The sequence below is a fragment of the Primulina huaijiensis genome, chromosome 2 (assembly GCF_012295235.1).
Source record: "Primulina huaijiensis isolate GDHJ02 chromosome 2, ASM1229523v2, whole genome shotgun sequence".
Taxonomy (NCBI): Eukaryota; Viridiplantae; Streptophyta; class Magnoliopsida; order Lamiales; family Gesneriaceae; genus Primulina; species Primulina huaijiensis.
The window spans coordinates 31,617,847-31,685,451 of NC_133307.1; the positions used below are offsets into that span (position 1 = coordinate 31,617,847).

The 67,605-nt window shown below is 34.5% G+C and overlaps 12 protein-coding genes, 1 long non-coding RNA gene and 3 other non-coding genes across 49 annotated transcripts in view; 10 read left to right on the plus strand and 6 right to left on the minus strand.

Annotated features, from left to right (window-relative positions):
* The window catches only part of LOC140971701 (protein yippee-like), a 10,406-nt gene extending 5,792 nt beyond the window's left edge, over positions 1 to 4,614 (plus strand). For all 3 annotated transcript variants that reach the window (XM_073434095.1, XM_073434094.1, XM_073434096.1), the window contains exons 3-6: positions 3,584 to 3,627; positions 3,933 to 4,041; positions 4,128 to 4,183; positions 4,259 to 4,614. In XM_073434095.1, coding sequence (XP_073290196.1) covers positions 3,584 to 3,627; positions 3,933 to 4,041; positions 4,128 to 4,183; positions 4,259 to 4,343 — 294 coding nt within the window. In that variant the 3' untranslated portion in view covers positions 4,344 to 4,614. The remainder of the gene's footprint in view (positions 1 to 3,583; positions 3,628 to 3,932; positions 4,042 to 4,127; positions 4,184 to 4,258) is intronic.
* Positions 502 to 2,373, minus strand: LOC140966892 (uncharacterized). The gene is made up of 2 exons (XM_073427177.1): positions 2,086 to 2,373; positions 502 to 1,187 (listed from the first exon to the last, which is right to left on the minus strand). The coding sequence occupies exons 1-2, from the start codon at positions 2,093 to 2,095 to the stop codon at positions 502 to 504; spliced, it is 696 nt and encodes a 231-aa protein (XP_073283278.1). The 5' UTR covers positions 2,096 to 2,373.
* Positions 4,615 to 7,226: 2,612 nt separating the features above from the next.
* LOC140971702 (uncharacterized) lies at positions 7,227 to 10,321 on the plus strand. 12 transcript variants are annotated; one of them, XM_073434109.1, is made up of 7 exons: positions 7,228 to 7,562; positions 7,930 to 8,034; positions 8,150 to 8,294; positions 8,374 to 8,482; positions 8,747 to 8,861; positions 9,002 to 9,841; positions 9,955 to 10,321. In XM_073434109.1, the coding sequence occupies exons 3-7, from the start codon at positions 8,177 to 8,179 to the stop codon at positions 10,099 to 10,101; spliced, it is 1,329 nt and encodes a 442-aa protein (XP_073290210.1). In that variant the 5' UTR covers positions 7,228 to 7,562; positions 7,930 to 8,034; positions 8,150 to 8,176; the 3' UTR covers positions 10,102 to 10,321. The 12 variants fall into 12 exon arrangements, with proteins under 12 accessions (XP_073290198.1, XP_073290210.1, XP_073290201.1 ...); XM_073434106.1 differs by having other exon boundaries at positions 7,229 to 7,562; positions 8,138 to 8,294; XM_073434097.1 differs by lacking the exon at positions 7,930 to 8,034 and having other exon boundaries at positions 7,227 to 7,562; positions 8,138 to 8,294.
* A 1,495-nt stretch (positions 10,322 to 11,816) lies between these two features.
* Positions 11,817 to 14,923, plus strand: LOC140971704 (uncharacterized). Of its 12 annotated transcripts, none has more exons than XM_073434122.1 (7): positions 11,817 to 12,164; positions 12,532 to 12,636; positions 12,752 to 12,896; positions 12,976 to 13,084; positions 13,349 to 13,463; positions 13,604 to 14,443; positions 14,557 to 14,923. In XM_073434122.1, the coding sequence occupies exons 3-7, from the start codon at positions 12,779 to 12,781 to the stop codon at positions 14,701 to 14,703; spliced, it is 1,329 nt and encodes a 442-aa protein (XP_073290223.1). In that variant the 5' UTR covers positions 11,817 to 12,164; positions 12,532 to 12,636; positions 12,752 to 12,778; the 3' UTR covers positions 14,704 to 14,923. The 12 variants fall into 12 exon arrangements, with proteins under 12 accessions (XP_073290223.1, XP_073290211.1, XP_073290216.1 ...); XM_073434119.1 differs by having other exon boundaries at positions 11,818 to 12,164; positions 12,740 to 12,896; XM_073434110.1 differs by lacking the exon at positions 12,532 to 12,636 and having other exon boundaries at positions 12,740 to 12,896.
* Positions 14,924 to 17,711: 2,788 nt separating this feature from the next.
* Positions 17,712 to 21,624, minus strand: LOC140971705 (auxin transporter-like protein 2). The gene is made up of 9 exons (XM_073434123.1): positions 20,962 to 21,624; positions 20,538 to 20,761; positions 20,204 to 20,389; positions 20,016 to 20,128; positions 19,702 to 19,885; positions 19,482 to 19,579; positions 18,823 to 19,030; positions 18,486 to 18,743; positions 17,712 to 18,002 (listed from the first exon to the last, which is right to left on the minus strand). Exons 2-9 carry the CDS (start codon positions 20,712 to 20,714, stop codon positions 17,778 to 17,780), a joined length of 1,449 nt encoding a protein of 482 aa, XP_073290224.1. The 5' UTR covers positions 20,715 to 20,761; positions 20,962 to 21,624; the 3' UTR covers positions 17,712 to 17,777.
* A 7,615-nt stretch (positions 21,625 to 29,239) lies between these two features.
* Positions 29,240 to 43,597, minus strand: LOC140971707 (uncharacterized). The gene is made up of 20 exons (XM_073434124.1): positions 43,464 to 43,597; positions 43,160 to 43,378; positions 37,288 to 37,396; positions 36,813 to 37,184; positions 36,662 to 36,717; positions 35,725 to 35,971; positions 35,599 to 35,654; positions 35,221 to 35,467; positions 34,955 to 35,118; positions 34,668 to 34,810; positions 34,495 to 34,596; positions 33,957 to 34,092; positions 33,711 to 33,797; positions 33,485 to 33,646; positions 32,524 to 32,877; positions 32,065 to 32,240; positions 31,873 to 31,994; positions 31,425 to 31,678; positions 31,109 to 31,339; positions 29,240 to 30,902 (listed from the first exon to the last, which is right to left on the minus strand). Exons 1-20 carry the CDS (start codon positions 43,521 to 43,523, stop codon positions 30,504 to 30,506), a joined length of 3,696 nt encoding a protein of 1,231 aa, XP_073290225.1. The 5' UTR covers positions 43,524 to 43,597; the 3' UTR covers positions 29,240 to 30,503.
* Positions 42,254 to 42,716, plus strand: LOC140961854 (uncharacterized). The gene is made up of 2 exons (XR_012172402.1): positions 42,254 to 42,359; positions 42,468 to 42,716. It is a non-coding gene; the product is annotated as an uncharacterized lncRNA (long non-coding RNA).
* A 2,717-nt stretch (positions 43,598 to 46,314) lies between the features above and the next one.
* On the plus strand, positions 46,315 to 47,909 carry LOC140971708 (ataxin-3 homolog). The gene is made up of 2 exons (XM_073434125.1): positions 46,315 to 46,775; positions 47,168 to 47,909. The coding sequence occupies exons 1-2, from the start codon at positions 46,494 to 46,496 to the stop codon at positions 47,741 to 47,743; spliced, it is 858 nt and encodes a 285-aa protein (XP_073290226.1). The 5' UTR covers positions 46,315 to 46,493; the 3' UTR covers positions 47,744 to 47,909.
* Positions 47,910 to 50,350: 2,441 nt separating this feature from the next.
* Positions 50,351 to 53,829, plus strand: LOC140971709 (uncharacterized). Its single transcript, XM_073434126.1, has 7 exons — positions 50,351 to 50,553; positions 50,628 to 50,825; positions 51,304 to 51,376; positions 52,054 to 52,385; positions 52,558 to 52,699; positions 52,791 to 52,916; positions 53,132 to 53,829. The coding sequence occupies exons 1-7, from the start codon at positions 50,529 to 50,531 to the stop codon at positions 53,514 to 53,516; spliced, it is 1,281 nt and encodes a 426-aa protein (XP_073290227.1). The 5' UTR covers positions 50,351 to 50,528; the 3' UTR covers positions 53,517 to 53,829.
* A 1,011-nt stretch (positions 53,830 to 54,840) lies between these two features.
* On the minus strand, positions 54,841 to 56,452 carry LOC140971710 (large ribosomal subunit protein eL33y-like). Of its 3 annotated transcripts, none has more exons than XM_073434128.1 (5): positions 56,304 to 56,452; positions 56,151 to 56,186; positions 55,812 to 56,040; positions 55,684 to 55,726; positions 54,841 to 55,005 (listed from the first exon to the last, which is right to left on the minus strand). In XM_073434128.1, exons 1-4 carry the CDS (start codon positions 56,333 to 56,335, stop codon positions 55,685 to 55,687), a joined length of 339 nt encoding a protein of 112 aa, XP_073290229.1. In that variant the 5' UTR covers positions 56,336 to 56,452; the 3' UTR covers positions 54,841 to 55,005; position 55,684. The 3 variants fall into 3 exon arrangements, with proteins under 3 accessions (XP_073290229.1, XP_073290230.1, XP_073290231.1); XM_073434129.1 differs by having other exon boundaries at positions 54,841 to 55,013; XM_073434130.1 differs by having other exon boundaries at positions 55,664 to 55,726.
* A 774-nt stretch (positions 56,453 to 57,226) lies between these two features.
* Positions 57,227 to 59,687, minus strand: LOC140971711 (fructokinase-like 1, chloroplastic). Its single transcript, XM_073434131.1, has 2 exons — positions 58,792 to 59,687; positions 57,227 to 58,188 (listed from the first exon to the last, which is right to left on the minus strand). Exons 1-2 carry the CDS (start codon positions 59,605 to 59,607, stop codon positions 57,496 to 57,498), a joined length of 1,509 nt encoding a protein of 502 aa, XP_073290232.1. The 5' UTR covers positions 59,608 to 59,687; the 3' UTR covers positions 57,227 to 57,495.
* A 249-nt stretch (positions 59,688 to 59,936) lies between these two features.
* Positions 59,937 to 60,030, plus strand: LOC140971915 (small nucleolar RNA snoR27). The gene has a single exon (XR_012174389.1). It is a non-coding gene; the product is annotated as a small nucleolar RNA snoR27 (small nucleolar RNA).
* An 87-nt stretch (positions 60,031 to 60,117) lies between these two features.
* Positions 60,118 to 60,214, plus strand: LOC140971914 (small nucleolar RNA snoR26). Its single transcript, XR_012174388.1, has one exon. It is a non-coding gene; the product is annotated as a small nucleolar RNA snoR26 (small nucleolar RNA).
* A 58-nt stretch (positions 60,215 to 60,272) lies between these two features.
* LOC140971916 (small nucleolar RNA snoR27) lies at positions 60,273 to 60,365 on the plus strand. Its single transcript, XR_012174390.1, has one exon. It is a non-coding gene; the product is annotated as a small nucleolar RNA snoR27 (small nucleolar RNA).
* Positions 60,366 to 63,746: 3,381 nt separating this feature from the next.
* Positions 63,747 to 65,357, minus strand: LOC140971712 (lectin-like protein). Its single transcript, XM_073434132.1, has one exon. The coding sequence runs from the start codon at positions 65,031 to 65,033 to the stop codon at positions 63,969 to 63,971; it is 1,065 nt and encodes a 354-aa protein (XP_073290233.1). The 5' UTR covers positions 65,034 to 65,357; the 3' UTR covers positions 63,747 to 63,968.
* Positions 65,358 to 67,428: 2,071 nt separating this feature from the next.
* LOC140961859 (uncharacterized) overlaps positions 67,429 to 67,605 on the plus strand; it is a 1,463-nt gene continuing 1,286 nt past the window's right edge. The window contains exon 1 of one of the 8 annotated variants that reach the window (XM_073420613.1): positions 67,429 to 67,556. The gene's annotated coding sequence lies outside the window, so the exon portion shown is untranslated. The other 7 variants (XM_073420621.1, XM_073420663.1, XM_073420645.1 and 4 more) reach the window with 7 other exon arrangements.

Genomic DNA, 67,605 nt, shown 5'->3' on the forward strand with positions numbered 1-67,605 from the left:
AAGACCATCAACCATTGTACCATTTCCAATAAGATTTGATTTATAAAACAAATTTATTGATTTATCCAAAAACTGAAATGAATAACCAAGGGGTACAAGTTTTGAAACCGAAATTAAATTCCTAGAAAAACTAGGAACATAAAATGTCTTTTCCAATTTTAAAATATAACCACTATTCAACACTAGGCAGCAAGTCCCAATAGCCTCCACATGGGAAGACATCTTGTTTCCTGAATAGATGCTCCGCTCATTTTCTATTGGCTTCCTTAGGTTTTGCATACCCTGCAAGGTATTTGTAACATGGATTGTAGAACCAGAATCAATCCACCATGTGTTATAAATCATATTAACCATATTAGATTCATAAAAGACAAATGAAGTAGGAATACCTTTCTTTTCAAGCCAGTCCTTAAATTTATTGCAATCCTTCTTCATGTGTCCCGTCTTTTTACAGAAGAAACACTTGGATTCTTTCTTAATGTCAGGTCGAGATGGAATTATTCATTTTTCTTTTCCTTTTCCCTTGACTTTGGCTTGTTTCTTATACTTTCCTTGTGTAATCATAAAGACATTATCACTTGTTTCCATCAACAGCCTTCCTTCCTCTTGAACACACATGGTCATTAATTCATTGATTGACCATTTATCCTTATGTGTATTGTAGGAAATTTTGAAGGGTCCATATTGTTGTGGAAGAGTGCATAAAATGTAGTGCACAAGAAAAGTTTCAGACATTTCCACTTCAAGTGTCTTGAGCCGAGCCGCTATGTCCCGCATTTTCATTATGTGCTCTCGCACACCTCTCACACTGGTGAGCCTTAATGAAGAGAATTCCATAATTAGGGTGCTCGCAAGTGCCTTATCTGAAGACTGAAATTGTTCATCAATAGCCTTCAGTAATTCTTTGACATTATTATGTTGGTCAACAGAACCACGCATACCAGCAGAGATTTTGGTCTTTATGAACATTACGCAGAGTCGATTAGATCGCTCCCATTTTTCATAAAGATCAACATCATCCGGAATGCTGTTTTCAGTAATAGCAAATGGTTCGTCTTTCCGTATAGCATAATCAATATCCATCCACCCTAATTGAAGAAGAATTCTTTCTTTCCATATTTTATAGTTGTCGCCCTTTAGTTCGGGAATGTCACATTTCATATCAGAAAAACTCGCAGGTTGCATAACTGCACAAAATATNTAACTTTATATTCACATTTTTACTTAATATGAACAAATATGTTCCCCATCAGTTTTTCTCTTAAATCAGAGTAGTGATAAAGTGAGGATCACATTTACGTGAAAATGTGTGCTCCTCATCAGTTTTTCTCTTTTATCAGAGTAGTGATAAAGTGAGGATTATTTGTTCATTTGTGAACATCTGAAATATTTTATTTTATTATATTCACATTTTACTTGATATGTTCATTTCAAATTATAAACAACTCAATATAATTTAATATGAACATAATGTGAATATTAATTTACCAAAATATTTTTCAATACAATTTGCATTTAAAAAACTCAAAAATAAATGCAAGTATAATATTAAATTTATTATTATTATTAATATTTAAAAACAATAATAATAATAAAATAATTATAACCAACATGTGGGCACGTCCCACATGTTTAATCAATTTATTTATTTAATTTTTTTTTTAATTAAAAAAATAACCTGCCGACAGTCTTTATATCTCAATTGGCAGAATCCATAAATGCTTCATTATCATGTATTTGACTTCATTTCTCATGCATTATTTGATACTTCATCTTCAACCTTTGGCAACTCCTCTCGTATATGAAATTTCAGAAACTTTCTCTCCTCAAGATTTCAACCGAGAATAAAATCTTAAGGTAAGTTCTTAATATTATTTTATCTGAAATTTTCAATTTTCATGTTTCTTATGAAAATTTCCAGAAACAACTTTTTCCAAAACTTTATGATATTGAAAAAATGAAAACAAATTTTCAAGGCAGAGGTATCACTGCTCTGATACCAAATGTTAGGGATTTTTATCAAAATCATGTTTTTACGTATATATAAACATGATATATAATATGCGGAAGCAGATCGAGAATTACCTCCGGCCATTGAAAATTTGTTGAAGCTTTCTGATTTCTTTTCGATTGAAGCCTTCTAAACACTTCAACACTCCTTTAGATGGTGTATTTTCTATATGAGATTGTGTGTTTAGGGACCTCAAAGTCTTCGGTATTTATAGGCACACTCATACCATCACCGAGTGTTTTGGGAGCTCGAGATTCAAACCAAATTTGTATACGTATCTCAATGTTCAAAATTTGAGGCTGCCGTGTACAAATTTTTTCAGCAATTGTTGGCAATGGCCGTCGTCATTTTCAACACGTTTATTTTACGGGTCACAATTTTCTTACAATGAAAGCTTGGGATATTTGTATAGTTTCACCACAAAGGTGATGGAAAAGAGTTAGTGGACTTGAATTCATTACTCTTAAGCAAACACGCTTTAGAAAGAAAAATGGCCATTTAGGGAATGGAACATTATTTATAGATATATTTGAATGGAGATATGTATGAGGAAGTAATAACTTTTGGGTGTTCTTCCCTACTTTGTCGAAGCCAGTTTTCTTCCTTTCTTAGTCTCATCCTCACTCTTAGATTCAGGTGCAGCTTGTGCACGGTATCATGGTGCATCATTTTCAAATCATGGTGCTGCATAAAGTTTGATCATCTTAATCAGATGATCTGAGACAGCTTATTTCTGCAACTATAAAGTCTTTGAGGTATCTTTTGTTAAAACAACGTGTTCCTCAGGGGCACTCTTTCAAAATTTTCTTATGAAATTTCTGCTAATAAGCCCTGCAGAGTTGCTAGAAGTCAAACAATGAGCTAATTTTTTATTCTTATAATGCGGTGTGAAGAGAAGCATGGATATTTTGCTTTACTCAATTCGTATTACTCTGTACAACTGACTAATATAATTTGTTAAATTGTGTCATACTATGTTACGGTGCTAACCAGTAAAAGAGCCAAATTTACATGTTCAAAAAACGTGTATGGCTTTTAAATGTACACATTTGTTGCTCTTCGGAGTTTATTGATCACAATGTTCATTTTAAGGATAATTATTTCTTTATTCTCAGTTATTTAGCTATATTCATGTATATGTAAGTTCTCAGGCCTGGGAAATCAATGCCACCTAACTAGTTGCTAACTAGACCGGCTATTACACATCAACAGCCTGGAGTTATCTAACTAAACTGACATCGATTGTCACTTAATTAACTATTTGTTATTTACAGCCGAACAATAACCATTTCCAGACTGTTGATGCATAATACTTTAATTGGTCTTCAGTTCCATTTTATCTGGAGGTATAATCATTTAGTTTTCTTTACTTCATATATTTAAGAAACGCTGCAGGGAAGCTTCACTTTTGAGTTTAATATTGCTTTCCCTTTTGGCCATTCGAATATATACACTTGAAATTGATTTATTGTTCAGTCGATTTATGCTTTGATTTAAACTTTTCCTACTTAGCATCAATTCTGAATTTCAAACATGTGGATCCTGACCCTTCATTTCTTTCTGTGTTTTTAGTCTTTCCACTGCAGGCATGGGAAGGCTTACCTCTTTGATAAAGTGTAAGAGCTCTTTGATTCTTATTTTCTATTCAGTTTCATGAGTTTTGGAATGGGTCATTGCAGAGTCAACTTGTAGTTTTGCCTTGGTAAAAGCAAGAGTATTGAGCAAGAAGGATCATATCCACCAGTATCTTATTTCTTTACTTTTGAAAGTCCAAATTTTTTCGTGATGATCTTTTTTTTATGGGAACTGTTACGTATTGCATCTAGAATTCTTGAGTGGACATTTTGCTTATATTTGAAACTATACTTTTCTCTTCTGCTCATTCGGCAAGATGTAGCTGATGCCATCTCCGTATTGATAGTGTTAATGTTACTGTTGGGGAGAAAGAAGATAGGCTGATGATGACTGGCATGCACACTGTTGTTGACATATTTTGCGTGGGATGTGGCTCCATTGTGGGCTGGAAATATGTGAGAAGATCTCTTTCTAAATCCTTGGATATTTCTTGCCATGCGTGCGTAATGAATTCTCAGATATTTCTTGTTTTTAATCACAGGAAGCTGCTCAAGACAAGAACCAAAGATACAAAGAAGGAAAGTTTATCCTCGAAAGGTATGTATGCAAATAATTACATGTATAAATTTCATATTGGCCTTCTGGTTGTTTGATAGTTATGTGGTTGAGCAGGTTTAAGGTGTTGGGACCGGATGGAAGCGAGTATGTGTTCTCTGAAGAAGTCCATATGGCTGGTGGTGATGCCGATGATACGTAGCTGATTTCTTGAATTTGTACATCCTCTCTTCCTATATATTGAGTTAGATAACCAGTTTTACCATCTCTATAGCTTGATTAAATATGCCCTGGGAGAGTAAAGATTACATCTAGATTTTTTGAAGAAAAAAAGGAGGGGTTATTTTAGTAAGTTGAATTAGTAGCATGTCAAAAAGCTTTTTAAAAAATTAGTGTTTGTTTGGACAAACACTTAAAATTTTGTTTTTAGTGTTTTGAAAGTGAAAAAATTAAAATGGAAATGTTTTTTTTTTTTTTTTAAAGTGCTGTTTAAGTTTTAATGTTTTAAGAATAGATGATAGGTATATTTTGATGTTTTTTTTTAAAAAAAAGGGTCAAAACGCAGGTCAAACGGGTCAAGGTTGTAAATGGGTCAATTTATCAAATTATCGCTCAAATCTCCTTCGAAACCCTAACTTTTTAATAACATTGAGGCCCGCCAAGTAGAAAGCCCACCAACGAGTTCTCCGATAATTAAATACAATTGATTGAAATGAATTTCCTAGAGAAGATATTAGTTTTTTTTCTTTAATTTATAAAAAAGAGAATGTGAGATATGAGTTTAATTGTTTGGAAATTAAATGTTATTTTTTAATAGTATATATATTAGTCTGAGAAAATTAACTGATTTTTTTGTTTATTATTTTAGTTCAAATTATGATTATTTTGGTAGTGCTTCTTGCTTTCCAATTATGTATTCCTGAATCCTGAGAGGTTATTGTGATAACAAATAAAATTCCTTCCGTTTGTATCAAAATTAATAGACTTAAAATCAAATAAGAAACTTCTCAAACACAAACAAGAAAAAAAATTACAATTAAAAAGCATTTTTATAGAATAGTTTAATAAGTATTTGTCCAAACGGAGTTTTATTTACTCAATATTTGCAATCCTTATGCTAGACTTTTTTTTAAAAAAAATCTAATTAATAATTTTATTTTATTTTTTTTATATTTAAATGGGCGTTGAGAAATGTTCCAGATTTCTTTTTTAAAGTTGAGGGGGAGAGAACTGCTTTCTGTTTAGAGCATTCTCACTCGGCCACGATTTCAAAACCAAAATAAGAATAAAAAAATAAAAAAATTTATGTTCCGGTTTGGATTCATAAAATAAGAAACAAAGAATTGCATGAAATCATAGTAGAATTCGGTTTCTACCTTTCATTGAATCCACGGTTAAAGAGGTTCGATCCCGGTTAGACCTTTGACTGAACCCACAATGGACCGGAATTTATCTCTGTCTTTCTCCATTTAGAGAGCAAATATTCAATGGTAATTTCATTTACATTGGATCTGAAATTTTTCAAACGAACAATTGCAAGTGAATAATTAATATAGAATTAAATAAAATTTTATTTATTCTTGATCTTATTTGGTTTATTTTATTTGCGATCTTCTGTATACAAATACCACATGATTCTAAGTATTGAATAATACTTTAAATATAATTTTGCATATAAAAAGATTATTTTGTTATATCAGAAGTATTTCTCCTCCTATGATGAAGTCAATTGTTAGTAATTGGATTATTAATATATATATCGACTTCGATAAAAATGCAAGAGACTCATATAATATAATAAAATTGACATAGACTAACTCCATATAACATACTGTCCTAAATGTAAGGATGATGTTTTAAGAATTTTTTTAAAAATAGTTTGAAATTAAATGTTTATACTGAAATATGTTTCAAATTCTCCCTAAATATCGCATAGAAAACTGGTAATGCCTTTTTTCTCTCCGACGGGAACAAAATTTTTAAATATTGGTTTGAAAAGCGTTCCTCGTCCACAGACAGCTTCTTTACATTTAAACATTTTTTAAAATGAAAAATAGATGGCATATTAGTATAATCTACTGAAAATATCCCGTAGTGCATTTTTAGTATATGTGTGTTTGTGTGTGTGTGTTTTTTTTAAAGAAATTCTTTTTATATTTTCAATCGAGTTATCATGACACTTCGAATGAAGAAATACAATCATATAACCTCAATTTTTCGTAAAAAAATATGTTTATATTTTCACTCATTATTATATAATATTAGTCGTGATATAAGATAAATAATATTTTTTAATAATAAAATATATAAAAATAATAGTTAATATAATGTTTGATTTGATTAATTAGTTTGATTAAATTTGAGATAATGTGATATTACTATTTTATTTTTTTAAAAATATTAATAATATTATTTATTAAAAGTAATATTGTAATTTCAATTTATAATTTAATTGATGTGAGGTAAATGATTGATGATTTGATTGATATAAAATAAATGATTGGTACATTGATAAATAATATGATGCATCAAACATGAGATTAGATTTGATAAAAATTAAGATAAAAATATGGATAAATAATATAGTAAACCAAACGATACATGTGTAAACAAACCAAAACAAGTTAAATATGAAAAAAAATTAATTCTCAATTTTTGCTCGAATTGTATATATTAGAGTCTGATTTAAAACTAAACAATTAATATTTTGCTCTCGAATTGGGAAACACTCGAAAATAAATTATTGACATTATTTGTGTGATATATAATTATAATTATAATAATAATAAAATATTAAAATTCATAAATTATTTACGAATTATGGAATAAAATTATTTGAGCTCATATTCGATTAAAAAATTCAAACATTTTAAACTTTAACTTAAGTTTATTTTAAATAGAAATCAAATATTTATGGAGGAAACATTCGATCCGACTCAGTTAGTTTACCGAACAATCATGGCATGTGTTGAAATTCGTTTTCAAATTAACATTTAAACGACATCATAGTGAAATGTAGTCTGTCAGATGATATAAAAACTTGGTAATTAAATGGAGATAAAATAAGCTCTCTGTTTGTGTCGCTTCTTTTCTGGGGGGTTGTGATTTGCCAGTGATAATAATTAACTCTGTCAGTCCATTTTCAGTAAAACGAGAAAGAAAAATTTACAGGTCATGTATGACGACATCGATTCAAGCCTGGATAGTTTTGTTCTTGCAATGCCCCCCACCCCCTTCAAGAAAACAAAGTTCATGAAAATCTAAAACCCAGCGTGTCGTGTCCCTTTGTGAAAGGAATCAAACCAGACTGCTCCTTGCTTCATCAACTTATCTCCCATCTCGGGTCCAAGTCTTTTTTAAGCCACAGTCTGCCCTCCTGAAATTGGGATTACATGCAAATTTTATTTTGATGACAAAGGCTGTGAGTTTTTATCCTTTAAGCCCTTTATGTACGTGCCGCTGCTTGTTTTCATATTTCTTTTCCTCTGCGTGCGCATCTGTATGGTGCTCCACCGTTGATAAAGTGGTAACTTTGGCAAGTGTAGGGTGTAGTTGTTGGTGGGTTGAGGGTGCTTTCGAGTGTGAGTTTTGTTGGACAAGTTAAAGCTAAGAGTTCCTTTCAAGAATTTGCTTAAAATTTGATCCCGTATTTATAATTTACTTTTTGTCACGTGGGTGGCTTCATTGGTGAATGGATACTTCTCACGCTGTTCTGTCTTTCATTCACATGAAATGGCATCAGATTCTTCTTTTGTGCTGAAGAAAATTTCGTTTCTTTTTGTTTATAGGAAAATTAGGCATCAAGGTTTCTAGATTCTGCATCTTGGATGCATGCTGGTGTTCCAATATGGAAGCAGATTTTTGTTAGAGAATAAACTTTTTTACTTTTCCAGGTTTTATTAGCATGTTTAAAGTTCCAAAATACTGTTAAAGTTAGAAAATAATTTTGATTTCTTAGAGTTGTCCCCTACTATAATGTGACTACTAAAAATGCAGTCATCCGTTCAGTTTAGGCTACATAACAGAGATCTTGGGATGGTGGTGAGTGCAATAGATGAAGATCTGGCTGTTTTCTTGGAAACGAGGAGGGATGAAAAGGATAGAGATGATCGTGTTCGTGCACTGGAATTTGACGAGTTCGATGACTCTTCAGGTACTTCTATCTTGGTTTAATTTCTAATTCCTTCGTTTGTTTTTTCTTGATGATCGAATTTTTATGGTCTGATTTTGAGGCGCTTCACCAGATTGGCTGACTCCAAACAGATTACGGTCTGAGAAGATTCATGGCAGAGCTGATGATAGTTTCCTCAAACTGGAAACAGAAAGAGTTGGTTGTGACTGGTAATGGTGGCATGATCAATTAATATTCTGGCTTTACGACACATCTTGTGTAATTTGGATTTTGTAATTTATTAGCTTCGTTGAATTTTTATATATTTCTCGTGCCCAAGAGATGTTTTCGAATGCCTTAAATGCGTACCGAGTTGGATTATCTAAAATAACGGCATGGTATTCATATGTTATACTCCAACACTTGTTTCCGATAGTATGTGATGAGTCAAATAGTTTAGCTGTCATCTAGTTTTGTCCGATCTTTTTTCTCAGGCTTCCTATGGAACTAGATACCTCTTCACTCCCTTTGGTAAAGGAAAGCGTTCTAGATTCTGTGGCGACTCAGACCAAGAGCTCAAATGGTGGAGCCATTTTTCTGAAATCTGAGGCAAGCAGTGTTCAGTGTTTGAAGATATTAGCATTTTAGTGTTTCTCTTCGTGACTTTCAATTGGGCTTGGTGGTTTTTCTGGCTAAATGGTGGTTTTCAAACTTTCCTCTTATTCGTTTGAGCACTTTTTTTCCTGCAGCCGGCCAACTCTCCTGTAGAATCTGCTTCACTGAGTCAGAAGTTGATTCCTCTAGCTACGGCTTTGCATACGGCAAATAGAATTCCTTTATCATCAGGTGGTCGAAAAGCAACTCCTAGAAGTGCAACACCAACTGGAAAAACATCCTTGCCCGCAAAGTCCAAGTCTTTTCATCCTTCAACTACTACCTTAAAAGTGACAAAACCTGTTGCAGCTCAAGGGAGATCAGTCACTCCTGCAAGACTTGCATCAATCAGTTCAAAGTCCTCAACAAGGTCTGCAACACCAACTCTGGAACCATCCACCCAAGCAATGACATCTAGTGCATCTGCTAAAGATGAATTTTCTCCAGGAAGAAAAACAGACCCAGCAATATCACAGGGAACATCTACATTTCTAAAGACTAAGCCATCGAAACCATCAGTGATGCGTACTTCATCTCATGATACTCCTAAAAGTTCAAAAACATTGATGCCCAAAAAGGCAGTTTCTGCCTCGAAGGGAAGGCCAAGTGTACCTAATACCATATCACTCAATGTAAATTCAAGACATAAGGCATGCTCACCTTCCAGAGAACGAGCGCCATATGGAACCCACCATAAAAGTGAGAGCATGATGCTAACAAGAAATCGAAGCAGGCATACAACTGGTTTGGATGAAGTGAATCCTGTATTGATGGGCTCAAAAATGGTTGAAAGGGTAGTGAACATGAGGAAACTAGCTCCTCCTAAGCAAGCTGAATATTCATCTCAAGATTTCGCCCAAAAAAGTTTCTGTGAAGGTTCGGGATTCGGAAGATCACTCTCAAAGAAGTCCCTAGACATGGCTATAAGGCATATGGTATGCATATTGGACTTGCTTTCTTTCACAATGTTACCATGATTGCAAAGGCAACATATTTTAACCAGAATAAACTGCTATTTATCATCTGAAAATCAATTATCTTTGGACAGGATATTAGACGGATCATTCCCGACAATATAATCTCTCGCCCTTCAGCAACCGTTGATTTAACAACTCTAGTAGGCACCGAATCTTGTTCTTCTATGGACAGTACAGTTGATGCTACGGAATCAACTCTTGCAACAAGTAGATATTGATTGATTACTGAAATCCACAATGGGACTCAAAAGGTAAGCTCATGTAATATTATTGCAGTTGGGCATGGTTTTTTTTCATACGATCCTATGCAATATCAGGTACTATTTTTTTTACTTTGTAGAAAACATACTAAATTGTGTGTCATTTTTCTTGTGAGTTTATTATTCTCTCAAGGTGTAGTAATGATTTTGCTATCATTCAGTTGTATTTTATCCTTTTCATGGTTGACTATATATATATTATATGGTTCTGTCTATTTTTTATTTAATATATGTACTTGTACGAAATCATCTCGTATAGTGATCGAAAGTGTAGTACCTACGTGTAATCTGAGAGGAACTTAAGAACAAGTTCATGTGGAAATTTCGAGTTTAAATTTGATGTTAAACTAGTATATTTTATTAATGTATGATTAATATGGCTTGAATTCGAAATTGAAGAATGACTTTATCCATTATTATGAGCATTGTTGAGTTGCATTGTAAAAGGTATTAATAAACCTTTGCTAAAAAAAAAAAGTAAAGAACATATTAATGTAAAGATTAAAAGAGCAAAAAAGGTATTAATCAAAACAGAAAAGTAATATGTGGAATAAAATGTACTGTAGCACAAAATGAGCATGAAACAAAGTTGAATGCCAAAAATGTTAATTAGTTGTTACATCCTCATGATTTTCAATTACGTAGACATTGTAGATCATGATAATTTTTATAATGTTACAAAATGAGGCGTAAAATAATGATTTTGTATAATTATAATGTTTTATGTTATAGATGATATGAATATTTAAATTTCAAAACTGTAAATAAAAATTTAAAAACACATGATAGAGATAGATGATATATATCCGTATTTTATTACAAGAGTAACGATGGGCAGACAAAGTGGGTTCTGTTTCGCGAATAATTGTAGTTCTAACAAAACTTGGATTAATTAAAGGGGAAGTTGGTGAAAAATCTCCAATCAAAATATTTCTTTGGGTNAATTAGTTTGATTAAATTTGAGATAATGTGATATTACTATTTTATTTTTTTAAAAATATTAATAATATTATTTATTAAAAGTAATATTGTAATTTCAATTTATAATTTAATTGATGTGAGGTAAATGATTGATGATTTGATTGATATAAAATAAATGATTGGTACATTGATAAATAATATGATGCATCAAACATGAGATTAGATTTGATAAAAATTAAGATAAAAATATGGATAAATAATATAGTAAACCAAACGATACATGTGTAAACAAACCAAAACAAGTTAAATATGAAAAAAAATTAATTCTCAATTTTTGCTCGAATTGTATATATTAGAGTCTGATTTAAAACTAAACAATTAATATTTTGCTCTCGAATTGGGAAACACTCGAAAATAAATTATTGACATTATTTGTGTGATATATAATTATAATTATAATAATAATAAAATATTAAAATTCATAAATTATTTACGAATTATGGAATAAAATTATTTGAGCTCATATTCGATTAAAAAATTCAAACATTTTAAACTTTAACTTAAGTTTATTTTAAATAGAAATCAAATATTTATGGAGGAAACATTCGATCCGACTCAGTTAGTTTACCGAACAATCATGGCATGTGTTGAAATTCGTTTTCAAATTAACATTTAAACGACATCATAGTGAAATGTAGTCTGTCAGATGATATAAAAACTTGGTAATTAAATGGAGATAAAATAAGCTCTCTGTTTGTGTCGCTTCTTTTCTGGGGGGTTGTGATTTGCCAGTGATAATAATTAACTCTGTCAGTCCATTTTCAGTAAAACGAGAAAGAAAAATTTACAGGTCATGTATGACGACATCGATTCAAGCCTGGATAGTTTTGTTCTTGCAATGCCCCCCACCCCCTTCAAGAAAACAAAGTTCATGAAAATCTAAAACCCAGCGTGTCGTGTCCCTTTGTGAAAGGAATCAAACCAGACTGCTCCTTGCTTCATCAACTTATCTCCCATCTCGGGTCCAAGTCTTTTTTAAGCCACAGTCTGCCCTCCTGAAATTGGGATTACATGCAAATTTTATTTTGATGACAAAGGCTGTGAGTTTTTATCCTTTAAGCCCTTTATGTACGTGCCGCTGCTTGTTTTCATATTTCTTTTCCTCTGCGTGCGCATCTGTATGGTGCTCCACCGTTGATAAAGTGGTAACTTTGGCAAGTGTAGGGTGTAGTTGTTGGTGGGTTGAGGGTGCTTTCGAGTGTGAGTTTTGTTGGACAAGTTAAAGCTAAGAGTTCCTTTCAAGAATTTGCTTAAAATTTGATCCCGTATTTATAATTTACTTTTTGTCACGTGGGTGGCTTCATTGGTGAATGGATACTTCTCACGCTGTTCTGTCTTTCATTCACATGAAATGGCATCAGATTCTTCTTTTGTGCTGAAGAAAATTTCGTTTCTTTTTGTTTATAGGAAAATTAGGCATCAAGGTTTCTAGATTCTGCATCTTGGATGCATGCTGGTGTTCCAATATGGAAGCAGATTTTTGTTAGAGAATAAACTTTTTTACTTTTCCAGGTTTTATTAGCATGTTTAAAGTTCCAAAATACTGTTAAAGTTAGAAAATAATTTTGATTTCTTAGAGTTGTCCCCTACTATAATGTGACTACTAAAAATGCAGTCATCCGTTCAGTTTAGGCTACATAACAGAGATCTTGGGATGGTGGTGAGTGCAATAGATGAAGATCTGGCTGTTTTCTTGGAAACGAGGAGGGATGAAAAGGATAGAGATGATCGTGTTCGTGCACTGGAATTTGACGAGTTCGATGACTCTTCAGGTACTTCTATCTTGGTTTAATTTCTAATTCCTTCGTTTGTTTTTTCTTGATGATCGAATTTTTATGGTCTGATTTTGAGGCGCTTCACCAGATTGGCTGACTCCAAACAGATTACGGTCTGAGAAGATTCATGGCAGAGCTGATGATAGTTTCCTCAAACTGGAAACAGAAAGAGTTGGTTGTGACTGGTAATGGTGGCATGATCAATTAATATTCTGGCTTTACGACACATCTTGTGTAATTTGGATTTTGTAATTTATTAGCTTCGTTGAATTTTTATATATTTCTCGTGCCCAAGAGATGTTTTCGAATGCCTTAAATGCGTACCGAGTTGGATTATCTAAAATAACGGCATGGTATTCATATGTTATACTCCAACACTTGTTTCCGATAGTATGTGATGAGTCAAATAGTTTAGCTGTCATCTAGTTTTGTCCGATCTTTTTTCTCAGGCTTCCTATGGAACTAGATACCTCTTCACTCCCTTTGGTAAAGGAAAGCGTTCTAGATTCTGTGGCGACTCAGACCAAGAGCTCAAATGGTGGAGCCATTTTTCTGAAATCTGAGGCAAGCAGTGTTCAGTGTTTGAAGATATTAGCATTTTAGTGTTTCTCTTCGTGACTTTCAATTGGGCTTGGTGGTTTTTCTGGCTAAATGGTGGTTTTCAAACTTTCCTCTTATTCGTTTGAGCACTTTTTTTCCTGCAGCCGGCCAACTCTCCTGTAGAATCTGCTTCACTGAGTCAGAAGTTGATTCCTCTAGCTACGGCTTTGCATACGGCAAATAGAATTCCTTTATCATCAGGTGGTCGAAAAGCAACTCCTAGAAGTGCAACACCAACTGGAAAAACATCCTTGCCCGCAAAGTCCAAGTCTTTTCATCCTTCAACTACTACCTTAAAAGTGACAAAACCTGTTGCAGCTCAAGGGAGATCAGTCACTCCTGCAAGACTTGCATCAATCAGTTCAAAGTCCTCAACAAGGTCTGCAACACCAACTCTGGAACCATCCACCCAAGCAATGACATCTAGTGCATCTGCTAAAGATGAATTTTCTCCAGGAAGAAAAGCAGACCCAGCAATATCACAGGGAACATCTACATTTCTAAAGACTAAGCCATCGAAACCATCAGTGATGCGTACTTCATCTCATGATACTCCTAAAAGTTCAAAAACATTGATGCCCAAAAAGGCAGTTTCTGCCTCGAAGGGAAGGCCAAGTGTACCTAATACTATATCACTCAATGTAAATTCAAGACATAAGGCATGCTCACCTTCCAGAGAACGAGCGCCATATGGAACCCACCATAAAAGTGAGAGCATGATGCTAACAAGAAATCGAAGCAGGCATACAACCGGTTTGGATGAAGTGAATCCTGTATTGATGGGCTCAAAAATGGTTGAAAGGGTAGTGAACATGAGGAAACTAGCTCCTCCTAAGCAAGCTGAATATTCATCTCAAGATTTCGCCCAAAAAAGTTTCTGTGAAGGTTCGGGATTCGGAAGATCACTCTCAAAGAAGTCCCTAGACATGGCTATAAGGCATATGGTATGCATATTGGACTTGCTTTCTTTCACAATGTTACCATGATTGCAAAGGCAACATATTTTAACCAGAATAAACTGCTATTTATCATCTGAAAATCAATTATCTTTGGACAGGATATTAGACGGATCATTCCCGACAATATAATCTCTCGCCCTTCAGCAACCGTTGATTTAACAACTCTAGTAGGCACCGAATCTTGTTCTTCTATGGACAGTACAGTTGATGCTACGGAATCAACTCTTGCAACAAGTAGATATTGATTGATTACTGAAATCCACAATGGGACTCAAAAGGTAAGCTCATGTAATATTATTGCAGTTGGGCATGGTTTTTTTTCATACGATCCTATGCAATATCAGGTACTATTTTTTTTACTTTGTAGAAAACATACTAAATTGTGTGTCATTTTTCTTGTGAGTTTATTATTCTCTCAAGGTGTAGTAATGATTTTGCTATCATTCAGTTGTATTTTATCCTTTTCATGGTTGACTATATATATATTATATGGTTCTGTCTATTTTTTATTTAATATATGTACTTGTACGAAATCATCTCGTATAGTGATCGAAAGTGTAGTACCTACGTGTAATCTGAGAGGAACTTAAGAACAAGTTCATGTGGAAATTTCGAGTTTAAATTTGATGTTAAACTAGTATATTTTATTAATGTATGATTAATATGGCTTGAATTCGAAATTGAAGAATGACTTTATCCATTATTATGAGCATTGTTGAGTTGCATTGTAAAAGGTATTAATAAACCTTTGCTAAAAAAAAAAAGTAAAGAACATATTAATGTAAAGATTAAAAGAGCAAAAAAGGTATTAATCAAAACAGAAAAGTAATATGTGGAATAAAATGTACTGTAGCACAAAATGAGCATGAAACAAAGTTGAATGCCAAAAATGTTAATTAGTTGTTACATCCTCATGATTTTCAATTACGTAGACATTGTAGATCATGATAATTTTTATAATGTTACAAAATGAGGCGTAAAATAATGATTTTGTATAATTATAATGTTTTATGTTATAGATGATATGAATATTTAAATTTCAAAACTGTAAATAAAAATTTAAAAACACATGATAGAGATAGATGATATATATCCGTATTTTATTACAAGAGTAACGATGGGCAGACAAAGTGGGTTCTGTTTCGCGAATAATTGTAGTTCTAACAAAACTTGGATTAATTAAAGGGGAAGTTGGTGAAAAATCTCCAATCAAAATATTTCTTTGGGTTCACTCCCTACCCACAAAATTGTGGTTTTATGTCATACAAAATGTGGTACATTTCATGTGGTATTAAAAAAGTACCCAGAGACTGAACACAAAAAAAATCGACGGCTGGGGACTGAAGGCCAATTTTCCGTTAATTAAACGTAGATAATTTTAAAGAAATCCCGGATTTTCGCTGTCGTGTCATTTGAAAACAAAATATGACTCGTTTCCTATCCAAATTCTACTTCTCTGGAAAAAAGAATTCGACTCCAACAAGAACTCAGCGTCAGTTTTAGCTGAGTTCACAGTCATGCCAACAACTGCTTTCTGCCCGGTCGACTGGATCAGGATCGGCAGCTTTTTCGTGCGGCCTAACGACATGGACAGCGAAAAAGAGGTCGAATCTACTGTCCACAAACTACACCAGTCGACTTATGCAGTGCATTTGTGGAATAGACAGAGTAGAAGTTTCAGATTGAAGAAGGAAGTATAATATGGAGATTGTTATCTGAACATTATGTAATTTGCAGGTAGCTAGCTCAATTGGTCGACAATCATGATTCTCGGAGAAATTGCTAAATTAATGGTTATTTTTATTATTTTTAGTATTTGTTTTTAAGTTCATTTTTTCTTCAAGAATCCCATATTTTTTTTTATTTAGATATAGGCAAAGATTTATACTGTTTTTTGTATGCAAATTGTATATATTAGAAACATGAATATATTGTAATTTCATTATATTAATTGCATCTTATTAGCCTCTTGTGTCATGAACTAGTGTTTGCGATCGTATAAGAGATATATAAAAAAAAAAAAATAATAAAATTGAAGATCAAAGAACACTTTCTCTTGAGCATTTGAACTACTTATAATAGTTAGTTAATAAGCCCTTCATAATTGGGGGCTGCAACGAATCTAATTTATCTTTAATTTAATATATATGATCTCAAGGACTTTTATTCGTGAGATATATCAACATTGTCTATATTTATAATAAAAATAATAATATTTTTGACATAAAAACAATATTTTTCATGAATGACCCGAATAAAATATATGTCTCACAAAATTGATCCGTAAGAACGTCTCATATGAGTTTTTGTTATAATTTAATTATTGCTGAGTAATGACTTGATTTTATATCTGGATTTCATATGACGCAAATCTATTAAAATTATGGGATGAGATTGCGTGAATTTAGAATCCATCTAAATCAGAATTATCCAAACAAATCAATTCGATGTTCATAATTTAAAATATGAGCATATCTCGATAATATTTCAAGAGTCATCTGTAATTTCCAATCGTCAGAATAATTATCTTAACTTAAAATTTTATTATGTCGTATTTTTTCATATTAAGTCAGAAAATATTGAAAGGGTTATTTGGAATTTTTTTAATATATTTCAGAAATAATAATAATAATATCTTAAATTAATAATATGGCATAGTTTCGGATTCATTATATTCGATAGTCAAGTGAGCCAGACATGTGATAGAGGAAGAGCAGTATGGATTGATATGGTTGTCACGTTCATTTTTTTATATTTTCCTGTCAAGTTTATATATATATAATAGTATTTTGTTATTGATTAAAATAAGATATAATTATTTCCCTTAAAAGCTTTTCAGCTTTTTTAAGTTTTTAATTAATTAATTTCACGATATGATAATTTTGACTCAGCTAATTGAACAGAAAGATTAAACAAAATTGTGAATAGATTAAACTACATTTGGAGTTTTACAAACTTTTTTTTATTATTTATGAATTGTGAATATATAATTTATCAGTTACATTAATCAAGAATCAATATACATTTTGACCATATAAAAATCATCGACCATGATAAATATTATATCGACTTAATTAATTAGCCTATGCTTTGAGAAGCAAAGGAATATAATCATCACGACACACTGCCTTATCTAATATTTTAAAAATTATTTAAAAAAATATATATTAAACAAAAAGTAAAAAGAAAAAAGCACACATCACGTGTAGGGAAAGTATTGATACCTCCCCATGTATACTTCGACTCGAGTAGAGAACACCAAGGAACATGCACATTTAGTAAATTTGGTTCGATCGAAATAATACAGTCAAGCCATCGATCAAGAGTGCAAAGGCACCGGAGTTTGATGCACCGGTGTCGGTGGCTTGCACTGATAACACTTGGCGAAGAGACCGAACGTGTAGACTTGCCTCGCAAAATTAGTAACGCTTGCCCATCCTCCAAACCCAAATCCAACTACAAATACCCAAATTACCACAAAAAAATTCAAAGCATACATGGCAGCCCAACTCGGCAAGAAGAACGGAGGCTTCTCTGCAGCATTCTACAATAATTGAAGGAAAATAAAATTTAAAAAAAAAAAAAACAAATCTTTGCAACAAATTTGAACTTAGATTCATCAATGATAAAAACCCATTTTAATTAACGAATTTTATGTCCGATGGTTTAAAAAATTCATTTCATTTCCATGGAAAACGAACCGATTTTAAGTAGAAAGGAAGCAAACTAGAAGACAGTAACTAAAGGACATATTACACATCAAGATTGTCCGTAACTAAATTGAAAAAGACAGGCCACCTAGATCCTTATATCTTAGCAAACTTGTCAAGTCCAGAAAATGAATGCCAACATCAGTGGGTTTTTAATATATAAACGTCTTTATTTTTTATCCTACAATGATTTGGGATTTTTTTTTTTGGGTAACAGTCATAAATATGTGAAATTACCAGCAAAATTTACTGCAAATATGTGAAATTACCAGCAAAATTTACTGCTGGTGTAAAGAGTGGAGACATTATAAAGTTACCTTACGAGAATCGGCTCTCATGTACGTGATCATATGTGCTACAGCTGGGATAATGTAGACTGTGAAACTCACTAAAAGTGCGCCAACTGCAGAGTTAATTGGACCAAAAAATGGGAAGATAATGGCGAAGAACCAAATTGGTACCACTACTGGCAATCTTACAAGTGCCCTTAAACATATGCTCCTTGTGTCATGCATCCCAATCAGCTTCTCCCACACAAAGTAAAGCGGCGTACACGCGAATCCAAATGTAATGAACTGCACTTAAAACATTTTCGGATGAGTCGCGAAATTCATTAATAAGTTCAAATGTACACTGAATGAAATTCGACTATACCTGATGAATGAGCATAAGGATAACTGCAGCGTCGCGCCAACCAGACTTGGGGAGCAGCGCGAATGCGTTGGCGTGATTGAGGAGTTGATCACCAAAGGCCCAATAGACACAGGAAGCCGATGGTAAGGTAAGTGTGAAAACATAAAGTGTAGCCATTAAGTATATATACTTAAACTTCCGAGGTTTCCACATCGCATGCATGATTTCCCTGCAGTAGAGCAAACCTTAAATCAGATGGAGGCCCTTCAATCAACTTGTGCAACCATATCATATGCTTGCTTACCACATTGTACAACTGGCAAACCCATAACTCAGAAATTGCAAAGGGTGAGAAAGTAAAGAAATTACGCCAAGAATGAGTGCATGTTCTGGCAGAAACTTTTACTAAATGGACTCTGATTTTACTGTAGTTTAACTCCACTTAAGCATACAAGGAGTGATGATGTTACTAATGTTTATGTCGCCTTTTCCTCTTGTAAACAAAGCACAAGTAATTTCATGATTTTGTTTGCTTTTACTAACCCCAAGGGGCCGGCAAAAGCTGCAAAGAGAAGATGAGATGGAGAAGAAGATAATATTTTTCTGAAACATACTGTTTAAATAATTGAGGAGCAAACGAAAGAAAAAATATATAAAAAGAAATTTAAAAAGCTTCTCACACTGTGACAGCATGACCACCGAACGTGTACAGTATGTTGGTAGCTCCGGTGAAGTACAGCACTAGCTTCTTTGGACCCGAGTGCTGAACACCTTCAACCTATCAACACTTCCAAATCATGCACAAATTCTTTTTCACATTTAAGATTGAAAAATACATGAAATTTATTTTTTTTTTAACATACGGTAATTAGTAGCACTGTAGTTTGATAAGTTTTTTACCTGGCCATGTACAAGGGCCGCAATAGTCAAGTACCAAGCGGTGTAAGTAGTCATTCCAAGTCCTATAAAGGACCAAATTCGGTAGTTGTGAAAGGAGGGAATGAAAACAGTGGTGGCGCAACAAGCTCCAAAGATATAAGTCCATGTCCTCTTATCCAGATGGTCGTTTATGTAGTATATGTTGCTGTAAATTAAACGAATAGTTTGTTTTTTTTAATCAAGAATCGATCTTTTTGACATACTTCACTTTCAAGATTACATCTTTTTTAAAACATGTTAAGATAAAAAAAAAAAGAAAGAAAGAAATTTATCACCTCGCACAGGCTATGAGTTGGATGACGGATCCAAACAGAAGAAAAGTGCAGTTGAAGGCTAAACCTACGGCTTTCCCGATTGGGCCAAGTAATCCATCCAGCACTTCGTACCACTGGATTTAGGATATAATGAGTAAAAATTTTAATATATGAATTTCGAGTCATTTCAATCGAACAAATTAGCAAACCTGAATGACATGGTTTTTGAAGCTGACGCCTTCTTTTTCCTTTCTGCTTCGATACTCAATGTATAAAACACTGATAAGATACGCAGTCCAGCTGCCCATAATGCCGTAGAATACTTGAAACACAACTCCAGAGAGCATTCCAAGTTGAGAAAATGAGTATGGTAGCGTCAGCAGCACTTGCGCAACCTGCAGTAAAAATACTTGGAAATTACTCATGGAGATGACGGGATTAAAAAGATCAAAATTTTACAGTGTTTGTGAAGTTAAAAGAATCCCATTTGGAATCTCATGAAATTTTGAAAAGTTGATGGTAAAGTAATGTCGATATACGTACTTGATTGGAAGCACAACTGAACCAGGCATCCCAGGCGGAGCCACCGTGCCAGAGTAAGTTTTTGACGCTGAAAATGGGCTGGTCTTCCACTTTCTCCTCCTCCTTGCCGCCGTCTTCATGCTCAGACTCACTAAAGGTGGAGACAATAGCTTCCTCTGCTTGCTTCTGGGACGACATTTGATTACTTTCTTTGTAAATAGGGACTTGAAAAATCTGTGGCAGATCTGAAAAACACGCACAAAAAAGACACACAATGAGACAAAAGAGCTGCACACCCTCACACTCCTCCCCAGAAAACGAAAGCCAAGAAAAACTCACCAGATTCCAAAGCTACAAAAAAAGGAGAAAAAGAAACAGTCCGAAACAAACAGAAAGAACTACGACGAAAGGGCAAAAAAATCCCAAAATTCACTTTCCGAAATACCTTGTTAGACGAGTCTTTTCCTTGAACACAGATCTTATATATAGTCAGGAAAAGCACTCCCTTGATTGAACCAAGTCCAAATACGTGACCCCTCAAATCTTTTTCAGTTCGATATGAATGGGATGAAAAGCGGAAGGCGAGGTTTCTTGAACACTGACAGTTCACTATTTCTTCACTCCAAGACTTATCATCAGAAAGAGCTAAACATAGAAAGTTAGCAAACAGCAACAGACACTTTCATTTGTTGCAATCTCACGACCTCCCCCTTATTAAATTCTCGGGGACAAAACTAAATGCGCTTCAAAAAACTTTCGGCGGCGGCGGCGGCGGCGGCGGCGAGGTAGTGCCTCAAAAAAGAAGCAAAGTTAAGTGTTATAAGCGCTGCAAAGCATAGGAAAAAAAAATGAAGCGCAGCCTAGCAAGTAGCGAGCATGGAAATGGGAAAAGGAGACTTTCTGCTGCTATTAAATATCATTACATGAAACTGAATATTAATTATTTCCGCTCATACTTATTTCATTCTTTTTTCTTTTTTTAAAAAAATACTTCGTCGTCTTCACTATATTCTACAAATTCAATTGTGATCCGATTCTCAGGTTTCGTTTGGCCAAATGGAATTCAAGAGATTTTTGGGTCTCTCTGCTTAGTTCTCATTTCCCCGAGGACCCTGGTTACAATATTTTATAAAACCGAGAATTTAAACAAGTGTTGCAATTTGCATATTTTATATTCTTTAAATTATTGAAACAAGTACATATATACGTTGAATTCGCAACTTAATGTATCTAAATCACGCTGGCGAATCCATAACCAAGAAAATTTACTAGTCTATTTTGCCTATTTTGGTGAGCATAAGAAATATTAGGATCCCATTACCTAAAAGATTAGTTAAATCTCCAGGTTTAGTACAGTTTTGGGGTCCAAACAAGGTCTTACAAATCTTGATAGTCTAATATCGTTAAAACAAAGGGATCCTGGTGAGATCGGTCTTTAACCCAACTGGTCTCATCATTGATTTTCTCTTGTATTGACTCAAATTCTAGTTTCACTCCCCCATATAAGATAACAAAAAAAGGGCTCCTGTTTATCGAAAGCGAGTCCAGTACTGGTGTTGACTAAATAGCAAAGTTAATGGTAATGTGCACGCACACATTGGTGTCCCGAGAAAGAAGAAATGAGTGGGATAATAGAACGGTATTAGTGGATGGAGAAATGATTAATGGCAAGGATTTCGTGGGAGGTGGATATAATCAAATCTTGGATTTGTGTTCCATAATAGGTGCCCCTTCATGTGGGATGCGACTCTCCACTTATTCTTGAATATCACTCCCACCATCACATTGCTGTGACCTAGTTGATCCTACCATAACTCTGATGATAATCGCACACGTACGTTAGTATCTTTTTGAGTTGTATCGTTGTCACCATTCTCTTGATTTTCTTGATGGAAGAAACAGTTTGGGATCATGGAAAAACGCAGGTGTGGAGTAGCTAGAGAATGAAGTGAAGACTTGTAACTCGAATCCTAAAACCCTAAATTGGTATCCCATGTTTAATTTGTTTATAGACATATGAAAATATGGTTCTTTATATTGTGCATGTCACTGCGCAGTACCAAGCAAAATCCTTTCCACCATTACATGTTACTATATATACACCTAGGCTGGAAGAATATATTAATAGATAGACCATATATGCATGATTCCGAGCATGCTTCAAAATCTAAAATATCCATCCAAATGTGCTTATTTTCACCCTTTGCACCATGTAGAAAAACACCATATGCATATCCATTGGGCTTGATTTCTTAATACAATTTCTACATGCAATTCGAATCCAAAATCTTAAATTAATTATTCGGATAATTTCATAAAGCAATATTTTTTAAATATGAGTTTACTCCTTAGATGCGCTAATTAATTAATTAAAGAATTTCTTTATTCGTTTCTGTGGTTGAGTGGGATTTATAATCATTCAGTCCAAAGCTAGTACACAATTATTCACTTTTTAGATGATCATCTTTAATTCGTTTGGATTGTTTAATCTATTCCAACTATCAAATATTCTTGATTTAAATTATTTCATAAAAATTAGACAATTATTTCATATATATAAAAATGTAATTCTTGTTCACTCCTATTGAATTATGCTCTCTTCAGTCTACAATACATCCTAGCTAGCTAGACGAAAATATAGATGTAATTAATTGGAGATAGTTCTTGTTTTTAATTAAAAAAAAAAATTATTAATTAAATAATATATTACATATATAAGGAATAGAAACAAGNGAGACGGTCTCACGGATCGTATTTTATGAGACGGATATCTTATTTGGGTCATCCATAAAAAAATATTACTTTTTTATGCTAAAAGTATTATTTTTTATTGTTAATATCGGTAGGGTACGGTTGACTCGTCTCAGATAAAGATTCGTGAGATCGTCTCACAAGAGACACACTCCCCAGTTTTATGCTAGCTCGATTTCACTTGATTAATCCGTTAGGGTTAAAACATGATCTAAAATATTTTATTAGATTAATATGCGATATAAAATTTTGTAGATCTCAAAATTGTTAAATACATATCATATATCATCGATTTATTGGATAAATAATATATTTCTACACTGAATACATCAAATTCTAGTATATATTATGTTAAATATTTCTTAAACTTAATAACTGATTGCTCATGTGAATTTTTTGACATGACAAAAGATAGTAGAATATGATTCAATACGAGGATCTCTTGTTGGTCTTCAATAGGAAGATAGAATGTCCCTAAAATCATGAGTGTGTGTCGCCTATTTTATTTAATTCATTCCCATTTCCCACTTTGAAAAATTCCATAAAATTTAATTTAAGAATTCATCACGATAGCATCAGCATGATCGTAGTCTTGAAAACAATATCGTAAAGCAATTTATTTCTTTTTTTTTTTTAAAGGTAAAGCGCTTTATTTTTTTGTGTTCAATGGGTAATTATTAATTTATTTATTGGATCTTATCAATTAATGTTTCGTAAAATTTTAAGATCTTATCAATTGTTTCGTAAAATTTTAAATTAATTTGAATTCCTTTCCCCTAGTTTGTTACTGAATGCTTCTTGGGAATTACTACGTTATGTTTTTTTTTTTTTTTTTTTTTTTTTTATTTTTTTTTTTTTTTTTTTTTTTTTTTTTTCATTATGGAAAAGTTTGCTCGAAATAGGATCGGAGTCAGTTGGCAATTGGCATATTTTTTGGCGATGAAACAAACATGCAATTCTTTTACCTGCTTTTAATTAATTAAACTGGAATATAAATGGTGCAGTGAAGCTGACCTGAGTTCATGCTCAATTATTTGCCCACAAATTTTAATATTTGAACATAAAGCATGCACAATCAAATAGATATTTTCTAGTTCAAATTCGAGCTCGACTCGATGGAAAACAGATCGGCCAGTCGACTCCCCCTTACTATTTCCTATATATCTCTGTCCACTTGTACCAATTACAATATTAAAGAGAGACTGACTTTGGACAAATGCCAGCCATCTATCTATACACTTTAATTTAAACTCCAAAATATATTAAATATGAATTCATGCAGTTGTATTGTACCGTCATCAATAAGTCCCGTTGGAATTGGAAACCATCGTTGTCTGATTTTTTTTTTTTTTTTAATAAAACGACCAAATGGCTACAAACAAGTTCATATATCAGAACAATTCAATTCTATCCAAATATTTCAATTTATTAATTTCAAGATTTGCCTGCATGTTTGTCGGAGCAGGTAACCATTCATTCAATTAATTAAATACGAGTGTGTGGCTGAAATAAATTCATTATCATCCAAAAACAAAGATTAATTTTTTTTTAGAGAATCCCCCAATAATAATAATAATAATAATAATAATTAGGAAATTATGGGTGATATATGTGTATTAGTTATGATTACTAGGGGAAGAGATGGCCTACACTCAACTCGATCTATTTCTCATTAATTTGCTTGATTATTAATTAATGGCTTAAAATAGCGTTATGCACGCACCATTTCTAATAAAATTTTGAGACATAAACACTTCATTGATCCTAAATTTTTCGTTTGTTCAAGAAATTTACTACAGTATTACCACATTGAAATATTCTTTTACTGGTTGCAAAAAAATAATTCTGAATTATTATCCAAACTGATCGTGGTTTCCATGTGCCTTATTGCTCATTCAATGTCGATAATTATTTTTTTTTAAAAAAATATCGTAGAATTAAATCCGATCCTTAATTAAACATTTAATATTTTTCTATGGCTAATCATACGTATGTATGAAAAGAGATAACAGCTTAGCATGTGAGATCATCTGTCACATTATTTGTCTTCATCAAACGACTATTGCTTAACGGGCAACCATATTCTCATATGTGTATATGTGTGTGTGTTGAGTTTGGGATGAGTTGGCTATAATTGAATCTCGAACATGAGATAATCTTTTATACAAAACTCTTGTGAGTCGGTCTTATGAATCAATTTTGTGATATATATATTCTATTTGAGTCACCAATTAAAAAGTAATATTTTTTTATTGTAAATATGAGCAAAATTGATTCGTCTCGCGAATAAAAATCCACGAGACTGTCCCACAAAAAAACCTACTCAAAATTTGAGATTTTGATATGAGACAGATTGTGGGTCATATATTACATATATCTCTCATCATTCACTTTAATATACTTATATATCACTTATTTAAATGCAAAATTAATTTAATTTTTTTTTAAAAAAAAACTCATTCTTAAAAATATAATAATATTGTAACGACTAATGATGAGATCATAGGCATCAGCAACTAAAAATTTGAATTTACCTACGCTCTCAAGCATCGGTAGTTATTGCATCATAATTGAAATTTGGCAGAGTTAATGATAGGATCACATTTGAATTTAGAACTGGAACGAGTTGGCATCTACGTACCATGGAAATTATTTTGAATTTTTGTTATTTAATATTGCACAATATCGCATGCTATAATTTATACGTTTCAAATTATTAATTGTGGCAAAAACTTGTGTGAAACGGTCTCACGGGTCGTATTTGTGAGACAGATCTCTTATTTGGGTCATCCATGAAAAAGTATTACTTTTTATGCTAAGAGTATTACTTTTTATTATGAATATGAGTATGGTTGACCCGTCTCACAAATTAAGATCTGTGAGACGGTCTCACATGAGACTCACTCATTAATTGTCCATCTGCATCCATATCAAATTGATTAAATTTAACTTCTTCTTTTTTATATTCTAATTTTTTTTATTTCATTATGTAGCTAGTTTCTTTGCGATTTATCATCTATATTGTCAAATTTTAGTTTTAATTACATATTTTAAAATTTTTAACAATTTTAATCTTTTATTAATCAAAAAAATTTTAAAAGATAAATATATAAAATCAAAAATACAGTTTTCGCTATATATATAAATATAAAATACGCCTAAAATTTTGCATGTGGTTAGATGTCCTTTTCAGCACATTATTGTATAATGCATATTTTCTGTAATACAAATGATCAGTATACTATTGTTTTGAGGATATGTGACGGATCAATATTCGTAATAAAAATAATATTATTGACATAAAAAATAATATTTTTATTGGATCGAGTAAAATAAAATATCAGTATAATAAATTGACTGGTAAAATGATAACATAGGATTTTTTGCGTTGTTCCGAAACAAGTGTAAATTAAATATTATTGAACAAATATATCTCGATTTCATATTTTACGGTTAACCAAACTTTGAATAATATAGTATAATATTTTTATTTCTAGAGAGGCCCCAATAAATATGTGGCGGGGCTGATGAATCCAGCTATAACTAGAAAATATTCTATTGATTTGAACAAAAATAAATAAATATAACAAAATTTAAAAAATTGAATTGCATTAATGAATGAGGGGCTTCAACAACACACTTCTGGTAGGCATTAGATAGGGCCCAAAATATCTGTGGTTGAAAAGTTTTCGTGGGCCCCAACAAGATATGGCTTCGAATTGGATTCGATATTCCCAACCCGGCAAATGAAACTTCTCTGTCAGCCCAAACGCGTGTTTATTTAATGTCAAAGCTGTAATGGGCCAGCCCATCTCATTTTATGGGTTTTTAAATATTTATTTATTTAAACCCATTTTTCCTCATAAAAATTAAAATTGAATACAATTTTTTTTTACAAAGACATTAATTAAATTTCTTAAAAACTCTAAATTGGTCCTAAATCTACTCATAGATACACATATAATTACACACACACACACACACACACACACTCCCTTTATAATAAGAAATAAAATCATAGAAAAATTTCATAATCGGAGTATGATTAGAGCGACAAGGGATTAAACGTGAATTAATAATGAGTAGTAATGAAAGGGGACCAGGGCTGGTTTGTTATCGGGACGACAGCAATACAACAGAGGAGAGTCCTCCTGCGTGTCACGTGCACACCTCCCTAAGAATCTTTATATAGAAAATACAATCTCATGAAACCAAATCTTATCTAACATATTTTTCGTGTCTTAAATCATTTAAACTCACTGGTCGGAAAAAAAATATAATGATAATAATCATGATAAAATGCTTAATAATATAAACATAATGAAACACTTTTTTTTTTTTTTGAGTTCGAAGAGTTGATTCTTACAATTAAGTCTCGAACTCGGTAACTCGTCCCTAGTTGTTATTAGATGATATAAATATGGGAATTTTCTTGGATTGGTTGGGAGTGAGACATGCTACGATCTCTGTTTGGTCAAGTTGAGGATTATTGATGACTTTTGAGCCAATTTAAAGCTCGGCCACAAGCTACAGTTGGAAAGTTTTGATTTTTTCCGCTGTAATGTCACTCAAAATGTTTGCAAGCAGGTCCCATCAAATATTAGTATTAAATACAATAATAATATTCGTAATTTCAGTTAATGCCGAAGTAGATTAAATGATCTTGTTATATTATTATACATATAATAACACGCACGTACGCATGCATATGCATGCATGCTTGGCTTCTAAACGTCAGCACCCACCTGGTTTAATATCTTATTTGTGTACAGGTAATATTTATGTAAAATAATTATATGTTTAAACCATAATTTTGTTAATTTAAATAATTCTCGGTTTTAAACTTTTGATCAAATTCATGATTGATTACGTATTTAGTTTAATTACGTATATAGATTATTTTTTCAAAACAAAATTATACCAAAACCGTATCCATAATCATTAATATTTAAAAACGAGTTGTTGATCTTTCATATCTATCTATTTTTTCTTTCGAAGAGCCCTTTAGTTTTTATCTGGATCTAAATATGAAATCAGATTTCTTTGGTAAAAATAATTAAAAACGGTGAAGTTATTGATTGAATGAACAGATTTGCTATAAATCTTTCGTACGACAACGGTGATTGAATGAACAGATTTTGCTAATAACAAATGAAAGATCAATAACGGTGATCTTTCATTTGTTATAACAACGGTGAAAATCATGTTATAAAATTAAAAACGACGAAAATCATGTTATATCCAGCCTTTTAGTTTTGCTAATAACACATGAAAGATCAATAACGGTGATCTTTCATTTGTTATAACAACATCGGTGAAAATAATGTTATAAAATTAAAAACGGTGAAAATCATGTTATATCCAGCTTTTTAGTGTCAGTTACAGTTGCACATACAGGGAAAAGTTTGTTCAAGTTCAAGATAATAAAAAATTATATCCAATCGACTATGTCGTACGAAAGAATGAACAGATTTGTTAAGTTATTGATTAAAAATTTAATTAATAATTTTTTTTGTCAAACCTACAAAACTTTAATATAAAGTGAGTATTTAAATAATTTTCTAAACTTATTAGAAATAATACACATATTTGAATATTTTTATATGTCACACGAATTTTTGATATCAAACATAACCTTGCGTAAACTCAAAATTAGTTCAATGTTTTTAAGGTTGTTAGTTGCTAGGAGGTGTGTGCAAAATGTTTGAATCCCATTAATACAAATTTTATGTTAAAGATAACAAAAATACAAATGCATGAAAAATCTATTTCATGACAATAGGATTTGTATTTCATGTTCTCTTTAACATAGCGTATGAAATTTGTATTTCATAGTTGCTAGGAGGTGTGCACTATAAATTTTCTTGGGAGTTAGTACATAATAAAATAATGTTGTCGAATATTATTATTGTTAATAATCACAGAAAAAGGGACATCTAAATCTTATCCTCTGTATGTGCATGTTTTTAATAGAAGGCTTTCTGTTTCTTCGATTTTCAAACGAATTAGGCAGTACCATCAAATATTTCAATACGAGTTGACTAGTGTTTAGAAGATAATTTAGTATAAATAATGAAAGTTGTAATAGAGAATTGAAGGGCAGAAAGAAGAAATCCAAAGATAAATTGAACCTTAGAATTGATTTTTTATCCCATATAAAAAAATTTAGTTTAAAAACAGAGCACTGTGTTGAGTAATATCCCACTATAATAGAAGCCTTCATTTTGGACCCAAAATGTCATCCAAGCCTAGAAAGGGAAAAGCACATGATATAACATTCATAGTATTTTTCTGGAAAAAAAATTTGATGATAATACTTTTACACAGCTAACACTGAAGTCTCTTTTATACGCAATCAAGTAAAGAATATAAATACTGAAAAGCCAAAGCGGTACATGGATAGACCCCATAAATTTAATGATCTCCAAAAAATGATTCTAAGGTTGAGTGAAGGAATGAATCCCAAAAAATAATCTATAGTTTGGCATGTTACTAAAGCTACCAACGCATACAAATGGAATGATTATGTGATTTTTAGGCAAACAATTTTTGGGGATTTACAAATATTCCAAACAGATCTTTAGCTTATCATTATGCAGGCACCTAGAGTTATTACGTTATCATACGACATGATTCGAAGTAAGGAAGCAAAAAGCTTTTTCCGAAGTTTTTTACATAGAATTGCACGAAAATCATCACAAATCGTTAATTTCTGAGTGAAAGATCTGAGGAAAAGTAAAGATGAGCCATGGCCATTTATTTCTCTTTCAACTTTTCCTTTTTTTTACGTACATATACTTGAATTGGTGACGGAGGGGGAAAAAGAATGTGTCCACCAATTTGTAAAGATAAAAAATTTGTTATCTTTTTTGTTATAATTTGATGCTAGATTGAAATTTTTTTCTAACCATGTTGAATGATGAATAGACCCAATAAGACCTTCATAGGCTGGTTGGTTAATAGTTACACACTGGAAAGATTAAAAAAAGTGCAAACTTTAAGCCCATCAAAGATACAAGAAGCTAAGTTGGTCCAACGATACTGATTGCACTAGTTTGAAACTCAGTGTTAGTTTTACCTTACATTCTGTTTTTGGGCAACAACAAAATAGCATGATTGTTGAGCTCTGCATTTCTCGCATGAAAATAGTCATAAGCTCCAAGACTCAATATTTGCCTAATATCAATAGAATAATTCCTAAGATTCGGATAAAGCTGAAGAACTGACCTGAGATTTTTAATTGGATAAGTTGCTGGCAGGCCGAAGTAATTTGGCTATTGCCTCAACTTTTCTTGCTATTGATGGAATCCTAACAGCTGCTTGATCAGTACATGACAGAAACTTCACGCCCTTTAATTTTTCCTTCCCAATATTGAAGTTTGCTAATTTGGAAAATGATTGAAGTGCATTATCAGCTGCAGATTCCAAATCTTGCAAGGCATTTTCACATAAACCAACGGTTTCAATTTCGTCGAGTTCGAGTTCACCAGCATCACATTTTTCATCTTTGATACCTATGGCATTTGTTTTCAGTGGGATTTCAGAACCTGTAATCCTAGCAGGGATTTCGACAGGATCAGTTCGAGGGATATCACTTATTAACCTCAATGTGGTGGGCGATCGATTTCCTGAATCCTGTAGACATGTTATAAATTTCAGAATGGTGTATCAGTTATCCACCATGAGTGTCTATATGTTGCATTGATGGAGTGATATAAAAGATCATACACAATTAAACGGAGTGCATTTCATGGCACTACACTAAACTGGAAAGATTAATATTAGGTCCCAACAAGATACAAAGTTCTCGACAATAGAACAGAGAATAATTCCTTCATTACCAATATATTCGCCTGTTTCCCAGAATCTGGCATGTGAAATCCATGAAGCAATGATGTTGAAGGTTTCGATGCCATAAAATTTGTAGTAGGCTCTTTGGTATCTAACAGGTATCCACGAGCTGAATCCCGGGCCTGCTTGTCAGCGGATATCTTTCTGCCTTCAAGAAGATCCCTTCGCACGAGAAATCGGGAAAAGTAGCTACTTCTAGCCGAGGACTTCCTTCTGTCTGTCTGAAAGAGAATTCTGATGCTTATGGCTACTCATTATAACTCAGGGGGTAAAAAAAAAGTATCTTTCGTTATAAATTTTACAAACCTTCATTTGTGCAGACAAGCTCCCAAAATTCAGTTCAAAGAATTCATTTTCTTGAGAATATGCCACAGAGGTAACAGCATCTGTATCAGCTTCCATCACTTGAAGGTTTTCTGAAGTTTTGGGAATGTCATCTGTGTGGCAAAAATATGGCTCGATAGTACCCAAATCTTTATTCTCCTCAAAAGGGGCATCCTTTATAAGTGAGAGCTTCATGCGCTTGCTAGCTTGAGTTGTAGCCATAACTTGATCTTGGGCTGCATTACATAATACTTGGTCATAAATTTTGAAGGTGGCTGTCAGATCAAATTATAAACTTCATCTATCTACTCGTTTAATTGCTTGAACGGACTTCTTTCATACCAAGTAATTAGAGATTGTTTACCAGCATATCTGGTTTTAACAAAGCAAATTTATGAATGATTGTAACACACTAATAGCAAAGTCTTACATGTGATGTTTGTTGAAGTTCCAGACACAATCACACCCTTAACTGCATCACTATTTTCGGGTGAATCTAATAACCCCATGCACACTGTATGAATGGTTAACCAGCGAGCATCCATTCCATGTCTGCTCAAGTCACACATATAAATGTAAGAGACAAAAGAATAGCATAAACCTAATCAAAAGTGCGGCTCACCTTAAAGTTTGTTGAGGACTTGGAGATCCTTGGATGCTATCTGTCTCTGATGAACTTGTCGACAAGGTCCCAGAAAAATTCTTGCCACCTTTTCTGGATGGACTTATTGATTCAAGACATGTAGAATCTTGTAATAAATTGCTCTCAACCAAGGAAGCAAGCTTTTGTGGTCCAATCTAAAAGCACACACAAGGAGATTATGATTGACTAACTATTAAATGGCTATAACATTCAAAACCATAGTTAACCTGCACTTTATGGGAAGCTAAATTTTATGTACGGTACTTATATGACACTGTTTCATAAAGCTTCGATAGTGGGCTATCTGTTGGAGCCTAGCTGAAGTTGTACCATTAAGACAAATCCATGAGCCAATGTTGTCATAAAAAAACCAGCCAAAGACTATCTTTAAGCAAACAAAATTTCGGGAAAACTTATATCAGCCATTCCATGATTTACCTTGGACGAATTGGAATCTATGTCTGCAGATATAGAATTTTTAATTATAACTTTAGATCGTGCCCATTTCGGAAGTCGAGATATGCTGAATCTAAAAGCTGCACTTTCGGGGCTAATACTTGGTTCAAAAAACAGTTCCTCGTATTTTTGGTTCTGATTTTCATTTGCACGGATTTCTTCACTGTAGCTTTCCAACTTGTCATCCACTTGATATGATTTGATATGATTCATGGCCATTGGCTGATTGATGTTTTCCAGCGCATACTGAAAAAGTAACTCATTCATTCTTTGCAGCATCCTTGATGTTAGAAGCGCTGGGAGTCTCCAAACAAATATACAACCATCAGCAGCAACCTGAAGTCACCGGCAAGTCAACAACAAATTCAAAACATCTGGATGTGGACTACAAAATAAATATAGTTGGCGAACCAGAAAAGGCTGTACAACCTCTGTTCTTTATCAGAGACGAAAGTTTCCTCATGTTTCTGCACGAGTATTTTAAAGCAATAATAATCTTCTTGCATCAACACTTTTCATTCCAGGACCAAAATAATTAAGCAAGTTGGCCACTGGATGAAAACTAGTCACAGACTGAAAGCACGGAACAGTCGACCATATTCCCACGAGCCATTACAGTTTTATCACCCCATGATGCCCAAAGGCAAATAAATTTAATTGACCATATAGAGAATAAATACGAACAAGTTACTCCTTTAATAAAAGAAATATATCTTACTAAAGTAACAATTTAACAGGAAAATTTAACTGAAGAAATAGAACTTGAAAAGCTATTTGATTTATGCTTTTGAAAACATTTAAACTTTTTCAGAAAGATTCAGCTACGTTAAATCATGCATCTTTGTTAATCTCTAAGCATGAGTGAGTTCTTTTATAAAAAGTTGACTTGCTAACCATTAGATAATCGCTATAATAGAACAAAAATCGAAGTTAAAAAACTTACGGAAACAAGATGCTTGCAGTCAGATAAAAAGATAACGCCTGTTACGAGATCACCATGTCCTGTTGCACGTGCTACCATCTCCCCAGTTATATAGTCGTATATGCAGATACAACCATACGAATAAGAGCAAGCCAAATAACTGCAGCTTCCATCAGTAGTTACCTGCAAAAATAGTACAAGGTATCTTGATGAAAATATCCCACTCTTGTGATTAATATTGGTGTACCTTTATTGGATCCCCAATGTCTTCATTTTGTTTAAACGACTTAACAAGCCCTCCAGATTGGATATTAAAAGCTCTTATCTTCTTATCCTGTGAGAGTGTCATGGTGATCATCACAGAAAGCAAAATATAAGACATTTTGAATGGTAAGAATTCATTAATGTGGATTATATCCACGTAATCAATGCTGATTACAAAGCCGATCATGAATTCTTTCACCATTAAAACTGACAATGTGTGCCACATTACCTGTCCCACAGTAAGAGCGACCTTCATCTGAGAATCTACATCCATATCATACATAGTTGAACTAGTTGAAATCATGTGGCAGAGAGAAATATCATAATCCATATTACTCACGGATACATTATGAAGAACAAGGGACCTACAAGAGAAAACGAAATGTCATTTGATTAGGTGTAGGCAGAAGATTCACCACTTATCAATTATATCATGTGCCACAGCTCAGGGTAGACAGGACATACTTTAAAATAATACATAAATATGTCTTCTATGTTCCCTAAGGTTGCGCTTGGTTCATGAATTTGATTTGGAGAAACGGATTTTATATGAGAATGATTTGAATAAAAGACGTTCATTTTGGGTATATTTGAAATATATCCAATTACTATTAGAATTGTTTAACTCGACACGGAGATGAATTAAAATTCACTTGAATTTTGTCCATCCAAATAAGTCGAGGAATATAAAATCATTGATAGATTTCAAATTTATCAATCCAACCACAACCAAAATTTTAATAACAACGTGATCTGAAAGAACTCACCTATCAGCACCACAACTCAGAATTTGGGAACCATCAGATGCTACCTTTACTGCAGTAACGGCAGATGAATGGCATTCAATACTCCCAATAAGATTAAAATTCCTGATTTAAGAGAAGGAGAATGAGATCATAATCAGAATGAGTGCAACATGCCAATTTTTTACAAAATAAACCTGTCAACGTCGAATAGATGGACTGTTCCATCTCGTGCCCCAGAGGCAAGGAATACTCGACTTTCAAAATTTTCTATTGGAACAATGCTTTTCCAGCTTTCCAAATTAAAGCTCAAAGAAATGATTTCCGTGTCATGAGCATCCTACAGAAAAACCAAAAGATGATCGGAGCAATAAGATATTTGAAGGAAAAAAGGTAATGCAGGGTAAAGAGACTGTAGTGCTTTTATAACCCCCCGTCTTTGTTTTTAAATTAATAAAATTGACACTTAAGGCTACTTTAATACCTGAATGAAGGTATAATCATAAGTGTACAAATTAAAGACGTGTAAATTTCCTCGGGAATCACCAGCTGCCAGGTGCTTTCCGTCTGAACTAACTGCCATTGAACGAAACCCTGGAGAGGGGGCACCGAATGCCACAGCATCACGTTCAAAAATTCCAGCACTCACTGCAATGAAGTCGTGAGAAAAGAGCACATCCCTGTAAATTTTATGATCTAGTAGAACTCGGAACAATTCTATCTAAAATTATCTAAAAAATTGCTGCTTACCCAAGCACGGGGTTTCCGTGGAGACATCTTCTGTGTCAATAGGCAAACTGTTTTTTGACAAGGCAGGTTGCAGTGCAAGATCCCACAACCTAATAGTACCATCAGTCGAGCATGTTGCAAAAGATAATCCACCAGAGCATCCTTTAACAGCACATGAGAGAGAAGGAACATGCATATTTTCGCATGGAACATTTTTTATTCCCCATATGCATCCGCTGTGTGAGACTAGAACACAACACCTAGTAGCCTGAGCAAGATACTTGGTGTTACTGTGATCGAAATCGCTCGCATAGGTACAAAACATTGGCTTCATGAATTATGTATTGGCAAATTATCGGCGACAAATGCAAGCAGAGCTATATTAATCTTGCAAAGTACCTTGTGTACGTCGCGGATATCCCATATGTAAAGGCTATGGTCATCATAAATTACCACTGCAAGATAAAACATCAATTGGAAGGCGGTTAAAAATTTATCCCTCATTCAAGAAAAGTTAGCACTTGCCAAGCTTATCCGAGGTTGAAAATTGACAAGCAATGGCATCTGGAAGTTTGAGCCGATTTTGGAGTTCAACTTCTTCAATATCTGTTTTGCAGTCCGCAACATTTGACCCTCTGCATCTTCTGGCTTCAGTGTAACAAAGGCTGCCAGCATATTTAAGAGGATTGTTGCTAAATAATTTCACAACTCCGTTGTTGCATCCACAGGCAATAAAACTGTAGGATGTCGACAGTGTAAAACATTTCTCAACCTGATATTGGGGAGAAAATGAATACATGGCATGGAAAGTAAACAGAATTTAACATAAGTAATTCGGACAAAACTCGTTATTATAGATTTCCAGTTAGTATTTGATTTATAAAATGAACCAACGATAAAATATCACATAAATTAAATGTTCTATAGCATGACACATGGACAAATGCCTTTTTTATGAAAAATGATATACATCAATAGTATAAGTCATGAGTTGTCCCCTGAAAACCAGATAGCAGAAATGTTGTGCTTTGACAGCCAACTCCTACCAATTTTTATTCAGTGACTGCATTGCACACCGGCTAAATTAATTACAGGAAAAAAATGTTTTGCAAGAAGAGCGCTACAAATTAAACAATGAAACTTGACCACTATGGCCACAGCAGAGTATGTTGAATCAATTCTTTCAGGTCATTCTGTAGCCCAGGACTAGTTATAAAAAGACGTCATGTAATTAGTTATTATCTTATCCTTGGATGAAACTACTTATACTACTACACTTTGGATTATGAAAATGGAGTGTCATTAAATGGCATCAGAGAGCTTCTAATAGACAAGGTTTTTTTTTCCGTTAAATGATTATTTATATCGACAGCTTTTGACTTCTAAAAAAATGATAGGTGGATAAAACTACTTTAATTGATATCAAATTTAAGTACACTAACTAGTTACAAGACCTTACTACCTGTAATTCCACAGATTTGATGATTGATGAACCAGGATAAATGCTGCATAAAATTCCTATGAACAAAAGAGGAAGGAATAATTACAGCTGGAAGGAATGCTAATCAATTGGACATGCTATCTGCATATGGACTGTAAGCACACTTATTTACCTTTATTTGTTAAAACATAGAAAGGTAGTTCACCAGCCTGAATATGATTTACGGAGCTATGACTGGTCTTGCAGGGAGATGCAACAGCAACAAATGACCCATCCTTCCAATGACCAAGATCAAGTTTCTTATGCATGGTCAATGTCGCAGATCTAATACTTGCACGAGATCGTGCAGACCAGCCAATTTTCCAGTACTTCAAGTCATTCTCTCCAGCAGTGAGGAAGAATTTTGCATCTGATGAAAAGGCAATGGATGTAACAGTAGAAGAAGGTGAAGATTCTTTTGCTTTTGCGACTAAAGTGTTTCTCTGCAAATCCCAGAGACAGATACATCCTTCACGAGAAAATCCAGCAGAGACTAGGTGTTTACCTGTAGAAATAAAGTACGGGATGAGAAAAGATAAGAACGATGAGTTTGTGGAGGATATCTAGAAAAACCCATTCAATTTGCAACGACTTGAAAGATGACTAACCATCAGATGAAAGAGCCATGCATGCCACGCCATACTGATGGCCTTTTAGTTCACACAAAAGAGATAAGGTCATGAGATCCCATATTAGCACTGTAGGTTGATGACCTGACTGCAACAACAAGCAAGTGAAAGTATGGAACATTACCAGTGAACTTCTTGGCTTGTTGCAATTTGCAAAGGGACCCTTAGGAAATCTTAATGCATCAATCATATTCCATCCTAACCAATTGGCCATCGATTATCCACCAATGTACATGACAATGAAACTTTGTTCTGAAATAGTTTGAACTCACCAAGGCGGTTTTCAGGCTTAAACTAATTGTTATAAATGTCAACAAGTTTGATATTACGAAGAAACCAATCCAAGATCACAAACAACAACGATTTCACAACTCCAGTAATCAAGCACAAGAAATAAAAGAAGAACAGAGAACTCAACTCTTCTTTTCTTTTCTCTCTATCACAAACCCAATACCCGAGAATCCCAAGAAATTTAGAGCCCTGAGTTTTCCCAGTAACTATTCTCCCTTGCAGCTTGTGTAGGTGGATCAATGGAGTATTTCAGCTCGCCTGAACTCAATCTCAGCTGGAGATTTTGAAACTCTCTCTTCTTCTTTCTCTACTTGAGCATAACCGTGAATCAAGAAGAAAACCAGAATCGTTCCCAACTGTATTGACGTCTCCACTGATATACCCGTTGGCCTTGACTTCCTTATTGGGCCCCCATCTTGACAATCGATTTATTAGGCCCAAACATTTCAAGTCAATTTAACAATTCTCCACCTTGACTTGCAAATGTTTCCATTAACTCAGATGTTCCCCCTTCCAACCAGCCCCTGTGGGCTTCATGCTTTTCGTATATTGACTAGGTTCAGGCAATGCCTAAACTTAGCTGTAGGTAGAGATTTGGTAAGTGCATCTGCTGGATTTTCTTCTGTAGGTATCTTTATTACCTTCACACATCCTTTGCTGATAACATCTCTCACAAAATGTATTTTCACATCAATATGCTTGGACCTTTCGTGAAAAACTTGGTGTTTGGTTAAGTGTATAGCGCTTTGATTATCACAATATACCTTAACACCACTTTGTTCGATTCCCAATTCTGCAACCATCCCTTGTAGCCATATTACTTCCTTTATGGCTTCTGAAACAGCAATGTATTCTGCTTATGTACTAGAAAGAGCCACAACCGACTGTAGATTTGATTTCCAACTCACTGTTGTACCAAACATAGTGAATATATATCCTGTCAGAGATTTTCTTGTATCAATACTTCCAGCAAAATCTGCATCCACATATCCTATTAGTGCATTCTCCTTTGTTTCCTGTTGCTTGAACATTAACCCCAGATCAGCTAAGCCTCTGATGTATCTTAGGGACCATTTCAATGCCTCCCAATGGCTTCGACCTGGATCTGACATGAACCTGCTGATGAGACTCACAGCATGTGCCAAATCCGGCCTACTACACACCATACCATACATGATACTCCCAACACCACTTGCATAAGGCACAGTTGCCATATCTGCTCTTTCTTGTTCACTTTGTGGTGATTGGTCTGCTAAGAGTCTAAAATGGTGTCCAAGTGGAGTAGTTACAGCTTTTGACTTGTGCATATTAAATCTATACAAAACCTTTTCAAGATACTGCCCTTGTGTAATAAATAGAGTCTCATCCTTTCTGTTTCTTATTATTTCCATGCCTAGAATTCTCTTGGCACTTCCCAAGTCCTTTATTTCGAATTCTTTACTCAGTACAGCTTTGATTCCTTGAACTTCTGATTTACTATGACTTCCCACTAACATGTCATCTACGTACAAGAGTAAATAGGCCATGATCCTATCATTTTTTCTTTTTATGTAAACACAACTATCGTGGTTGCATCTAGTAAAATCATTCTTTAAAATAAAATCATCAAAGCGTTTGTACCACTGCCCTGGACTTTGCTTACATCCATACAAAGACTTTTTCAGTAGGCATACTTTGTTTTCATTTCCAGCCATAGTATATCCATCCAGTAGGCTCATATAAATTGTTTCTTCTAACTCACCGTGTAGGAAAGCTGTTTTAACGTCCAATTGTTCCAGCTCAAGGTCAAAATGAGCAACCAAAGCAAGAACTAATCTTATGGAGGTGTGTTTAACCACTGGAGAAACAATTTCATTGAAATCAACTCCTTCAACTTGTGAGAACCTTTTGGCTACTAATCTAGCCTTATACCTTTCCTTTTCAATTCCGGGGATTCCTTGTTTTATCTTGTAAATCCATTTGCATCCCACAATCCTTTGGTTTTTGGGTCGATTCACAAGTATCCAGGTTCTGTTTTTGGTTAGTGACCTCATTTCCTCATCCATGGCAGCTTTCTAGAGCTTTCTTTCCTTGCTGTTTAAAACATCCTTGTAAGTTTTAGGTTCCTCATACACAATGTCCTCTGCCACATTGAATGCGTAGGAGATAAGATCAGCATGTCCATATCTTAATGGTGGATTAATAACTCTTCTTTTCCTGTCTTTTGCAAGAGCATAAGTCTTGATTTCATCAGTTCGCCCATCAGCCTCATGTTCTTGTAATTCCTCTTCTTGAGCTTCAGTTTCTGTTCCACTATTGTGATTATTTTCCTGTGGATTTAAATCTTGAAGCTCCACCTCAATTTGGGATTCCCTTGAATCTGTCTCATTTATGGGATTTTCCTTCTGGTTATGTGTTGGATATCCCATCTTAGTTTCATCAGATATCACATCTCTACTTATGAAACATTTTTGTTCACTTGGTTCTAAACACCACAGTTTATAACCCTTGACACCTTGAGGATAACCAATAAAAATACACGTCTTTGCCCTAGCATCAAGTTTTCCCCGTCTTGTATGAGAGTATGCCCTGCATCCAAACACCTTTAAGTGGTTGTAGTCTACTGGTTTACCACACCACAGCTCCATTGGTGTCTTAAAATTTATAGCTACAGAGGGGCATCGATTGAGCAAGTAACCTGCTGTTACAGCAGCTTCACCCCAAAAGGGTTTTGGTAATCCAGCATTCAATAGCATGCACCTCACCCTTTCCAATAGAGTTCTATTCATCCTCTCAGCTAGGCCATTTTGTTGGGGTGTGTAGGGGACTGTTTTATGCCTTGTTATACCTAATTTTCTGCAGAACTCATTGAATTCATCCGAGACAAACTCTAAACCATTATCCGTCCTTAGGTGTTTTAGCTTAGATCCAAGTTTGTTTTCATTCATTTTGTGCCACTCCTTAAATTTTCCAAAGGTTTCTGTCTTATTTTTCAAGATAATGACCCACACTCTTCTTGAGAAATCATCTACAATGCTCATAAAATATTTCCCTCCACCATGAGTTTGTGTTTGAGCAGGCCCCCACAGATCAGCATGAACATATTCAAATGGTTTGGTTGTTTTGTGAGTTCCTGTTGTGAACTTGACTCTTTTGGCTTTTCCCAAGACACAGAATTCACAAAATTCTAAACCATTCACTTTGTCACCACACAAGAGGTTTTGTTTTGACAATTCAACTAATCCTCTTTCACTAACATGGCCAAGCCTCATGTGCCAAATTCTTGCCATTCCTGTTTCTGAATTTTGTATGGTGGCTGCATTTCCTACCACTGTACTTCCCAGTAATGAGTACAACCCATTTTTCCTTATTCCTTTCATGATGGTCAGGGATCCTTTCATGACCTTTAACAGACCATTTTCTGCTTTAAATGTATGACCATTCATTTCTAATATGCCAAGTGAGATGAGATTTCTCTTGAGTTCAGGAATGTACCTGACTTGTTGAAGCAATTTTTCAGTGCCATCATGCAGTTTCAATCGGATGTTACCTGTTCCAATTACTTTACAACCTTTGTTATTTCCCAGCAGTACTAATCCACCATCCCCTGGTTCCAAAACTTCAAACCAGTCCTTGTTAGGACACATGTGAAAACTACAACCTGAATCAAGAATCCATTCCTTGTTTGTTGCAGTTTGATGAACCACTAGTGCGTCTGCTGATTCATAACCATATGAGATTACAGCATCACTTTCACCATCGTCCTTTCTATCATGATCTTTCTTCCTATCAGGGCAGTCCCTTTTAAAATGACCTTGCTTGTGGCAATGATAGCATTTAAAAGGTGTCTTGGAATTCTTATTACTGCTTGTTCTTGATGAGTTTGATCTTGATCTGGACTTAGCCTTCTTGTGCCATTTTTGTTCACGCTTTTCTGGCCTACCTCGCACAAATAGGCCATCAGCACCATTTGATTCTTTTCCTTCAATTTTCTTCTGCAGTTCTTTAGCCTTCACTGCAGATTGAACTTCATCAAGGGATATGGTTTGTTCCCGTCCATAGAGCATAGCATCCTTAAAATGATCATAGCTCTTTGGAATCGAATTCAGCAATAGCAGGGCTTTATCTTCATCTTCCAGTTTTACATCAATATTCACAAGATCATCAATGATCTTGTTAAACTCATCAATCTGCTCTGAGATGGTCTTATCTTCTGTCATCTTGAAAGAATAGAGCCTCTGTTTTAGATAGAGTCTGTTGGCTAGAGATCTTGTCATGTAGAGAGACTCAAGCTTTGTCCATATTGCACTAGCAGATTCTTCCCTTGCCACTTCCCTAAGGACTTTATCCCCCAGGCTCAAGATTATGGAGCTGTGCGCTTTATCAAGGATTTCTGCTTTCTCTTTTTCATTTAGAGATTTTGAAAGAGCTGCTTCTCCCTTTAATGCTTCGACAACTCCTTGTTGAACCAACATGGCCCTCATCTTTACCCTCCATAATCCAAAATCATTTAGCCCTGTGAATCGTTCAATATCAAATCTTGTAGACCCCATCGATATGGTTTAGCTTCCCACAGACGGCGCCACTTGTTATAAATGTCAACAAGTTTGATATTACGAAGAAACCAATCCAAGATCACAAACAACAACGATTTCACAACTCCAGTAATCAAGCACAAGAAATAAAAGAAGAACAGAGCAATTATGTGGTTCGATCACAAGTGATCTACGTCCACGGGAAGAGGAAAACAATTTTATTTATGAATCAGAGAATATTCACAGGTTACAACTCAACTCTTCTTTTCTTTTCTCTCTATCACAAACCCAATACCCGAGAATCTCAAGAAATTTAGAGCCTTGAGTTTTCCCAGTAATTATTCTCCCTTGCAGCTTGTGTAGGTGGATCAATAGAGTATTTCAGCTCGCCTGAACTCAATCTCAGCTGGAGATTTTGAAACTCTCTCTTCTTCTTTCTCTACTTGAGCGTAACCGTGAATCAAGAAGAAAACCAGAATCGTTCCCAACTGTATTGACGTCTCCACTGATATACCCGTTGGCCTTGACTTCCTTATTGGGCCCCCATCTTGACAATCGATTTATTAGGCCCAAACATTTCAAGTCAATTTAACACTAATTTTCTCTGTCTTTGACATATAATTTGTGAGGTTCTGGATGGTATTCCATCAAACAAATTGTTGGATAGATCTAAGAATTTTTCTCAAATAGTATCACTTGTTAAGTAAGCACATCGCAGCATCTTACATTCACCAAGTGTTTACATGATTCACTTGTTTTCACAAACTTGCCTCTTACCACAGACATTAGAAAACCGTTCTCAACAAAGATGCACTTGATAGAATCCTAAAAGGAAACAATACCATTATCGTTGACTGACTAAGTAAATTCGTCCAACATACATTTTTTTTTTATGTTAACTCTAAATTCTACAGCATAATAATATATTGAGGCCCAATTTCATCACCAAGCAATGTAGCTCAATCAACTTCTAAATTCAGAGCTGTCAATTGCACAGCCGTGGCGTTGTAAATTTACGCGTCCAGCAAAAGGTCGAGTAAGCATACCTCTCCAGCTGCAACAACACTTGCATCATTGGATATAGCGACACAGCTCAACGGTTTTGGCTTTCGATTAGACACCATGAGGTGCGATTGAGCTCCAGAATCGAGGTCATACAGGACCACAACACAACCTGCGACGTACGCGAATTTTGAACTCGAAACATTCGATGCCAGACCGTTCCCATTTTTGATAGTTAATCCAATTACTTCCTCCAGAAACAACTGCACACATCAGTGAAATAAAACAAAAAACCTTCAGAGAAACATCCAAATTGAGAAACAAAAAAGAGATTTGGGGCATTCGAACAGAACAAACATTCGGAGGCGTGTACGGCTTCTTATACTTCCGATTTCGTTTCGCGTTCATGTCACTGATTCAACTCAAAAAGCCTAGCTGCACGTTTTAATATGCATATGCGGGGATAGAGATGACGCGGGAAATCAGTGCGAATTAAATATTGACTCGTGTACGTTACGAATTTCGAAGCTAAATAATATTATGATTTTAGAAAAGTGATTATATTCATAATTGTGGAAGATTTAGAAAAATAAAATATAATGACTGCAAACAATTTTAAGTATTTGGAATAATGATATTTCAAAACAAAATTGGTAATTGATAAGATTTGTTCTAATTATATGAAATTTTTACGAAATTAAAGAGATTTAATGGGATTTGATATATTGATAACTATTTTTAATATTAGTTTTAATTTATTTCTCAATAAAATTATATCATTTTTTTCAATATTACCAAATAATGTAAAATAAATTCACACAATTTATTATATATTTTGAGAAATTACGTAAAAATCAAATAAAATATTTTTACACTTTAAAAATTCTATAAGTTATTAAAAATATTTTTTTAATATTAAAATCTAATTTATCGAACTTCGGTTAAACCTCGACGATAAACTTTATTTTTTAGAATTATTAAAAAATTTATTTAACAACTACGTTATATTTTCTTGTTATTTTTTAAAAATAATTTTCTACAATTTAGTGATTAAAAATGTGTGAATATTTACATGAAGATTCTTGATTAACAATATATTTAAAACAAATAAATGATATATAATTTTATACCAAATAATATTACTTTTAATTGTCGATTTCAATTATTAAATAATATTATTAACATTTTGTGAAGAGTATGTCTCTTATGATACGGTCTTACAAATTTTTATCTGTGAGACGAGTCAACCCTACCGATATTCACAATAAAGAGTAATACTCTTAGGAGGCGTTTGGTTCATGTGATAAGGTGGGTTTATTTTTTTTAACCCACCTTATCCCCCGTTTGGTACGCGTGATTATTTAACCAAGTCAATCCCTCCTATGAATGATTAGGTTATATTAGGTAGGTTAAAATAATACATCCTCACCCCCTAGGATTATTTATCACACTCTTAATCCATCCTATTTTTCCAATTTTACTCTTCTTCTAAATTCAAACTCACCACCACTTCCTGCCACCGACCGTCCATGGGCAACCCCCGCCGCCGGCCATCTCCGCCGACCGCCGCCGCTTCCGGCCGACCACCGCCAGCCGACGACAACCTCCGGCCGACCCCGTCGCCGTCTCCGGCCGACCCCCGCCTCTGCCGGACCGCCGCCACCGGAGTGGAAGAATAAAAAAAAAAGAAAGGGCAATTTTGTCATTTTATCAAAAAATTCAAAATTATCTCACACTTAAAAATCATACCAAACATAATACAATTTTACATTACATATTACATTTCTATCATAATCATTTCTTTTATCATTTACATACTAATCATTAGTTTATTTTATCCTCCAAACCAAACGTAGCCTTAGCATAAAAAGTAATATTTTTTCATGGATGATCAAAATAAGATATCCGTCTCACAAAATACGACCCGTGGTTTTTGTCTTTTGGGCCAAACACAAATGAAATTTCATTTTTTTCATCCAAACATATTACAAAAGATCGCATATATTTTTTCCCATGAACTCATATACATTATAAATGTATATGAAAAAACATATGTGGTCCTTGTAGCCCTTTGATTAACTCTTGGGTCATTATCATATGATTGTATTATCACGTATAGTGCGAGAATGAATAAGTAAGCCGCTTAAAAGCATAGAAATAAGTCGACGCTAAGGCTAGCGGACAAGAAAACCGAACAATCAATAAAACAAACTGGTTATTCGTACAGGCACAGACATGGGTATGATGTATTGGGTCATATGATGATATCGTAGAAGATCACTTACTCAAACACAAATAAACGAGTGCATGACAAAATGTTATATGGGTAAGAGCTATCTTTTGAGTACGTGCGACAAAGTGTTATATCGTTTGAGTTATCTCTTTAATTTATGGGAATTATTTTTAGATTTTCGACACTGATAAATGTAAAAGCAGACTACAGCATGAACGATATCATAAAAAAAAATGTTGATATCTCCAACAACTTTTGAGATATTTAATACAAAATTCGAGATCTATTAATATTTATTAAAAATTTCTCCAATTGAAACAAAAATAATGTCATGATCTATTTTTTTTATTCGTAATTCAAAATAGAAGTTTAGTATCTTGTTTTTTAGTTCATAATTTCAAAATTGTAGTTTGTTTCTTATTAATTTTTATAATTAGCATTTAAATATAATCAATTCAAATTTAAATATGTAATTATTTCAAATTACAAGGATAATAAATATTTATTGACATATTTTAAAATAAAATAAGCTCACGATTTCGAGCCAAACCTCACAAACAATGGCCCATGCTCAATTACAAAATCTAGGTAAAATGGTTTAATTCAAGAACCACGAGCGGGTGAAGATAGCTTTGTCTCGAGCTTGAAGAAAATAAGAGCGAGATTTAGCTTCATATTGTTAACTGAAAATTCCCACAAAAAACTGTGAACGATGGCCCATTAAATAGTACCATTTCCACACAGTCGCCATCATCTCCGGTATTCAGACCTTTAGCTTATCATTTACAATTTTCCTTAAAATAAGTATATTTTGAAATAGACTTTTTTCTATCTGATAAAAACTCTTCATTTCCGATAAAATATGTTTTATTTTGATTTTGTATTTTTAATATCTGTTTCTGGTATTTTAGAGATAAAAATATAATTTTTTTACGAATAAGTTTCAGTTTCGTGTTGTATTTGGTTTTGTGAAGATTAATATGTTCGAGTTCATCTGTTGCGGTACGCTCCTATAAAACAAAAATCTATTAGAGTGCCACACGCCTTCATATTAAAAAGGCACGTGCTTTTTTCCTCAATCCCTCCTTTCTCATCCAACTGGAATTGTGCTCTGAACCCTAAAAAAGTACATAAACATTTGTTCTATGGTTTTACAGACAGAACTAGAGAAAATGGACAGCTACTCGGGAGGTGGAGGGGCTAGCAATGGGGGGATGTTGTACCACGAGGTACAAGAGTCGAAGCTATGCGCAGTGCACTGCGTTAACACGGTTTTGCAGGGACCTTTCTTCTCAGAGTTCGATTTGGCGGCGGTCGCTTCCGATCTCGATCGAACCGAGCGGCAGATGATGCTCGGTTCTGTCACCGGAGATTTTTTCCCAGACCTCTCGCACAACGTTTCTCTCGATGGAGACTTCAGTATCCAGGTTTTCATCCTTTTAACTTTTTTTTTTGAAGAATCGAATTATTTGACCGGGAGTATGACTTGTTTGTTTTGGGTATTGAGAAGTGAGAAGTCATATTTGCTGTTTTTCCTTGCCATCTCATGCCATGTTTGGTTTGATGATAGTTTTCATGGATTATGTAATGTTTTTTCCTTAGCGACTTGTCGAGACTGTCAGATTTTGTTATTGCTTTTGGTATAACTTTATTACTATGAAATACTCTTTGGAAATCAACATTTTTGGTTGCCTTGTGGTTCATAGATGCTCATTTTGGAGTTATTTATTTAGGCTGTCATTGTTAGTCAGATTCTTTGAAACTACTTGGCTTAACCATTGTACCAAATTTTTAAGCAATTAAATTATTTCGGTTGTAGGTAGTGGAAAAAGCTTTGGAGGTGTGGGGGTTGGAAGTCATTCCCCTGGACAATCCTGTGGCTGAGCCTGCCCAGATAGACCCAGAAATGGAAAATGCATTTATATGCCACTTGCAAGACCATTGGTTTTGCATCAGAAAAGTGAATGAAGAGTGGTACAATTTTGACAGTCTCTACCCAGCACCCGAGCATCTCTCGAAGTTTTACCTTTCAGCCTACCTAGACTCTTTGAAGGGCTTTGGCTGGAGTATTTTCCTTGTGAGGGGGAATTTTCCGAAAGAGTGTCCCATCTCATCCTCTGAAGCTTCTAATGGTTATGGGCAGTGGATGTTGCCCGAAGATGCGGAGAGGATCACCAAGTCATGCAACTCGACCACGAGAACTGATCAAAGTGCTGCTCAACAGCATTCTGATCACTACATCAAACATGATGAAGCAGAAATGCTACATGATGATGAAGATGAGGATTTGAAAGCTGCAATAGCTGTGAGTTTGATGGATTCTCCAACAGCGATTGAAACACGACCTGCTCCCGCAGAAAGTGAAAATAAAAACAGCGGTGCAGAACAGGCATGAGAGGAAGTGTTTGTGGTGAAACAATTGCCTCTTGGTTGCTTTGTACATTTTTATTCGTACAATAAACTACAAAGAAAAACTATTACCAGGATGATGATTATAACTGGGTGATTTTTACCATGCATATTTTTTTTTTCCAAATAAGATGCAGCCAATTTAATATTTATTTTATGTGACTGATTTTGGAGATGACATGATACACGGATTGTTTTAAAAAAAAATTTGCATGATGTAATGTTAGACTTGAAGTCCTTTTCTTTTCCCCTTTTCTGCCACTTTTAGAAGGTCCTTTACTGTGCTTTTAGTGCATCCATCTCATTTTCTCCAAAATGAAAGAACGAGTCATGGAGCACCCACTTTCTATCGTTTCGGTTTTAGGCGAAAAGAGACCTTGCTCTCTAGATTATAAATAAAAAGTCTCCTGTATTACATCCCATGTCCAAGCTGAATTCCCGTCCGCTGGAGTATGTTCTGCCTCATTTTGGCTGTGAGAGACCAGAAGCTGGTAATAGAGGCGGTGATGGATGAGGTAAGGTTTGTGCTGCCAGTTGTTCTGGAAACAGTTGTATTGTCACGGCAGACCTTGAAGGTGGTTGATCTCTAAATTTGGGTATGCTGGCTTTCGTCGTCACGATCATGAAGAAACAGCGTAGCTGAAAAGGGAGAAGATATGTGCCCTGGGGTCGCACGAAAAGTAGGATAATTTCCTTCTTGTTTCTTGTCGGAATGATCGGAAGCATGAATCTTGTTAATATGCAACTCAAATTCAGTTATTCCTAAAAGGACTTGAGACAGCAAGGGATTGCACATATGAAGACTCCAGTCCTTTTGACTGTTTGAATATTCAGAATACGTACATCACAACTGCGTACCAGGAAGAAACAAACATGGTAATAACATGCACCAACTAGCCTTAAATTGCAAACAACGTTAGTGATGAAGACCATGAAGCAGGCACTTTCGAGCCATGCTCGGAAAATTACTGCTTATTTCAAATGTCTTTGCCCATACAAGTGAACAGTTTTCACTTTAGATATATTTGTTGAGCATGAAAATTAGACAATCTCTCATAACGCCTGAGTCATTGAAACGGATTAGTACAGCATTGTTGCACATTTCCCTCGGAGAACAAAAAGTTGTGCAGATCAACTATATCATGCCAAGAGAGTTGGCAGACAATGAGACAAAGAACTGAAATAGGGCTTACATGAACCAAAGAGAATCCCTCCTAGCACAGTCCAAACGGAGGGCATGCTCACAGGGGATTTGCTATAAAAGCACGAGATGTTTAGAAGCCCAATCGATACTGGAAATTCTTCCGAATACATGTGCATTCTATATTTGTCATGCAAAAGTCGCTGCCAGACGAAAAGTGCCAATGCATGAAGGCAAACAGGTGGGACATGGTATGATTTTGTTCCAGTTCTCTTTTAGTTCCTACACACAGCTACTATTTGATTAAAGATGATTAATAACATGTATGCAGCGACAATTGCTGCACTTTCTGAAGTATTAAAAAGCAAACATCAGAATATGTTTTGTAATCACGCAAAACTTAATCTCTAACAAAAAGAACCTGCCAAGGAATTCTGAAGCTTAGCATCCTTGAGAACAGAGAACTCAAAAACACATGGGAGGGAAGGATATTAACTGTAATACATACCAGGCAGATGGCAATGGGGAAGTAACAACTGAGGCAAAAATGAACCCGATAGCCAAGCTGGCGACATGATCTGCGGTCAACTATCTTGGTTACGGCATTCACACTTGCTGAGCCAAGGCCCTTGGCAACAGGAAGATCAGCCAAGATCGACTAGATGATCAGGGCACGCGACTGTTACAGCGTCAGCAAGCACAAGCTTTGTACTAGCATCACTTCCCCTGCCTGGCATGCTAAACCGAATCTTAAGCATCCTTCCCAGCAAAACATCACCTGATCTTAGAAATAAATGAAAACCATAAAACTACAATATGGAATCACAAGAAATAATATTCGAAAGTTGTGTAAACCAAGCAATGGAATAACCATTTGCATTTTGCCATATATCATTCTAATCGACGAGCTTTATGAAAAGTTCCCACGGACACACATGAAATAAAAACTGCATGAACCCATTTACAGTTTTTTTGGGAAAACTCTAAGTTCCGTGAATTCATTTTTCTCTGCGGCCAACCATCTCGGTATGACTCATTTTTAAATGGTAATATACTTGTATATACCTTAAACAAGTTAATTTTCAAATTACCATACTACTCTTATTCAACAAAATTAATTACATTTATATTTAATATATTTGTTAAATTATCATTGCAAAAATACACACGTTTTCTATAAAATTAATTTAATACAAGATCACCATTGTTTTTTTTAAAAAAATCTATATTAACTAAATCATTATTACAAAGTAAGACAATAATTACATAAAATTTCAATATAATTATTCATGATTTTATATAAAAATATAACTTAAAACTTCTAATAGAAGCGTGAGTCAATTCACAAAAATTCAAATGAGTAAAGCAAAGGTTGCTTCATCTAATTTTCTTGAACAATTTTAATATTGTTGGGTCCCAAAACACGAGTTTTGTTCCTTCTCCTGATACGCCAAGCGAGCCGGCTATGTTCAGAAAATGGATCCAGCGTGTAGACCCCATGTCCGTGGAAGATAAACAATCCTCGTATTTTCTTCCTCGTTAAGGCAAGTTCGCATATAAAAAACAGCGTTATTAATTTAATATCCACATTCTTTCTTGATTATTAGAAGTCAAATCGCAAAATCAAGAAATGGAGCAGCCATTGTTATCCGCGGGTAAAGTTTCCATTCCCTGTTTCGTCTTTGTAGTAAAGCTTAATTTTCACAATCTTTATTTATTGTTGATGCAGAAAAAAGTGGGAGTGCGGGACGGGTTTCGTATGAGCACGTGGGAAGAGCTGGCGCCGTTATTCCTACGGCTTCGATGCCCGGAACTGAACTAAGCGTTGATGAAATTCGATCCGCCGCCGCTTTTTCTGATGTGTATCCGCCGTCTCTTCATGATTCCTTGGTGGGATCCCCCGCGCCTCTCCAGCTCTACCCTAACGGTAAATATTTGTCACACAATTTAGGGACGGTACATCATTTAGCTGAGTATTATTACTGTAGATTTGAGAAATTGGGTTTTCAACAAAAAATTTCGATTAAAAATTTATATCCTTGAAAATTCAAGTGTTGAAAACTGCAACTGGAGTTTGATCATGGACTAGCGTTTCCATATCTTCTAAGTTAAGAGTAGACCATTTTCATGTACTGTTAATCCAGCACGACTGAAACATGAATTTCACATTCCTTAAATTACAGTTATTTAAACATCAATCTCTCCTAAGAAACAAGCTTCCACGATTTGTTTGCATTGCTATAAATTATTATTCCATACAATGGATTGGTGGATTTTCTGTCTTGGATGAGGCATGAAGCATCGTTAAGCTGAGCAATCTAAAATTTCATGTTGATTTTCTTTTGTACTATATATTTGATTATCATCTCTTTTTGACATATCATATGGGTCTGCCAAATTGACAGTAGAACAAACCATTGGTTACCCTCAAGATGCATATTACGGGCATTTAAGAGATACTGCTGCCAATATACAAAGGTCAGTTTGAATGTGCAACCTGCTGAAGGAGTTCATTTTTATTTTTTGTGAGTCGTATAATTTAACTGTTCTACTGTTGGAATTTCATTTCCAAAGTCTGTATTTCACATTTAAGGTACAAAGCAAAGCATGTCCTATACTTTTCCCTTCACCACAAGTTAAAAGAGAAATGAGGTAAGTGATTCACCGATTTCAATCCTCAGGTGCCGCCCTAAAAATTCGGTTCCTTGTTGAATGGAATTTGTGCTTACATCTGATTTATATGGAAGGTGATGAAGAGGAAAGATCTGGTAAAATACTGTACGGATCACGGGTGGTTATTTTTGTAGACAGGTTCTCCGTAATTAACATTATTTAGCAGTCAAGGAAAAAAATTTGGTGGGACCTAAATGTTTCTCAATGAACGGAACTGTTAGTTTTTTTACTCTTCGACATCAATAGATTAAATTTGATGATTGACAATTGAAAAGCACTGGTGTTTTGAGGCAAATTCATCTTTGCTACTCTTGACTTTTACTTGGGATATTACATATGATTCAATTCAAGCTCTGAATTGCTTTGCCAATGGCTGCCCTTTGCTCATAGGACTTTATTATTTTCTGAAGTATTTAAATTTTTCCACGGCTTGTTATTGTCATATATAGCCACTTTATGATTGAGGTTCACTGAAAACACAGGCCTGTGTTGGATGAGGTGGAAATTCGAGAGCTACTGATCGATCATGTTGGTCATCGTTGCTGCTGGGGAAGCCGTCCCGCTCGAACATGGAAGATTCACGCAATAGAAAATTGTAATGTTTATGTGGGAACTATTGAAAGTTTTATTGAGGAGAGGGATGTGAAAACTGAAAAAGAACCATACCTTGGTGGCGAAATTGATGGAAAAGATAAGGGACATGAGCTTGGAGTGTGGGAAGTGGATTTAAGGTCCGAGTTCCCGGTACTTTTTACACCTCATAAAGAAACACGGACCATCATTCCTCATTCGGAATCAATTGAAAAATGCTCAGGTACGAGAGAGGAACAAAGAACTGGCCAATATAGTTTGCAAGATGTATTTGAATGTTTATAGTTAATACCGACCCCAATTTTTGCTGCCTATCTGATTTTTGAATTGTTTGTTGATATTTTAAACTAAAAAATGTGCAAGTTTGTTCTTGATTTATGTGTTCATCTGTGTAGAATGCACTGGAAGAGGGGATATCGTGTGCCCCACTTGCAATGCAGATCAAGATCCCGGTTTCTACAAGGAGAATCAGATGTCGCAGTGTTCTACTTGTTATGGCAGAGGTTTGATAGCTCATAAAGATGGATCGGATACAACGTGAGACTTTTCTCAGGATTTTAATTTTTTCCTTTCTGGATTGGAACAAGTAATCTAAGATAACATTTGAGAATTTCCCACCCATCTGCAGATGTCTGAAATGTAATGGGAAGGGGATGATTCCATGTGTGACTTGTGGATCTCGTGGATTGATCAAATGTGAGGTGTGCAGAGGTGGTGGTTCTGTTCTGAACCGCCAATTGGCTATCATTAGATGGTACATATGCCGACGTTACCAATATGTTCTCCATCCTTTAACCTTGTCTTGATCAAATCGCCAAATGCAGTGTTTTCTTTTGTTTCTCTTCTCCTATCGTGTATCAAAACAGATTCTCCTATCAACTAACCAGCATTCTCAATTATTTCATGTGTGATTATTCCTCAAAATGATCACACATCAAGTGTTAATGTAAAATATATTTGGGTTTGTAGGAAAACGTTTGAAGCGAAAAAAGTAAGTGCAGCAAGTGGAGCAGCATCAGTTCCAGATGACGTCTTCCACAGAGCAAAAGGTGTCCAGTTGTGCAACACCCAAGCTTATCAGTGCACCCCTGCCTTTTTTGCCGACTCGTATTTCCTCAACAAGTTTTCTTCCGAGGTTATCAGTGAAAGGGTTCCTGTACCTCCAACCGCAAGGGTGATTTGTGAAAGGCACATAATTTCGGTTGTGCCAGTAACTCGAGTGACCATGACTAATCGCGGTTCTTCTTTCAGTTTCTACATTATTGGAACTAGCAGGGAAGTGTACCTGAAGGACTCCTATCCTTCAAGATTCTGCTGGGGGATTTGCCCTTGCTTGGAATGGTTGAAGTTGTAGTTCTATGGGTGGTGAAATTGAGATATTTATTCGTGATACGCGATGATGAGATTTTGGTTGTTCTCGTGGGCACATCATGCTCACGTTAGATTTTGGAGGATATAGTTCTATAAATATAAATTGGTCATGGTGAACTTCAATCTGTATTATGCAAGTGCTTGTCTGGCACGATGATTTGTACTGGTAGTGATACGGCTTCATCAGATATGATCAATAATGATGCACGTAGGTATGTTGATCACGGTTGGTTTTTGGTTCTAGTGAAAGATTTTTATGATGAAAAGTGAAATCGAAATCAAACTAACTCTTCGGATTTCGATTCTAAGTTTCGGTTTCTGAACGGTTCCGGTTTGAATCGTTTTGTAATAATAAAAAAATTTATTTAAAATTTAAAGGCAGAAGAAAAATAATGATAAAAAATGTGGAAGAAATTAAATATTCAGCAATTATATTATAGAATATTTTGACGACATGAAATTGCTAGTTGTTTTTTTCATGTGCATTTTGATTAAACTTCCAGATTAACGTAATAATTTGCAAATCATGTACTCGAGGTGTTGGCTAAAAACATCAAACTCTTGATAACATCAAACTCTTGATAATTAGTTAAACGTACAATTACTAAATCAACTCAATCACCCACTTAAAATTTTAAATTATTTTTCGATTGTTGTTTCAGTTTCACGCGGTATTGGTTTTTTTTATTTTTTAAAAACAGGAACTAAACCCGTGAACCGTAAAGTCTTAAGTCAATGAAGTTCCTAACGTAAACCAGATTGTTAGGAAGATAAAAATTCACACTTTTAGATGTAACTCTAGATCTAATGATATTATGGATATATTAGAGTAATTGTTTTCTTTGCTTCTGTTTCTCCTGGAGATGTCCAGAATATTTATACACTAACGTTTTTTAACCTATTTAATGAATGCTAAATTCATTAAAAAAAAAAGAAGATAAATATACATCATGCGGTTTATGGCCGTGGAATCAATTAAACGGATCCTCACGTGAAACTTCATTTTTTTAAACATGGCAACAATAGTGAACTTAAATAAAACATCTTTTCTAATCTAATATATTTATTTTCGTATCATTATTTTATAGTTTTTATTTTCAGAGGGCTATGAGTTTTTGCCGTTGCGTCTGAATATTTTCAGATATTTTGCCATATTTAAAAGATGTTCTATTTAAGTTCACTAATTTTTACATTTTTAAAAAATTAAGTGTCACATGAGTGCTCGGCATCCTCTAAACTCTTCAACGAAAATAAACCCCCACGACATTTCGAACCTCTCAAATAACAGGAAAGCTGTTGAGATTCAGTGAAGACAAATAACTTGTTCTATTAAATCGTCAGGAAAGGAAAAACAGGTAATAAAATTGTGTCGAATAACAAAATTTTCCAAACTTGAAACAGCGAGTAAATGCTTTGTCATCTTGACGACTTGGCCTTGGTGTGCTATATCCCCAAGCTAAAATCAGCCAGAGCTAGATCATTGCAAAAGTAGAGAAAATATAACTTCAGCAAGAACTCAGACATAATTGGGGAAAAAAAGCACTTCTAATTTCTAAAAGCCAAATTATACACGAAGCAAAAACCAGCTGAAAATTGCACAAGAGCACACGGAAACTGAGAAATGTCAAATATACTCCACCAGTCTAATCCTGCATCACTGAGAGCTCTCTATATTTTAGGGGAACTTCAATAACACAAGGAAGAATTTCGAAAAAAAATTGTTTTGCTTCGAACAATCCAATGTTACGGGAATCATTTATTCATCAACTAAATATCATTAAATTTACCTAGCATAACTTTTCACCACCCAAATAAAGAAATAAATCTTACCACCGCACCGCTAGGTTGACATTTCTTATGCTGTGAACTTTTCATTTGTCAAAAACTTCACTATGATCATATCATACACAATCCCAAATCACAAAAAGTTATCCAAGACTACCATACCACCAGCGTTAGATTAGTGAGATCAGTTCACTGCACTAAATATGACGAAATCACATCAAAGATAATACTTATATTTTGCCTCTCTCAATTTAAGGATCAGCGCAACAACACAATCAGATGAATGAGAACAACATTCACTGAAACAGCATATCAGACTATTGTGCATCCAAACGAGGCACTTACAAATAAGTTTGAGTGATCACCTCATATATTGCTTGGATACATGAATACCCTCACCCTAGAACCCTGTTGTAGAAGCAAACAACAGCCAAATCATGATTCAATTCAAGATAAACTTTTCCATTACAACTCAAATAAACAGAAGTAATACCATGGACTTTGGTGGAAGATTAGACTTGAATTTAGCACGAACCACCCCGCTGTTGCCGTGAGGACGTGCGACCTTGCCCCAAATGCAACGGTAGTGAGAACCATTCTTCTTGACCTTGGCTTTGTAAATGTACGCCATCCGCTTCCCGAGGTACCATGCCACCTCCTCTTGCGTGTTCACTCCTTCTATCTGTATCAACGACGTGTTTGGGTACTGGTTCGACTTCGACCTGTCATCAATTTCACCATTTTACACGCAATCAAATCGATTTTCAAGAAATCAAACAAACACAGTATGCTGTTAAGCTACCACAAAAATAAAAAATTCAGGTTTTCTTACCTTTTGTACCCAAGAATAGTACCGCGAACGTAAAGCCTGTCAAAAAATCAACTAATCAATAGAAAATGCTAAATTGAAACAAAAACACGCCGAATTGGGAGAATATGCAAAGAAATAGACTGGACGTGAAAATAATTGATGCGGAAACTGCACCTCACGCGCTCGCCTTGCCGACCTTTCACCATTGCAGCGGAAAGAATGCTCGTGTTGGCGCTGGCTGTAAGGAATAGAAGTGGCAGAAACCCTAATAACGGAGATAGGAGGGTGAATAAAAGAAAACCAGGCCTCTGAAAATGGGTTGGGCTGGTCCAGTTACGTTCTTATAGAGGCCCAGCCTAGATCCGCTTATCTTTCCAATTGAAGATCAAAATTTTCAACTGAGTTGAAGAAAATAAATGGAACATGTCAAATAAATATTTCAAACCGATTAACTTGAAATGAATTCATAGTTTTCACATTATTAACGATTATTCAAGAACAATAAAGAGGAAATAATCAATCAAAATAATAATAATAATAATAATAATTATTATTATTATTTTTATTATTATTACAACAAAGAGGAATGAGAAGGTTAATACATAGCGGCTAGCTAACTTTATCATGCCAAGTAGGTTAAGTTCACGATTTTGAACATGTTTTCTCTATTTTTTATTTTTTTTAAACTAATAGGCATAGATAGATATATATTAAGATGGTATTGACAGAACTCGATCGAGGGCAAGGCATGAAAGCCGAATCAAATATTTTATTTCATGTCTATTAAAATCATACGATATCTTAAAATTGTGTTTAGATAAATTAATTTTAAATCAATGAATTTTATAATTTTATTATTTACAATAAAAGAATTAATAAAATATTAAATCTATAACTTACTTTTTTACAAATTATTAATACAAAATAAAATAAATTTCAGAAGACATCATAATTAGATGAGCTTGAAATCCATCACAATTAACGTGAAATATTATATAAATATGTAAGAAGTAGATTTAAAATTTATTGTATTATTTTTATAATCAATAAAAAAACATTTGAAATCCATGAATTTAAAATAAATATCTAAACCTAACTTAAGTAAATATGTGTAACAGTAACTACTTCAGAACTCCCCATTCCACAATAATACGATTATAGTTTTACTTTTACAAGATGCGTAGCATCGATTTACAGCCACCAGTAAATCATTGATGGAGTATAAACCTTGACAATCAGCTAAAATTGGTCCACGGCCTTATCTCGGACACACACATAGATATTGATCTACTTGCCATTTTAGAACACACAAGAATCATAAGTAGCCTGATGCTAAGACAGATTTGAGGTTTGGTTTCTAGACAGGCTACCACATTGACGGCACATAGACCTGTTCCTTAAGATTCTGGGTCGCACTTTCTGTGGGAAAACCTCGGACAGCACCGATTGTCCACTGTGATATGATGCCTGCTGAAATAGCAAATCGAAGCTGCCTATCCAATACATCTTGATTTTCATACATATCGGGTTGTGTTGTTAGCTTCCTCATGATTCCTGCCACAACAGCATCACCAGAACCCGTCCTGTCACAAGTAAACGGTGTAATAAGTACATCTTCTGTTCCCACCACCACACCATCAAAAGATGGGGTGTAATAATGTAAACGAAGTGTCCCATCTGTCACAAACAAAAATTTCAGTTTATCATGCCACAATGGCTTGATTTCTTCTGGAGTATAGTGGTAATAGTCTCTACGGTTCTTGGTTTGCTCATAACTCTCGGCATAGTACTGAGGCCTATAGTTTCTCCTTTTCTCATGATATTCTTCATCTAAAAGGAACTCCAATTCTTGCTTTGACACCTCAATAATATCCGCTCTTTCCCAGGCTCCCTTGATCATTTCCCTCGTCTCATCACGTGACTTCCATAATGGTAACGGCAAATTCAAGTCAAAAAATATAAGGCAACCAAATTTTTTTGACCATGCCATTGCTTTGAAAAGGGTAGAACGCATTGAAGGTGATAGCAGAACCTCTGAGTTAAAATGAAAAATTCTAGCCTGAAAAATCAAGTGAACCATATTAATTTCGCTAAAAAAGGCAAGCTCGAACAAAATTATCCAAATCAATCCAAAACTAGTCAAGTAGCTAATCTAGGAGTTATGTTCCAAGTCCAACCTTTTGAATACCTATTCATGATTCATATGAAAAACAATAACACAAATTACTATTTGAAATGAAGTAATTGCAACTTCAGAAAGCGAAAACTCTGGCCCCTTAAAACGCAAGAGTGCTCATACACGGTACAGAGCACAATAACAAATTTTCAACAATTTAGTCATTATTCACCATATTCACTTTATCCAACCCATAACCAAGCCATCACAGATAAAATAGCAATAAAAAGCATCCTGTTTAACAACAAATTGGCAGCCTATCCCTGTCTTTTCAAGAATAACCTACAGACCTGAAGTTAAACACTCTATCAATACATTTGATCACCGAGACTGATGATAAACAAAAGCATATCAACTTTTTTAACACATCTTATCCACAAAAAGTATGGTTCAATCAAGACATAAATCGTTTCCAATAAATAAATAAGGACATAAATCAAACTCCAACCTTACAAAAGGTAAAACGTTTATATTCATATTATCTACCTCTTTAAGCACAGAAAGATTCAGCTCTGAGCTAAGCATCAAATCCTCTGCACACTCCTTCACCTTCTCTACCTTCATTTTCCCATCATTGAATTTAATCTTCATATATGTACAGGCAGTTTTTGCATTAGCATCAAACTTCACCCCCCTGGTTTGCACCTTGTCCTTATTCATCATCAGCACTAATTCCTCACCAAGCTCGTCATTTCCAACCTTCCCAATAAAGGCAGCCCTCCCACCAAGCCTCACGTGTGAAACGGCCACGTTAGAAGGAGGACCACCAGGGGTCCGAGCAAACTCTGGTGGATCCCACTGCAGCATTTTCCATTGAGAGTAAATGTCCGGATGCATTTGCTGAGGCGCCACTCTCACAGTTGGCACAAACTCCCACTTTGCTGCCCCAAAGCAGCATATTAATGGCGGGTCTTCGTATGGAAAATCAATACCATCATCGTAATCATACAGCTCATCGTCATTTACGTCGCCTTCAGTTATCACTGCAGCTTCCTTTTCAACATCAGATTTTGATAATTCAGCAGTTTTCCGAGGCCGTTTTGCTCTTTTCGTTGATGAAGGTGGCGTAATATCAGTAGAGGTGGATTTCTTGCGGCCTCTACGAGTGGGTTTCGGCTGATCCCCGGCGGAGGAAGTATCCTTTGCAGAAGATGCAGGTGGTAATAATTTGCGGCAATTGCCAGGATTGAGAGTGAAAATGGGGTATATGGTGGAAAATTTGACGTCAGTCGGCAATCTTGGAGCTAAAGAATGAGAATGATGTTGAAGAAATGGTGGTGGAAGCAATTGAAGTGTTGCCATTTGGGGTTTAATGTCACTTAGGGTTTATCCATTCCCCAGCCTTTTGAATTTCCAACCGGAATGGGTGTAAGTGGGTATTGGTTTTGTCGACGAGCCGTTAATGTTGACCCAGGGTTATCGGGCTGAACAGGTAATTGGGCTTTCATTCTTATTAAACAAAGAGGCCCAATTTGGAACAATTAATCTAGGGTTTTTTTCATCATCTGTTCTTAAACCTCAACACATTCAAAATTCAAGTCGACACCAGTCAACATTGCTTCGCTCCATCTTCCATCTCTGTTTCGAATGCAAATTTTTTCTTTGTAAAATATTTCTTTTGTCGTATTCGGGTTGGATCGATGATGCAATGAAGTTCAAATCTGCGTTATCTATCTGATATTTTCCCATCGGAATTGAAGATAAAAATACCGTCTGAGATCGTGTCATGTACATTTTTTTTAAAAAAAGTTGATTGTTTAAACGCTGTTAATTTAATGTGTCTACTGGGTTTTCCTTTTTGGGAATAGAGGATGAGCATCAAGGATGAGCTTGAATTAAATTGTTATCCTTGCACTATGATTGTCTGTGAAGAAAACTCACGGGCAAATATATTCTGTCTGAGATGCTTTCCTCCGTTTCTTTGTTTTGAAATTTTCCTTCATAGGTTTGTTTATTTATTGCTAATCATTGGATCTGTGATGCTAACAAAATACACGATGTCTGTCTGCAATTTCTTTCGAGGAATTGATGATAAATCACAAGCTTTTCTGAGATCCTGAATGTATTCCTTTTTTTTTTCTCATTTTTGTTTTATGCATTGTCCGATAAAATCTATTTTAGATCATAAGCCTTGATGATAATGCTGGTTGTTCTCTGCGATTTTGAATGAATATATTCAATGTTTACATTGGAACTGCTAAGAGTATAAGATTATTAATTATAGTGACTCCCGTCCCATTAACTCCAAATGGCTTCAACCATCTGGTGCTTTGGAATTAGTATTTTGGGACAAAATCTGTCACGCTCCGAAACTCGGGATTGACACCGACGTCGTTTAACAATCACACAATTGAAAACAACAAGCCTTTGTAGCACAGTTTAAACCGAAACCAGTTTATAATTCATAATTCAAACGAAATAAACATTGTCTTTACAATACCGAAATCCAAAATAACAGAGTTTAGTGCGGAAACGTAAAACTACATAATAATAAACTTAAACTTAATCTAATTTCTTGAAATTCACCATCCCCAGAACTGCTCGGATTCTTCCTCCTCGATTTCTTCTTCAAACTTATCTGGGAGGGGTTGTAAGGGGGGTGAGTATTTGGGAATACTCAGCAAGTGGGGGAATATCGAGCACAATAAAAACAACATGCATAACTTTCGAAAATAGAACATGACTTGCATAATATATTTTCGTATCACATGCATAACCACTTACCAAGCACTGCGACTCATCTACTTTCTATGGTTTACTGACGTCAGTCCCTAATTTTTACTCCTCTAAGGGGACGAGGCCGTATAGCGGTTATCTCCCCCACCGCGTAAGGGTACGTCATGGTTGGGATTCCCACCCATATACAGTCGACTCCTCACAGTGCTTTGAAAAAAAACCGTATGACAATTCGACACAAGAAAAGGAGTAGGAAAAGAATTGTACTCGACTATTTTTTAAAAAACGAAAATCACATATGCACAAAATTCGAAATTTTAAACCTTTAAAACAGCCCACTTACCGTATTTGGATTGCTAAAGAAACGTAGGTGTTTGGCTTCGAGAATTGGATCGCTTCTTGCTCTTGCTCGGACAGCGCCTCGGCTTCGACTTTTGGTCTGACTTCGGGACGATTTTTGGGCAATATTTCGGCTAAGGGGAGGCTGCTGGAATTCGAAATTCAGCAAGGGATTTTTCGAAAATTGGTGTAGGAGAATGAAAAGGGTGATGAGGTATTTATAGGGGAGAAGAGTGGAGCTAAATTTGGTACTTAAATCATACCAAAATTCATGCCAAATCTTATAAATTTGACTCCAATATCCTTGCCCTTTTTCAAAAATTGAGTTACCTAGGTTGTGAGATTTATTTCTTGATCCCCTTACCCTTCATAATTTCGAAAATATGGTGGCTAGGTAAGGATTTTTCTTTGTGTACAAGTTTGATGATTATTTCCAATTAGTTGTGTATGTTCCCATCACCATTATTAGTCAAATATTCTAGAAAAATTCGAAAATCTATAGCAATATCTACTTTAATTCCTCTACTTGTATGATATCCCAAATCTTGTAAATTCACTTCCCCAAACTTTCGAAAATATGCATGTACAAGTGTATGGATTGATATCTTGACCTCAAGGATTTTCCATAAAAATATTCTCTAATATACCTATCTTACAACCATCAAAAGATCACATACTCTTAATTTCCTTACAAATGTTTAATCATACGGTAGGAAAAAAAAAAGCGGTTCTCACAAAATCTGCACTTGGAATTTACATCCTGATATTTAAAGGATATTGTTCTTTGACATGTTTTTCCTTTCTTGTATATTTCATGTGCTATTGCCTTATTTCTTAGTAGTAATTTATTATGATGTCAATAGTTGGCCAAGATTAATTTTGAGATTCAATTTTGTTGGATTTTTTTCTCTCAAATTCTTTAAAGACCGCAACTTTATCGAAGAGCTCAAGGTTGTGTTGTGTTTAGTAATGTTTTTATTGATGGTTCATCATGTATGCTTAGCCCTTTCTTACCTAGATCCAAGGTTCTATACGAAAATCTGTGTGTCAGAGCATGCCAGCATGCTGTAACCCCTCCGAACCCCCATCCTCATTTACTGCAGCTGTTAGAATCTCTGGCTTTTCCCATGGATTAAAGGGGCGTGGTAGCCACAAAATGGAAGTACTATACTCTCTATCTTCCAATGGTGCCACCTGCATATGGTAGTTTGTGTGTACTGCTTGTACTTGAGATATCATTCTTTGTTCTACTTGGTGTTTATACTTGAATGATTGTACGTAGATTGACTACTCCTACCCCCAGGTTATATGATACACTATGTCTGAGGGCTAAATGCTGGCATTTGTTATGGCCTAGTGATGTGAAACAAGCACAAGAGATTGAGGAGAGACGTGGCTTCCTCTCCCAGTTCTTGGACTACACTTCTGATCAGGATTCTCATGCGTATATTTTTATAGTTTGTATATTAGAAGATCCCATGTGCTTTTGTATTATTTTATTGAGTATCATCATCTTCTGTACTAAATTTGCAAGTGAAATAAAATCTCTGTTTTTATATTTTTCATTACTTGCATCAGCTCAAGCCATTGTTGATGTTTTATCTGGTTGATTAAATAACAAATCCAAGTACTGAAACTGTGTATTCAAATTAAAATGTACCTGGAATGTTAACTTCGACACTAATCTACTATATATCAAACTGGCATTTCAATCTTAAGTAAGCAAAGGCAAGTTGAGTAACATCAAACATCTATCCAAACCAACATTCAAATACTAAAGCAAGAAGAAACAATTGCAAGAGGACATCATCCATCCTAATTTTGATGCTTCCATCTAGAACATCCTACGAAGTACAGTAAATTCAAATCGTGCATCATTTCTTCCCATCTAAGCCCCGTATTGTACATATTTTTAATTTTTTTTGGTGAATTTTAATTATTTATTTTTAAAATTTTGGAAGTGTGTAAACGTTAATTTGTTTATATCAATTGATTTCCACTTGGTGAGAATGAGAAAGATTTTTATCAACTCACTTACAAGGTAATGGCATATTCAATATGAAATTAACATGTGAGTACACCGCGACAATATAATGTAACTTAAAGAAAGAAATAAAATATGAGATAAACTATATATCGAGCGATTTTGATAAGTTTCAGATCAAATTTACCTAAACCATTTAGCTATGTTAAAATATTTACATCTTCCTGAAATTAAAATGTAAAATAATTATTAGATATAGAGAAACACATTCCTTACATTGCGTGTTATAACTAATTAGTTCGGTCGATATAAATTTTAACATTATCAAAATTATATTTCCCTTTTAATTCAAGACCTCTCTACTTTCTAAGCAATCCAGCCACACAAAAATGGCAAACCTCAAAGAAAGAAAATAAACGATCATGAGGCTAATTATAGCGTCTCTAATCCTTCTCAAAATAAACTCTGTTGCAAATAAAAACACATCAACTCTGAGAAATTAAATGACCGATATAATTCCATCAGCCAAACTTGAGGCTGTGTTCTAATGATCAGTACATAGGCAAACTACAATAGAATGATTGATCACTAAACTACAGCACCGCAGACATGAAGCACAGAATTTACAAACAAAAAGCACTCAACTATTCTGCGAGTCAAGCGTCTACTTCTCACCACCTTGGATAGATTTGTCTACAACGCGGCCGAGCTTTTTCTGCTCAAGTTTCTCGGGTTGAACAGCCAAGTCCTCCGGTGTCACAGGCCGCCTACTGCCGAAGATAGCAAACACAAATAACACAACGAAGGCACCAACTGCTCCACATCCACCGCCGAAGATTAGTGCAGCGAGTATTTTCATAGCACAATCCCTCGTTGTTTTGTGAGCTTTCCTCTCTTCTCCCTCCATGAATGTCTCGGGATTCATCGGCTCTGAATGCATCCAATGGGGCATAGTTCTCGAAACAAAGTTCCATGAATATATATTACACTTTTGAGACGAATTCCGGCTCGATGAGCTTAATCCCAGAAGAATATCCTCATTTTTCCACATTCTTGACAAGTCGATATGATGAGAAAGCAGAGGATCAACTGGCTTATTGCCTCCCGATCTTCCCAATCTCACCTCTAATATTTTAGAACTTGCTTCATAATCAATCCAAGATTGTAACTTTTCTCCACTATTTAACTCCAATTTGATGGATGAAACATTGCTAACTTTCACAGACACAAGACTGCCAACATCAATCCCAACATGGTTATTGTTCAAATCACCACACTTCTCATCCTTAAACGTATCAAATTCAACTCCAAGAAACTTCATTTTTTTCTCCTCAAACATTCCCATTGAGCCACCATTAAAGACATTCAAAGGAAACCCAGTTGGAACCATGATAAAAGCCAATCCATCCCCATTTCCTCCAGACATGGAAAACTCAAAATAAACTGAAAAGGACAACATTTTTACAGGGGTATATCCCTCAACAAGATTAATGGGTTTTCTATAAATCATTCTCCCTGCACTAAAAGCACCTGAACCGGAAATTTGAACCGACCTACTACCATTAACAGCCTCAGCGTCACCATACAGAGCAATCAGTCGAGAAAATTTGGCATCTGGACCAAAACTTTTTACATCAAATGATTTACTTTGCTCTGTCGGAAAGGCTTTCAAGCAAAAATCCAAGAAGAAGAAAGCTAACCAGAACCTTGACGAAGAAAATGAGGTCATTTCCTATTAGATTCTTCACAGAGTCTTTATTACCCTTTTTCCCTCAGATATTACCTGTTGTCCTATGAAAAATCCATGAAAATAGAAGTAAAATATCACTGAAATTGTTTATGAAATTTTCAGGCCGGATTTAAGAGCATAGAAAAAAGTACGGGGAAATGGGCAATCGAAGAAGGCGTGGTGCGGGTGGTGCCAGGAATGGCGAGAAAGTCGTTAAAATTAATACGTGCATATTGTTTCTGCTGTACTTCGATTTGCTTTCCTGTGTATGGTTGCTGACCGAGGGAATATAAAATGGGTTTTGGATATGTCCTTCATTTTCTGAATTTTAACTATTTATGTTTTTATTTTTTAAAAATATAAATAAAAGTATAAAACCACTGTCAATATCTTCCTTATATTTCATATTTTCGACTTTCTTTTTTTTTTTTGTGGCCAAGTAGAACTTACGATAAAACAAGAAGAAACAGTGAGCTTTATAGATTAAAAAAATTCAAAAGTTGAAATGGGCAGGAAAAGCACAAGATTCCTTGTTGGAAGATTGCCCATGTCTTTGAACAGCTAGTGTTTGGTGTTTACCCAACAATAGACATAAGCGGGAAACTTTGCGAAGAGAAAGCAGCTGGACATGTGGACCTTTTGCTCCAAACGAAGACAAATGGCGTAAAATTTTCTTTTTCTTTTTCTTTCTACGTATTTTACATTATTCAAGTCGAAAATACTTATCAAGGTTAGTCTATATTGTATCAGGAGTCACATTTTTCTTATTTTTAATACAACATGTTTGTCTTATAATTTTAGTTCAAAATAAAAATATATGAGATACATAATGTGATCAATTGAATATGTTGTATTAAAGCATAAGTATAGTTTTACTTCATTTTGACTTTGGGTCACTGCCATTCTTGTGTTTAAGGGACAAAAGCTTTAATTGGTCTTGATCATGTGCAGGATGTGATTGGGTGGTGGGACTTTACTCTTCGTTATTGGGTCAAAATCAAAATGGGATTTTTCGGCATATGTCTGTATTATTAATAAAAAAAAAAAAAGTATTTGGTGTATTCACTTCAAATACAGCTCCGGGTATAGGTTTTAAATGCACTAATTTTTGTGTTGCCTGAATAGTTGATCAGGAAGTGGACCAGTGACAATTCTCGTGATACCTTAGAAAAATCAGTGGAATTTTTTTGGTCCCCCGCGTATTACACCTTTTAATTCAAACTAGATACTAATGATGTTATAGATTTGCTGTGAGTCAACAAACGTGCTACATTTGGGTGTTTTTAGTACATGGATTTTCCATCTTTTCTTAAAAAAATTATATTTAAACTATTAATTGCTTTTTATAGATACATATAGGATTGTATCACCAAATTTCAGAATGACATCTAATCAAATTGTAGAATTATGGCTATTACCTTAATGTTACTACAAATACAAAAGGGCCTTTTGGGCTCAAGAGAGGCCCTAATCCCATCGAATCCTATCCATTTCAGTTTCTTGAATTCATCTCGTGGAATACCTTGTACATTTTTTTTTATCTTAACCCTAAAAATGTTTATATCATTTATTTTACACAATTTCAATACAAAGACCTCACTAATGACTCTTTTTCATTCTAAAAAATAATTCATTACACCATATTTTTATATATTTGAAGTGGTTTTTTAGTTTATAAAATAACACTCTTTCTAATATTAGTAAATGTGAAGGTGTAAATTTTATATTATATAATTTTTTTTTTAATTAAATATTCCATTGTAATTTATTTATATATAGCGCGAGCGGGCATTAAAATATATCATGTTGTAATTGACTTATATGCATGATGATGGATGAGTGGAAAAAACAAAGCATATGATGTTGGTAGCCACTGTGGATTGGGCAAATAATGGGTCTACTATACTGACAGCCCATGTGAAGGCAAAAAGTACCAGGTTTTGGTAGAAGCACTGTTGGTAAAATATCCCAAAAAATGACTTTTTATGGTTTTTAACTATTTTATTTTTCAGTCATTTCGAAAAAAAATAATCAGATAATTAATACAAAAAACCAAAAAATAAATAATAGTCCTGTGATATGGTAAATAAATATATCTAACTGACGAGTTAACAAGAGAACCATACAAATTAAGTAATATTAATATGTTTGTACAACAGGGAATCAGTTAATAATAACAACAAATAATAATAAATATTTTTTAATTTTATAATAAAAATATTTTTTTAGATCACACTATGATATTATTCCAAATTACAAAGATATAACATAAATATCCGTATTCATGTGGATCTTATTCATCTGTAAAAAAATAAAAAAAGTACAAAAAAATCTAAATAAATTATAAAAGTTACACATCCAAATTTGACCATCAAGAAAATGATAATGATAATATCTTAGACTGGAGAGGAAATGATAAATGCAGTGTAATAGAAGATAGGAGCTCTCGAGACCAGTGAAGGAAGATGAATCAAAAGAAAGGAAACAGCCATTGAAAGTTGAACACTTCTCTGGTTTGTACATGTAAATTGTAATCACACTCACACACACATCTCTCTTGCAAAAACACACA

What these genes read in the sequence shown, in the direction of transcription:
- LOC140971702 (XM_073434097.1), top strand. An exon ending in CCATTTTTCTGAAATCTGAG is followed by an intron (nt 8,862 to 9,001) that starts GCAAGCAGTGTT and finishes TTTTTCCTGCAG; the next exon opens with CCGGCCAACTCTCCTGTAGA. An exon ending in ACATGGCTATAAGGCATATG is followed by an intron (nt 9,842 to 9,954) that starts GTATGCATATTG and finishes ATCTTTGGACAG; the next exon opens with GATATTAGACGGATCATTCC.
- LOC140971704 (XM_073434110.1), top strand. An exon ending in CGAGTTCGATGACTCTTCAG is followed by an intron (nt 12,897 to 12,975) that starts GTACTTCTATCT and finishes TCTGATTTTGAG; the next exon opens with GCGCTTCACCAGATTGGCTG. An exon ending in ACATGGCTATAAGGCATATG is followed by an intron (nt 14,444 to 14,556) that starts GTATGCATATTG and finishes ATCTTTGGACAG; the next exon opens with GATATTAGACGGATCATTCC.
- LOC140971705 (XM_073434123.1), bottom strand. Translation starts at nt 20,714, where the DNA reads ATGTCGTCCCAGAAGCAAGCAGAGGAAGCTATTGTCTCCACCTTTAGT. An exon ending in CAACTCATAGCCTGTGCGAG is followed by an intron (nt 19,886 to 20,015) that starts GTGATAAATTTC and finishes TTTAATTTACAG; the next exon opens with CAACATATACTACATAAACG. An exon ending in TCCTTATGCTCATTCATCAG is followed by an intron (nt 18,744 to 18,822) that starts GTATAGTCGAAT and finishes TTTTAAGTGCAG; the next exon opens with TTCATTACATTTGGATTCGC.
- LOC140971707 (XM_073434124.1), bottom strand. Translation starts at nt 43,523, where the DNA reads ATGAACGCGAAACGAAATCGGAAGTATAAGAAGCCGTACACGCCTCCG. An exon ending in TCAAATCTGTGGAATTACAG is followed by an intron (nt 35,972 to 36,661) that starts GTAGTAAGGTCT and finishes CCCCAATATCAG; the next exon opens with GTTGAGAAATGTTTTACACT. An exon ending in ATATCCGCGACGTACACAAG is followed by an intron (nt 35,468 to 35,598) that starts GTACTTTGCAAG and finishes TATCTTGCTCAG; the next exon opens with GCTACTAGGTGTTGTGTTCT.
- LOC140971708 (XM_073434125.1), top strand. Translation starts at nt 46,494, where the DNA reads ATGGTTTTACAGACAGAACTAGAGAAAATGGACAGCTACTCGGGAGGT. An exon ending in ATGGAGACTTCAGTATCCAG is followed by an intron (nt 46,776 to 47,167) that starts GTTTTCATCCTT and finishes TTTCGGTTGTAG; the next exon opens with GTAGTGGAAAAAGCTTTGGA.
- LOC140971709 (XM_073434126.1), top strand. Translation starts at nt 50,529, where the DNA reads ATGGAGCAGCCATTGTTATCCGCGG. An exon ending in TCTCCAGCTCTACCCTAACG is followed by an intron (nt 50,826 to 51,303) that starts GTAAATATTTGT and finishes CCAAATTGACAG; the next exon opens with TAGAACAAACCATTGGTTAC. An exon ending in ATCAATTGAAAAATGCTCAG is followed by an intron (nt 52,386 to 52,557) that starts GTACGAGAGAGG and finishes TCATCTGTGTAG; the next exon opens with AATGCACTGGAAGAGGGGAT.
- LOC140971710 (XM_073434128.1), bottom strand. Translation starts at nt 56,335, where the DNA reads ATGGTGAAAGGTCGGCAAGGCGAGCGCGTGAG. An exon ending in CGGCAAGGCGAGCGCGTGAG is followed by an intron (nt 56,187 to 56,303) that starts GTGCAGTTTCCG and finishes ATTTTTTGACAG; the next exon opens with GCTTTACGTTCGCGGTACTA. An exon ending in ACTATTCTTGGGTACAAAAG is followed by an intron (nt 56,041 to 56,150) that starts GTAAGAAAACCT and finishes AATTGATGACAG; the next exon opens with GTCGAAGTCGAACCAGTACC.
- LOC140971711 (XM_073434131.1), bottom strand. Translation starts at nt 59,607, where the DNA reads ATGGCAACACTTCAATTGCTTCCACCACCATTTCTTCAACATCATTCT. An exon ending in ATCTTTCTGTGCTTAAAGAG is followed by an intron (nt 58,189 to 58,791) that starts GTAGATAATATG and finishes TTGATTTTTCAG; the next exon opens with GCTAGAATTTTTCATTTTAA.
- LOC140971712 (XM_073434132.1), bottom strand. Translation starts at nt 65,033, where the DNA reads ATGACCTCATTTTCTTCGTCAAGGTTCTGGTTAGCTTTCTTCTTCTTG.